The following is a 72089-nucleotide window of genomic DNA, read 5'->3' as shown; positions in this document are numbered from 1 at the left end:
CGTACTTGGATCGGTTGGATCACAAAGACGTTCAACTACATCAACAGCGTTACTAAACGCTTCCGCTTTTGGTCTACGAGGGTACGTGGACACACTCTCCCCGCTCATTGCTATGCTTCTCCTAGATAGATTTTGCGTGATCGTAGGATTTTTTTTGAAATACTACGTTCTCCAATAGTGGCATCAGAGCCAGGTCTATGCGTAGATGTTATATGCACGAGTAGAAGACAAAGAGTTGTGGGAGATAATAGTCATACTGCTTACCAGCATGTCATACTTTGATTCAGTGGTATTGTTGGATGAAGCGGCCCAAACTGACATTACATGACCACGTTCATGAGACTGGTTCTACCGCCGTGCTTCGCACACAGGTGGCTAGTGGGTGTCTGTTTCTCCAACTTTAGTTGAATCGAGTGTGACTATGCCCGGTCCTTGTTGAAGGTTAAAACAACACACTTGACAAAAAGTCGTTGTGGTTTTGATGCGTAGGTAAGAACGGTTCTTGCTAGAAGCCCGTAGCAGCCACGTAAAACTTGCAACAACAAAGTAGAGGACGTCTAACTTGTTTTTGCAGGGCTTGCTGTGATGTGATATGGTCAAGACGTGATGATATATAGTTTGTTGTATGAGATGATCATGTTTTGTAACAGTTATCGACAACTGGCAGGAGCCATATGGTTGTTGCTTTATTGTATGAAATGCAATCGCCGTGTAATTGCTTTACTTTATCACTAAGCAGTAGCGATAGTCGTAGAAGCAATAGTTGGCGAGACGACAATGATGCTTCGATGGAGATCAAGGTGTCAAGCCGGTGACGATGGTGATCATGACGGTGCTTTGGAGATGGAGATCAAAGGCACAAGATGATGATGGCCATATCATATCACTTATTTTGATTGCATGTGATGTTTATCTTTTATGCATCTTATTTTGCTTAGTACGGCGGTAGCATTATAAGATGATCTCTCAGTAAAATTTCAAGGTATAAGTGTTCTCCCTGAGTATGCACCGTTGCGACAGTTCTTCATGCTGAGACACCACGTGATGATCGGGTGTGATAAGCTCTACGTTCACATACAACGGGTGCAAGCCAGTTTTGCACACGCAGAATACTCGGGTTAAACTTGAAGAGCCTAGCATATGCAGATATGGCCTCGGAACACTGAGACCAAAAGGTCGAGCGTGAATCATATAGTAGATACGATCAACATAGTGATGTTCACCATTGAAAACTACTCCATCTCACGTGATGATCGGACATGGTTTAGTTGATATGGATCACGTGATCATTTAGATGACTAGAGTGATGTCTATCTAAGTGGGAGTTATTAAGTAATATGATTAAATTGAACTTTAATTTATCATGAACTTTAGTCCTGATAGTATTTGCATAACTATGTTGTAGATCAATAGCTCACGATGTAGCTCCCCGTTTAATTTTGATATTTTCCTAGAGAAAAATAAGTTTAAAGATGATAGTAGCAATGATGCGGACTTGGTCCGTGATCAGAGGATTATCCTCATTGCTGCACAGAAGAATTATGTCCTTGATGCACCGCTAGGTGACAGACCTATTGCAGGAGCAGATACAGACGTTATGAATGTTTGACAAAGCTCGGTATGATGACTACTTGATAGTTTAGTGCACCATGCTTTACGGCTTAGAACCGGGATTTCAAAAACATTTTGAACACCACAGAGCATATGAGATGTTCCAAGAGCTAGAATTGGTATTTCAGACTCATGCCCGAGTCGAGAGGTATGAGACCTTTGACAAAGTACTTAGCCTACAAGATGGAGGAGAATAGCTCAACTAGTGAGCATGTGCTTAGAATGTCTGAGTACTACAATCGCTTGAATCAAGTGGGAGTTAATCTTCCAGGTAAGATAGTGATTGACAGAGTTCTCTAGTCACTATCACCAAGTTACTAGAACTCCGTGATGAACTATAATATGCAAGGGATAACGGAAATGATTCCCAAGCTCTTCGCGATGCTGAAATCGGCGAAGGTAGAAATCAGGAAAAAGCATCAAGTGTTGATGGTTGACAAGACCGCTAGTTTCAAGTAAAAGGCCAAGGGAAAGAAAGGGAACTTCAAGAAAGAATGGCAAGCAAGTTTCCACTCCCATGAAGAAGCCCAAAGCTAGACCCAAGCCTGAAACGGTGCTTCTACTGCAAAGGAAATGGTCACTGGAAGTGGAACATCCCTAGATACTTGGCGGATAAGAAGGATGGCAAAGTGAACAAAGGTATATTGGATATACATATTATTGATGTGTACTTTACTAGTGTTTATAGCAACCCCTCGGTATTTGATACTGGTTCAGTTGCTAAGAGTAGTAACTCGAAACGGGAGTTGCAAAATAAACAGAGACTAGTTAAGGGCGAGGTGATGATGTGTGTTGGAAGTGATTCCAAGGTTGATAAGATCACCATCACACACTCCCTTTACCTTAGGGATTAGTGTTGAACCTAAAATAAATGTTATTTGGTGTTTGCGTTGAGCATGAATATGATTGGATCATGTTTATTGCAATACGGTTATTCATTTAAGTCAAAGAATAATTGTTGTTCTATTTACATGAATAAAACCTTCTATGGTCATACACTCAATATAAATGGTCTATTGAATCTCGATCGTAGTGATACACAAATTCATAAATATTGAAGCCAAAAGATGCAAAGTTAATAATGATAGTGCAACATATTTGTGGCACTGCCGTTTAGGTCATATTGGTGTAAAGCGCATGAAGAAACTCCATGTTGATGGGCTTTTGGAATCACTTGATGCTTGCGAACCATGCCTCATGGGCAAGATGACTAAGACTCCGTTCTCCGGAACAATGGAGCAAGCAACCGACTTATTGGAAATAATACATACTGATGTATGCGGTCCGATGAGTGTTGAGGCTCGCGGCGGGTATTGTTATTCTCTGACCTTCACAAATGATTTGAGCAGATATGTGTATATCTACTTGATGAAACATAAGTCTAAAACATTTGAAAAGTTCAAAGAATTTCAGAGTGAAGTGGAAAATCATCGTAACAAGAAAATAAAGTTTCTACGATCTGATCGTGGAGGTGAATATTTGAGTTATGAGTTTGGTATTCATTTGAAACAATGTGGAATATTTCCGCAACTCACGCCACCTGGAACACCAAAGCGAAATGGTTTGTCCGAACGTCATAACCGTACTTTATTAGATATGGTGCGATCTATGATGTCTCTTACCGATTTACGACTATCGTTTTGGGGTTATGCATTAGAGACAACTGCATTCACGTTAAATAGGGCACCACCTAAATCCGTTGAGACGACGCCATATGAACTGTGGTTTGGAAAGAAACCTAAGCTGTCGTTTCTTAAAGTTTGGGGTTGTGATGCTTATGTGAAAAAGTTTCAGCCTGATAAGCTCAAACCCAAATCGGAGAAGTGCGTCTTCATAGGATACCCAAAAGTAACTGTTGGGTACACCTTCTATCACAGATCCGAAGGCAAGATCTTTGTTGCTAAGAATGGATCCTTTCTAGAGAAGGGGTTTCTCTCGAAAGAAGTGAGTGGGAGGAAAGTAGAACTTGATGAGGTAATTGTACCTGCTCCCGAATTGGAAAGTAGTTTATCACAGAAATCAGTTGCAGTGATTCCTACACCAATTAGTGAGGAAACTAATGATGATGATCATGAAACTTCATATCAAGTTACTACCAAACCTCGTAGGTCAATCAGAGTAAGGTCCGCACCAGAGTGATACGGTAATCCTGTTCTGGAGGTCATGTTACTTGACCATGATGAACCTACGAACTATGAGGAAGCGACGATGAGCCCAGATTCATGAAATGGCTTGAGGCCTTGAAATCTGAGATGGGACCCATGTATGAGAACAAAGTGTGGACTTTGGTTGACTTGCCCGATGATCGGCAAGCCATAGAGAATTAATGGATCTTCAAGAGGAAGACGGACACTGATAGTAGTGTTACTATCTACAAAGCTCGAATTGTCAAAAAATGTTCTCGACAAGTTCAAGGTGTTGAATACAATGGGATTTTCTCACTCGTATCGATGCTTAAGTCTGTCCGAATCATGTTAGCAATTTCCGCATTTTATGAAATCTGGCAAATGGATGTCAAAACTACATTCCTTAATGGATTTCTTAAAGAAGAATTGTATATGATGCAACCAGAAGGTTTTGTCGATCCTAAAGGTGCTAACAAAGTGTGCAAAGCTCCAGCGATACATCTATGGACTGGTGCAAGCATCTCGGAGTTGGAATGTATGCTTTGATGAGTTGATCAAAGCATATGGTTTTATACAGACTTGCGGTGAAGCCTGTATTTAGAAGAAAGTGAGTGGGAGCACTACAACTTTTCTGATAAGTATATGTAAATGACATATTGTTGACCGGAAATGATGTAGAATTTTCTGGAAAGCATAAAGGAATGTTTGAAAGGAGTTTTTCAAAGAAAAACCTCGGTGAAGCTGCTTACATATTGAGCATCTAAGATCTATAGAGATAGATCAAGACGCTTGATAAGTTTTTCAATGAGTACATACGTTGACAAGTTTTTGAAGTAGTTCAAAAATAGAACAGTCAAAGAAGGAGTTCTTGCCTGGGTTGCAAGGTGTGAAGTTGAGTAAGACTCAAAGCCCGACCACGACAGAAGATAGAGAGAGAATGAAAGTCATTCCCTATGCCTCAGCCATAGGTTCTTTATAAAGTATGCCATGCTATGTACCAGACCTATTGTATACCCTGCCCTGAGTTTGGCAAGGGAGTACAATAGTGATCTAGGAGTAGATCACTGGACATTGGTCAAAATTATCCTTAGAGGACTAAGGAAATATTTCTCGGTTATGGAGGTGATAAAGAGTTCGCCGTAAAGAGTTCCGTCGATGCAAGCTTTGACATCGATCTGGATGACTCCGAGTCTCGATCTGGATACATATTGAGAGCGGGAGCATTTAGCTAGAGTAGCTCCGTGCAGAGCATTGTAGACATAGAAATTTGCAAAATACATACGGATCTGAATGTGGCAGACCCGTTGACTAAACCTCTCTCACAAGCAAAACATGATCACACCTTAGTACTCTTTGGGTGTTAATCACATGGCGATTAATGACTCTAGTAAACCCTTTGGGTGTTGGTCACATGGCGATGTGAACTATGGGTGTTAATCACATGGTGATGTGAACTATTGGTGTTAAATCACATGGCGATGTGAACTAGATTATTGACTCTAGTGCAAGTGGGAGACGGAAGGAAATATGCCCTAGAGGCAATAATAAAGTTGTTATTTATATTTCCTTATATCATGATAAATATCTATTATTCATGCTAGAATTGTATTAACCAGAAACTTAGTACATGTGTGAATACATAGACAAAATAGAGTGTCCCTAGTATGCCTCTACTTGACTAGCTCATTAATCAAAGATGGTTAAGTTTCCTAGCCATAGACATGTGTTGTCATTTGATGAACGGGATCACATCATTAGAGAATGATGTGATGGACAAGACCCATCTGTTATCTTAGCACTATGATCGTTTAGTTTATTGGTATTGCTTTCTTCATGACTTATACATGTTCCTCTGACTATAAGATTATGCAACTCCCGAATACCGGAGGAACACTTAGTGTGCTATCAAACGTCACAACGTAACATGGTGATTATAAAGATGCTCTATAGGTGTCTCTGAAGGTGTTTGTTGGGTTGGCATAGATCAAGATTAGGATTTGTCACTCCGTGTATCGGAGAGGTATCTCTGGGCCCTCTCGGTAATGATCATCACTATAAGCCTTGCAAGCAATGTGACTAATGAGTTAGTTGCGGGATGATGCATTACGGTACGAGTAAAGAGACTTGCCGGTAACGAGATTGAACTAGGTATGATGATACCGATGGTCGAATCTCGGGCAAGTAACATACTGATGACAAAGGGAACAACGTATGTTGTTATGCGGTTTGACCGACAAAGATCTTCGTAGAATATGTAGGAGCCAATATGAGCATCCAGGTTCCACTATTGGTTATTGACCGGAAATGTGTCTCGGTCATGTCTACATAGTTCTCGAACCCGTAGGGTCCGCACGCTTAACGTTCGATGACGATTTGTATTATGAGTTATGTGATTTGATGTACCGAAGTTTGTTCGGAGTCCCGGATGAGATCACGGACATGACGAGGAGTATCGAAATGGTCGAGAGGTCAAGATTCATATATTGCACTACAAAAAAAAGACACATCCGTGACATTTTGGGCCGAACGAAATTTTTTTCTGTCATACTTATGACACTTCTATGACGGTAATTATGACAAAACCCGGTATCATCATAGATGTGGTGGGCTCCTACTTCTATGACAAAAAATCATGACAGAAAATGGGCTTTTCGTCCTGGGCGGGCCGGAGACGCAGCTGCATGACATTCTTTGGGCCGTCCATGACGGAAAAAACCGTGGTAGAAGTGAGGGCGAGGAAAATTTCGGGGAGTTCCCGGTTACGGTGGGTGGTCGGGGGCCGAGCGATGCGCGTTTCTCTCGTACACGTACGCGTGTGTGTGCGAGGCGTTGGGCTCTAACTGAACCCGGGCGATTGCACTGCAGGCTACGCGTTACTGAACCCGAGTGATTAATCGATGGCTGTTAACTGAACCCGATCGAGCGATTCCTTCGCTACTGCTGCTAACTGAAGCCGATCGATGCTGCCTCTGGATGAATAGTGAGTGTTGTTGGGGGGGGGGGGGTTGGATGAACAGTTCCCGGTGGGGGTGGATGAACAGGACCCCGTGGTGTTGCCTCTGGATGAACAGGACCCCGATCGATCGAGCCGGTTGGGGCTGGATGAACAGGACCCCATGGAGGGCTGGATGAACAGGACCACCCCGTGGAGGGCTGGATGAACAGTAGACAGTGGAGGGCTGGATGAACAGTAGCCCGTGGAGGGGTGATTGAATAGGAGCCCTTGGAGAGGGCTGGTTGAACAGTAGCCGGTGGAGTAGCGCGCGGTGGAGGCTGGATGAACAGGAGCCCGTGGATGAACAGTCGCAGGTGGAGGCTGGAGGAGGTCGACGGTGGATGAACAGTAGCCCGTGGAGGCTGGAGGGGGTCGACGGTGGAGATGAACAGTATCCCGTGGAGTCCCGTTTTGTGGTACGCCACACCCCTCGATGAACAGGACCCCCGTTTCGACCGTAGCGCTCCAACACAAGTCCGTTTCCTCCGTTTTGTGGTACGCCACACCCCTCCCGATCAATAGGACCCCCGTTTCGACCGTAGGAGGTATGTTTCCTCCGTTTTGCGGTACGCCAGACCCCTCCCGATGAACTGGATCCCGTTTCGAACGTGGCCTGTCGAACACAAGGCTGTTTCCTCCGTTCTGTGGTACGCCAGGCCTCGTTTCCATCGGCTGTTCCGTCCAAGCCCTCCCGATGAACACGACGACGCATTCCGTTCCGACCCAGCCGGTTGGCTCCCCATGAACACGACGACGACGCAGTTTCTCCGTTCCGACCCAGCCATGTACACGAGCCCTGGCCGTACGTATGCGCGAGTAGGCGTTCGAGACCCCGCCCGTATGTACGTACGTGGCCGTATTTTCTTTCTTGCACACTGGCCGCTGTACGTACGTGTACATGCTACATGCGCACCTCTACTACAACACGTGCACGCTCTACATCGACCAGTATGTACATACACGTTCGCGACCAGAATGACAACGCTACGTACGCTTCGACCGGGTGGGTCCCGACTGTCAGGCACTTCCTTGCGTGCGAAGATATAGCTGGTGGGTCCCAGCAGTCAGGGGGCGAATCGTTCTTTTGCCCGGGCGCACTTCCTTGCGTGCGAAGATGTAGCTGGTGGGTCCCAGCAGTCAGGGGGAAAACGTTTTTTTCGCGAAATACGTTGGCTCGTCCGGTGGGTCCCTGCTGTCAGGTGCAGGAATAATTATTTTGCACGTAATAAGGAGGCACTTCCTTGCGGCCGCCGTGGACCCAGCTGCCAGCCTCTCCACGTATAGTACTCTTTCGATGGAAGTCGTTCCTTGACCACGTTGACCACGCCGCGCCGAGAGCACCAGGGCGGTGGACGACGGCGAGGCCTAGGAAGGGGACGACGCGGAGCCGGGGAAGACGCGGCAGTGGAAGCCCGCGCGGAGAGGAGTACGGGGGTTCACTGGTTCAGCTGCGGTGTGAGCCTGCCGTTGCCGCAGGGCCTGGCCAGTGGTGGGAATAGTAGGGGGCGGTGAGGCCTCCACGGCAGCACAGCCGGCCATGGGAGGCCGGAGCATGCGGCACGACCAGCGCTGCTTTGGGCGGCTGGAGCAAGAAGACCAGAGGTTGAAGAAGCACTACGGCCGTTGGATGGACACCGTACGGTCACTGGAGCTAGAATCGTGCATATTGACTAAGTTGACAAAGCCCTCCGTCCCCGTCAACTTAGTAGGCCCACAAGTCAGCCTCCCACTATACTGGGTCCCAGCTAGCAGGGGGAGTATTCATTTTTTGTGCGTAATAAGGAGGCACTTCCTTGCGTGCGAAGATATAGCTGGTGGGTCCGAGCTGTCAGCGGCGGTAACGTTTTTTTCGCGAAATACAGAGGCCCTTTCGGTGGGTCCCAGATGTCAGGTGGAGGAATCATTATTTTGCACGTAATAAGGAGGCATTTCCTTGCGTGCGGCCGTGGACCCAGCTGTCAGCCTCTTCACGTACAGTCCAGTTCAGATGCATGTCGGTCGTTGATCACGTTGACCAGGCCGCGCCGAGAGCACCAGGGCGGTGGATGACGGCGAGGCCTAGGAAGGGAACGACACGGAGCCAGGGAAGACTCGGCAGTTGTTTCCCACGCGGAGGGGAGTACGACTGTACGAGGGTTTACTGGTTCGTCTGCCGTCGCCGGAGAATAACAACATGTGTGGGTGAGTAGAGGGATGGCTAGACCAGCGATGGGAGTACGGTGGGGCGGTGAGGCCTGCGTGGCAGCACAACCGGCCGCAGGGAGGAGGGAGCAGGCAGTCCCGCCGACGCTTGTTTGAGCGGCTGGAGCAGGAAGAGCAGAGATTGAAGAAGCACGACGGCCGTTGGATGGACATCCAACAGTCACTGCTTGTGCGTCAACCTTTTTTTAGGAAAGCCTCAAATTTGTGGAAAACAACATACAACCCATCTGCCATTATTTCTAATAATTTACAACCCATTTGCTAATTCTTAAGGTTTCTTTTGGAGCCCATATTCTTTTTTTCGCGGTACAGCCCATATTGTGGCCATGGTTAAAAAATTATACGAAATTTTGCATATTTCGGTGCGGTCCGAACTGTTTTTAATCCCGAAATTTCGAGTCACATTCAAACTGATTTTAAAAATAAATGTATATCAATATAAAATCCAACAAATTGTCCAGGCATAAAAACCAATGCAATTTAAAATCTCGAAATGAAAAAAAGAAATTTGAAACTAATTGCCGGTTTGATGTGTTTTAAAAATGTACATCCCATTTCTCACTATTGATAGGCCATTTTCTCGGCCAGCCGAATGAAGCTCTCCTCATCTTGAAAGATTTGCAGCCCAACAGGCCTGACAAAGCGACTTACTTGGCAAATCACAAAAAAAACTGGGCTGTGGCCGTGGACCCAGCTGCGACCGTGGACCCAGCTGTCAGCCTCTCCACGTACAGTACTCTTCCGATGGAAGTCGGTCGTTGACCACATTGACCACGCCGCGCCGAGAGCACCAAGGCGGTGGACGATGCCAAGGCCTAGGAAGGGGACGACGTGGAGCCGGGGAAGACGCGGTAGTGGATGCCCACGCGGAGAGGAGTACGAGGGTTCACTGGTTCGACTGCGGTGTGAGGCTGCTGTCGCCGCAGAATAGCAGGGGGTGTGGGTGAGTAGAGGGATGGCCTGGCCAGCGGTGGGAGTAGTAGGGGGAGGTGAGGCCTCCGCGGCATTGCAGCTGGCCACGGGAGGCAGGAGCACGAGGCACGACCGGCGCTGGTTTGGGTGACTGGAGCAAGAAGACCAGAGGTTGAAGAAGCACTACGGCCGTTGGATGGACATCGTACGGTCACTGGAGCTAGAATCGTTCATATTGACTAAGTTGACAAAGCCCTCTGTCCCCGTCAACTTAGTTGGCCCACAAGTCAGCCACCCACTATGGTGGGTCCCAGCTAGCAGGGGTATTCATTTTTTTTGTGCGTAAAAAGGAGGCACTTCCTTGCGTGCGAAGATATAGCTGGTGGGTCCGACCTGTCAGCGGGGGAAACGTTTTTTTCGCGAAATACAGAAGGCCTTCCCGTGGGTCCTAGCTGTCAGGTGGAGGAATCATTATTTTGCGCGTAATAAGGAGGCATTTCCTTCCGTGCGGCCGTGGACCCAGCTGTCAGCCTCTCCATGTACAGTCCACTTCCGATGGATGTCGTTCATTGACCACGTTGACCAGGCCGTGCCGAGAGCACTAGGGCGGTGGACGACGGCGAGGCCTAGGAAGGGAACGACACGGAGCCAGGGAAGACTCGGCAGTTGTTTCCCACGTGGAGGAGTACGAGGGTTTACTGGTTCGTCTGCCGTCCCCGAAGAATAACAGCAGGTGTGGGTGAGTAGAGGGATGGCTAGGCCAACGATGGAAGTACGGTGGGGCGGTGAGGCCTGCGCGGCAGCATAGCCGGCTACGGGAGAGGAGGGAGCAGGCAGTCCCGCCGACGCTTGTTTGAGCGGCTGGAGCAGGAAGAGCAGAGATTGAAGAAGCACGACAGCCGTTGGATGGACATCCAACAGTCATTGCTCTCGTGTGCATTATTTCTAATAATGTACAACCCATTTGCTAATTCTTAAGAATTTTTTTGGAGCCCATCTTCTTTTTGTTAGCATTACACCCCATATTGTGGCCACGGTTAAAAAGTATACGAAATTTTGCATATTTCGGTGCGGTCAACTGTTTTTAATCCCGAAATATCGATTCACATTCAAACTATTTTGAAAAATAATTTATATAAATATAAAATCTAAATAATTGTCCACGCATAAAAATCAATGGAATTTAAAATCTTGTAATGAAAAAAATTAAAACTAATTCCCGGTTTGATGTGTTTTAAAAATGTACAACCCATTTCTGGGCAATCCGAATGAAACTCTACTCGTCTTGAAAGATTTGCAGCCCAGCAGGGTTGATAAAGCAAGTAGGCCTCGTTTGGGTATTTCTTTAAAAAAATAGAACTGGGCTAGGCATTTTCAGCAAGAAAAAAACACAACTGGGCTCATGATGTGGTAAACATAAATAGAACCCTGGCTAGATGGGCCACAACCCCCGCACAACCCCGTTGTTACCCTAATCCGTCGCTAAAACTAGTATAAATAACAACTGCTTGTTCCTCAAAAAAAACTGCGCGACCTGCTAGGTCCCTGGTGTCAGCCGCTCGTAGTGTAATTCTCTTGTTTATTGACTACGTTGACAATGCCGTGAGCCCCAGATGTCCAACCATTAGGAGGAACCATATTTTTGGGCTTGTAATATAGAGGCACTTGCTTGCGTACTGCCATGATGCTGGTGGGTCCCTACTGTCATCCTCTCCACGTACAGTCATCTCCTCGTTCCCCTAAAACCAAGCGGCCCACACATATTTAAGGCATCGACTCGAACTCAATCCCTCTCCCGTTTACTACGACATGGCCCCGCATGCCGTAGTAGTACTCCTACAAACCCTACCGCTGCACGCATCATCGGTTTTCTTCAAGAGGACGAGGGAGAAGCCGATTTGTAGTTGAGGCGCTTTCAAAAAAATGATCTGTAGTGGAGACCCATACCCTAGGGTGCCCTAGGTAGCTGCCGCACGCATCATTGGTTTTCTCTTTTCTTTATGCTCTTGCGCCCTAGAGTGAAATGATGGTTGCTTCGTCCGTCCAGCTTAATGCGGGAAAGGTGGGGCTTTGTGATTTGACCCCTCATCGCTCATTTTCTACTACTGCGGCGCTACGACCGGGGTGCTTCCAATTCCAACCGCTGCTCCAAACTATAATTTGGTGCATCGCACATGGATCAAGACGGTGGATGAGCCACATGTCGGCCAAAGGGGTCCTGTTAAGTGTGTCGCCATTTCGTGTGCGGACTGACCCTGCTTGAGTCGCTACGCCAACACGACAGGTGCAGCCTACCACTTGGTTTTGCTCCTTGGTGAATCCCGACTATATTGATCTAAAAAGATACGTACTGAACTACCCTCTCTGTCTCGTTTTTTAGGCGTCTCGGTTTATAGGGCGTGCACGTAGTTCTAGGTCATCCATTTGACTAACTAAATATGAGTTACTATGTCACAAAAAGTATATCATTGGATTATTAAGCGGATGTAGTTTCTAAACATATACTGTTCATCACATATATAGCTAGTTAAATTCTCAACCTAGAACGACGTGCATGCCATGTAAACCGATACGAAGGAAGTATAGTAGTAAAAATGAGGTGATTTTACCGAGCGATTGGCGGGGGAGCATGGCCTGTCATGTGGTCCCACATGTCATGATGTACCAAGGCAATGCGCGTGTCCCTCTTGAGGCAGAAGCAACACTACATGGTTTGAGATGACGGCGAACCGAAGTGTGAAATAATGGTTGCTTCGTCCGTCTGGGAAGGTGCGACATTGTGATTTGATGTCTCATTGCTCATTACTACTACTACTGGGGCGGTACGACTGGGGTGCGTCCCCCCTGCTGTTTTGCACTGTTATTTGGTGCTTGACACGTCGACCCGGTTGCTATATGTCCCACATGTCGGCGACAGGAAGTACATAATTCATGAGAGCGAGCGTCGACGGAGGAGTACAAGACACGGCTTGGGTTTTTGCTGCTTCGCGCGATCCATCGATACAAACCCGGACTAAAAAAAGGCGAGGGCGGGTCTTTTCCCGCGCGGCAGGCAGGGGAGTTTGGCATAGTCTGTTCGAGGCAAGGAGGCAGGAAGGGAAACAAGCAAATAAAGGTTGAGCGACTTAGTTTTGGGAAAATCTGATTTTACGGAGTACGTACCCACTAGGGTTTATAGGGCTCATCTAAAAAACATTCGTTTTTCCGTTTTATAAGTCTCAACTCTACTACTAGTAGTAGTACCATCACATGTTGGATTTCGAGGTGCGTTAGATCACCAGATGCAAGCAGTGTCAAGAGAAAACTCACCAATGCATGTAGAAGTTCATGAAAATTTAGTGGTCATTCATGCATTCGTTCTAATTAATGCCTCGGTAAACATAACTTCTTGAGAAAAACGAGCGTACTAATTACTTGTGCAAACTAGGAGTACGAAATTAATTCGACCACTCACCGCCTACCTTGGTTGGAGAGATTTTGAAATTGAGCCATAAACTGGAAAGGAGGGAGTAGTAACTTTTGTCTCGATTACTATTTGTGGCCTTGTATAGATGCAAAATGTATTTTTTTATAATGGCCTTGTATAAGTAAATGGAGGGAGTACTAAAGGACATATATATTCCAAACAATATGATAATCTCTCTAACCAAGGTACTAGTAGGGACGAGGAGTAAACGGAGGGAGTAGTAAAATTTTCTCCTCGTCATGCGAGCCACCGCGCGCATGGGCGAGGGAGCGGGCGTAAGGCGTACAGTACTACTACTAGTAAGCAAGCTTCACCTCATCCTGCGAGCCACCGCGCCCGTGGGCTGGGGAGACGGCGTACTAAGCAAGCTTCTCCTCGTTCTGCGAGTTGACAGGACACATCAAAAGTACTCCAGTGTATAGAGCCTTTCCTCTAAGGTAGGACCCACATGGTTTGCCTCTTTTTTAACATAACGCGTCAAGTCACAATTTGTTTGTTCACCCGTGGTAGACGATCCTCCCTCCACCAAGTGGACAACCAGTACACGGTCAAATTACCACGTGGGCTGCCTTTTCGTACAGAAATGAGCTCCACCGTGTACCCGCGCGGGTGTGGTTGGGAAAGAGACGGGAGTACGTGCGCCGTGCGTGCACCTCGAGCATGATTGGTTTGATGCCAAAAGTTGGCATGCCAATATTTGGCAAATGCCAAATGTTGGCTAGTGATTGGTTGGCTACCAACTTTTCTTCTCAACCTCACAAAAATTTGCCAGCATTGGCAAATTTTGATTTTCCAATTGTTGGCATCAAACCAATTATGTCCCTCTTCTCTTCGTGCACGTCCCCCACCTACGTGGGTGTGTGTGAGAGATACAAACCTAGACAAATGGCTTGTGCGGAATAACTACTCTTCGTAAGCCATTGTAAGAGTGGACAAAATGGTGAAGGAGGAGATAGGGGAGCGGCGGAGGTGTGCGATTCTTGGCCGGCGTTTGGCCTCGTTTAAATAGGAGATTAAATAGACGGCGGGCGGGAGGAGCTCGGCCGACATTGCATTTAATGCCGGCCCGGTCATGAACGGACGTGTGTCCAGAGTGGGTTTCTCGGCTTCCACATGGGCGGGTTTCATGGAGGCGTTTGAATGCGCCAAGGAGGCGTGGTCAGCCGAGCGTGCAGCGAGTGGCGTCCTCGACTCTGACGTAGGACACCGCTCCGTTCTTCCACTGACGTGTGGGCTCTTTGGGTACATGGCCTGCATGTCAGTGACCCAACGCAGGCAGCGCACAGCAGAGGAACCACTGTCCTCCTAACCATCCAACGACATGTTGGTTAGCACGACAAAATGTATGTGGTGACCGTGATGAGCTTATTCTGAAGTCCAGTGACCATATCGTGCTTTCGCTTCAAATACAATGACCATAAGTGTCGTCAACAAAATACGGAGCACACATCAAATGCAAAGTCCGTCAGTGTCATCAAGAAAATACGGAGACGTATCATGAGCTAGATACCGTATGATCACCACGAGAATGTATACGGTGACCGTAATGAGTATATTCTGAAGTCCAGTGACCGTATAGTGCTTTAGCTTGAAATACAGTGATCATCACGCGTGAATGTGTCGTGGGCATGCATACTTTTAGAGGGCCAAGAGATAGTTTGTGTGCGTACGTGAAAGTGGTGTAGAAAGAGGGGATGTCCGGTGGAGACAAGGAGAGATATGCCCTTCGATTCTCTTTCCTGTGACTAATATTTTAGGAGAATATATAAACATTCACAATGTAGAACAAATATTTTTGGATGCACCATGCAATTAGCTTTCATGTATAACATTGTACTATTGTATATGCTTATTTTCTTAGTGGCCGATTGCGTGTGTGGTGTGGTGGGCACATCATTTCTAGTTGTGGTGGGTCAACATGAGGACTTATGGGTCGGTTCCATCCTGTGCCACATAGGTTGGATCTAGACGCGTTATACGAAGACCCATGTGGAGGACTCGGCGTACAACACGAAGCTAGCTACCAGAGTCGCGGAGGACTCTATCCCCACTGGTGATAAGCCGACTATATATGATTTGTAACCCTAGGCCCCCAGTATGTTATAGAAGCTTGGGGGCTAGTTCATCGATAGTATACACACACACAATGCCTGGTATTCACGTGTACTTTGTACACACCCCTATCACTAATATACAGTACCAGGAGTAGGCTTTTTCCTCAACTGCAAGGGCCTGAACTAGGGTAAAACTTTGCCTCGTATTACCATCCAGCCTAACAGTCATGGATATCCTACCGAATGATATGATGGAATCATATCTTCCAACTACTAAGAGAGAGGTGTGTCTGGGGGGGGGGGAATGTGTGCGAGAGAGGCCTAAAGATAATGTGCGTGCGGGAGACACGTAGGCACATATATGTGCGTATAGAGGGCTAGTAGAGACCGTGCGTGTGTATATATGCATGTGAGAGAAATAGTGTTTTCCACTGAGATTAGTGAAAAGAGTGGTACATAGTAGTCAGAAAGAGAGAGAGATACAGAGAGAGCATGTGCGTGAGGCTCCCCGACACCCGAGAGAGATTGTGAGCATGTGTGACAGAGAAATGCCGATGCATATAAAGTGTGAGCACTTATGCGGTAGATAGAGAGATGTATAGCGCGTTTGTGAGAACGAGCCGATGCATAGTGCATCTACGTGTAAAAGGCGGTTCTACGCATTAAATTAAAATATAAATGGCATTATTATTTTTGGATGAGATCATGAATTTTGCAAATTGCATATGGACGAAAATCGGTCTATCAGACACCCATACTCTATTGAATTCTAGCATGTGCATGTGTTTATTTCATATTATCGATCCATAGAGTGAGAGCGGTTTGAAATACATGCAATGGATGCTTTTGCAATTCATATATAAACATTAATTAGTGCACTCCATGTTGTTAGTGTGAAGCACTTTATACATTTGCCACTTGCATGGATACATTCCAAATTGCTAGCTACGAAATAGAATACATGTCGAATTCAACATAAAGGGGGTTTCGAAGATTCGAATTCATAGGAAGTGCATTCATCTATTTGAACCCGAGATAATGGCATTTGTAAATCAGATGTAAAAGGGGGCATCAATCTTTGTTGTGCGTTTGAACATGCTATATATATTCATACGCATGCCTAACTTTTTTTTGCAACCAAGGAGATTATATCTGGAACCATGCATGAACTGAGGTAAGTTGCATATTTTTTAATATATACTCGTGTACAATGTATATTCAAATGTACCCCCTCCATTCCAAAATAATCGTAGCTTTAGGATTTTCAAGAGTAAAGATTTGTGAAGTTTGACAAATCCTGAAAGTTCAATTCAAGAGAACCGAAAACGTTAATGCTTCTGCTCCCAAATATTGAACGAAGTGCCAAATAGGCCTCTGGTCACCCGAAACCGCGCGAGACTAATGTTTGGTGGTAGGAAATTACTGTCCTCACTCTGGCCCGTGTAGCCTATCGACCCGATGTCCAAAGGTCTAAACCGGGGTAGGTTTGTAACTTCACCAGGACGCCAGTCTCAACCGCCTCCGAGAAGCATTCATACGCCGTGGGCGCCTAAACACCCATGCGCTCGGCCGAAATCTATCCCGCCCACATTTGGGACACCCAAGATTACTGTCCTACCCCCAACCCGCAATATGTCCGAAATTTTAGATGGGGGCAAAGTTTGTAACTTCCCCCAAATTTCAAAGAAGCGCGTCCCAAACCAAAACATTGTTCCCCCTTAGTTCCCCGCCTCCCTCCGTTTCCCCATTCATACTCCGTAGGCGCCAAAACGCCATCTCCACCAGCCGCGAAACCCCAGCCTCCCCCGTCCTCCACCCCATAGCGCCCAATCCACCGCCCCCTCCTCCATCACGCCAGAGCCGTACCCCGACGTCATCGTCCAACGCAACCGCAAAGCCCTCACGGACTTAGCAGCTGAAGCCGAGGTAGAGCTGCCTCCACGACGCCGACGCCGACGTGCGTCATACCAGAACCACTCTGACCACGCCGTCCTGTGCCTCACTGCTGCCGCTCCACTGTCGCAACCGTCCACCGCACCGGAGCTGTTCCCGCTACACCGTCATTCGCCGCCTCAGATCTGGTTCCCCGCCGCCGACAGACGGCCACCGCACCACACTCAACAACTTAGCCATGGGTTCGTCCAAGGCTGCACCGTCCTCCACAACTTCTCGTTTCCAGCGAACCACAAGAAGATCATTGGAAAAACAGAAGGAGGACACAGCACTGCCAGCAGAAAGAGGTACTCCTCTTCCCTTATTCGTGCAAACCTTACGTCTCTTCTCACACCATATTCATCCCATGAAAGAAACTAGTTGAGCGCTTCTTACTGCATCTTCTTCGTGATACTAAATGCACAAGGTTTCCTCCCTTTACTATTTCACCTTTGCTAGAGGTCAGTAGCCCGCCTGGATTTCAATTCAGGGTCAGTCGAACCGCAATTAAAAGAAGCAGCACCCGCTTAGGCGCGCGGAGCACCTAGTCCGCCTGTTCGCCGGGGAAGCGGCGCATCGGTGTCTATCATAGGGGTGTGGGGCGCAAGAGCTGCTTGCGCCCGATCTGGAGGTCGGCGGGGCTTGAATGGATGGCCGGGGGGCGGTGGCAAGCACGGCGGTGCGGTGAGGTCGAGGGAGGGCGCAGGCAGGGGACTGGGCCGGTGGTCGCTGGCGTTTCGAGGAAGATCATCAACACTGACTGGCTGGAGGTAGATGAAGGCGATCTGCCCGTTCTTTGTACATCGGACGGTGCAGAAAAAATGGACTGACCTATTTGTTTTCAGTGGAATGTTATTTTCATAGAATCATGTAGTAATTTAGTGTGCCATGCATGTTGTAGAGCTATCATATCTCTCCCGTCATTTATTTCTCACCAACCTGCTATCTGCTACCTTTACACTGTACTAATTGTGCACACACTTCACCCATACTCACACTATTGTTTTTTTATGCATGGGTATTTCAGACTCTGACGCAGTGTTGATGAATGCAGAAAAGAAAAGACAGAAGTCGCTCCAGTGTAATTCAAAGATAAGCACTAAGCGTTTCAGCGCTCTAAAGGGTGCAGTGTCAGCAGTTGGAGACAGTAAACGTAGCTCTGCAGTTGATGATCTCAATTGCCACACACAACCATCCCAGGAGCTTGCTTTAACTTCGCGCTGTCAAATGTGGTTGCATGTTGCATATGGTGTCTAGCTTGTATTGCTTCCAATTTGGTTAAATTGCATCTGCTTACTTTACACATTATACCTTTGATAATGACATGCCTTCCTGTTTTTGATACATACTACATATGTCTATTAACCATGTTCGTACATCAAACTAATGCTCTTTTGTATCCCTCGTCAATCACTTATGATGAGACAGTCACCCGAGTGGGTTACTGTGAGACGCCATACTCGTTTAAAGAGTGCAGTGTCATCCTCCCACATGATTCTCAAGAAACAGCAAGGCTAAATGAAGATAGTCAACGTAGCTCTCTAGTTGATGACCGCAATTCCCCCACACCACCATCACAGGTGCTTGCTCTAACTTCGCAGTGTGATATGTGGTTGCATGTTGCATACAGTGTCTAGCTTGTAATGCTTCTAATTAGGGTAAATTGCATCTGCTTAGTTTACACATTATACCTGTGAATATGACATGCCTTCCTATTTTTGGTACACACTACATCTATGTGTTAACCTTGTTCTTACATGAAACTACCTCTCTTCTGTATCCTGCATCAATCACTTACGATGAGTCACCTTTATTCGTTGCATATTGCATATTATTTCTAGCCTGTTGCCATGTGTTGCTTCTAATTTGGTCAAATACATTTGTTAGGGCACCCTTTTAATTTGGCAGAGTGATATTGGTTTCATCTTTCATATGGTTTCTAGCTTGCATTGATTCTAACAAGTTCAAGCACCTTGTGCTTAGTTTACACTTTATACATCATACATGTCAATATGTCACGCCGTCCTGTTTTTCATACATATTCCATCCTCCTATCATGTGGCTGCCTTACATGAAAGTAGTGTTCGTCAGTATCATGCATCGATGAGTTCTGAAGAGCAAATTTTATTCCTTTTTCTTGTGGGTTTGACTTGACAAGGCAAAATCAAGAAAGAGGAAGGAAAAGAGTAAGGAAGGCGTCCTCTGCAGCAACGTAAACGGAGCATCTGTACCGATTCTCCTTGTACTGATAGTGCATTACAAGGTCCAAGTCTCCGCTCCCCTACTCCACCATCCAAGGTGCTTGCTCTAACTTGACAGTGTGATATCTGGTTGCATGTTGCATATGGTGTCTAGCTTGTATTGCTCCTAATTAGTGTAAACTGCATCTGCTTAGCTTACACATGATACGTGTGAATATGACACGCTTTCCTGTTTTTGGTACATACTATATCTGTCTATCACACCATGTTCTTACATGAAACTACTCTTCTTGTGTATCCTGCATCAGTCACTTATGGCGGGACACCTTTAAGTTGGCAGTGTGATATTGGTTTGCGTCTTGAATATGATTTCTAGCATGTATTGCTTCTAGTTTGATGAACGCCACCTATGACGAGACAGTTTTAACTTGGCAGAGTGATATTGATTGCACCTTTCATATGGTGTCTAGTTTGCAGTGCTTCTAATTTGTTGAAGTGCCTTCTGCTTAGTTACCACATCATAGGTGTGAATATGTCAAGCCGTCCATTTTTTCGTACATATTCCATCCTCGTATCATGACTTTGCCTTTCATCAGAGTAGTGTTCGTCAGTATCATGCATGAATGAGTTCTGAAGAGCGAATTATATTCCTTTTTCTTGTCGGTTTGACCTCACAATGCAAAATCAATAAAGCTGAAGGAAATTGGTAAGGCATTGGATGATGGTGGTCCTTCCGAGCAACTGAAACAGAGGTTCTCTACATATTCTACTCCGCCATCCTCCCAACAAGATTCACAAGACAACGCAAGGCTAGACAGTCAACGTAGCTGTGTAGATGATGAGCACATCTCCCCTACTCCACCTCCACATGTGCTTGCTCTAACTTGGCACTATTATATGTGGTTGCATGTTGCGTATGATGTCTAGCTTGTATTGCTTCTAACTTTGTTGAATTGCATCTGCTTACTTTACACATAATGCCTGTGAATATGACATGTGTTCCTGTTTCTAGAACATACGTGTACATGATGAGCACATCTCCCCTACTCCACCATCACAGGTGCTTGCTCTAACTTGGAACTGTTATATGTGGTTGCGTTTTCCGTATGATGTCTAGTTTGTATTGCTTCTGATTATGTTGAATTGCATCTGCGTAGCTTACAACTTATACCTGCAACGATCACTTACCCATAAGACACATTTAACTTGGGACTGTGATGTAGGTTGCATCTTGCATTGTCTTCTAGCTTGTACTGCTTCTAATTTTTTGAAATGGCACTTACGACGAGACACTTTTTACCTGATAGAGTGATATTGGTTGCATGTTCATATGGTGCCTAGCTTTCATTTCTTCTAATTTTGTTGAAATGCCTTCCGCTTACTGTTTTTTCATACATATTCCATCCTCCTATTATATGTGTGAATATGAAACGCTGTCTTTTTTTTGTATATATTCCATCCTCCTATCCTGCGCTCTCCTTACATCAAAGTAGTGTTCGTCTGTATCATGCATCAACCAGTTATGCAGAGCTAATTTTATTCATCTTCTTGTGGTTTTGACTTCATAAGGCAATATCAGAAAATAGGAAGGAAGAGAGTAAGTTAGGGGATGTTGGTGGTCCTCCGCACCGGCGCAAACAGAGACTCTCTAGATTTGCCACTGCTACTGCTAATGAAGTTGAAGTCCCAAGTCTACATGATGAGTTCATCTCCCGTACTCCACCATCGCAGGTGCTTGCTCTAAGTTGACAGTGTGATAATTGGTTTCATGTTGCATATGTTGTCTAGCCTGTATTTCTTCTATTTTGATTAAATTGCACCTGCTGAGTTTATACGTTATACATGTGCATATGACATGGCGTTCTGTGTCTAGAATACACTGCATCTATCTATCATACCATGTTCTTACATCAAAGTACTACTGTTGTGTATCCCGCATCAGTTCATGATTGGACGCTTTTAACATGGCAGTTTGATAGTGGTTGCATTTTGCATTGATTTCTACGTTGTACTGCTTCTAATTTTTTGAATTGCCACTTATGACAAGACACTTTTAACTTGGCAGAGTAATATTGGTTGCATCTTTCATATGGTGTCTAGCTTGCATTACTTCTATTTTCTTGAAAATCCTTCTGCTTAGTTTACACACCGTAGCTGTGAATATGTCATGCCGTCCTGTTTTTCTTACATATTCCATCCTCATACGGTTGTCTTACATCAAAGTATTGCTTGTCTGTATCATGCATAAATGAGTTCTGAAGAGCGATTTTATTCTTTTGTGTTGTGGGTACGGCTTGACATGGCAAAGTCAAAAATGAGGAAGGAAAATAATATAGTAGGGAGTGGTGTTACTCATCGGGTGAAACGGAAAAGGATCTGCCGTCCAGATTCTGATGGTACTTATAGTGCAGTAGAAGGTCCACGTCCACCGGCTAAATCTACAAACACAGTATCACCTGCTCCATCAGCTGCAGCATCCGCTTCAACTGTACCAACATCTCAACGAGTTACTCATTCGTTTGCTCCGGAACTGGCCAGTTCCCAAGCTGCCTTCACACCTAACACTACTTCCGAAGCACTGCTGACACAACAGGACTTGGCAAGATCAGATGAACCTCATGAGCATCAACACCAAGACGGTACCTGACCGAGTCAAGTTGCAGTTGCATGCTCCTTTATATGTACTCTCACAGTTTGATGTACACTAACACTTTCCATATTCGTTGTTGAACTAGCACCACGGTGCAAGCTCAAACAGACATCAGGGATAATGCTTGACAGATTAACAAAATCTAAAGGAGGAAGAATGGAGATCCATTTTGAGGCAGGTTTAAAAAGGCCACGTGATGCTACAGAGTCAGCCAAGTTAGTATCAGAGGCAGCCGTTGCCGTTAGGTGTCATGCACGTATCCTCCCAACGTGGATCCAGTACAGGAATGAGAAAGACAATACCCAGTTTAACACCTTCCTTGACCATTTATCCGTAAGTAATGTTATTCATCGCAATTAGTAATATTGTCTTGCTCTGTCCCATACTTTCTAGCTTCCTCCTAATAAGACTCACATTCTTTTTTCAACAGATGAGGTTCAAGTTGGATCCGAAAGATGATGCAACTAAACAAGCATGCACTCATGTTTTTCAGTCTGCTCTGCGACAGTATCGGTACCACCTTAGAAAATCTCACTTTGAAGGCAAAGCTAACAATGAAATCGCCCAAACATCTCTAGTGGAATATATTACAGATGAAGACTGGACAGCCCTCGTTAAACACTGGTCTGATCCAAAGTATCAGGTAGGCTATATGTATTTGATCAGACCACATATTGAACTTGTATTTATGTATGTGCCTTACAAGTGTATCTTCTTCTAGGCTAACTGTTTGAAGAACAAGACCAACCGTTCTAAAGTGAAATTCCAACAGACAACAGGATCTCATAGCTATATTGCACACTGCGAGGCTCTTGTAAATAGCTGCTACTTCCTTCTTTTTTCTGTGCCATATTATCGTATCTATATTGACTTGTTCCAAATATAGAGGAAAGCCTGTGCGGACCAAAAAGAACCTGAACCGAATGCAGTGCAAATCTTCAAGGATTGCCACACCAGCAAGATGAAGGGCATGAGCACACCAGTTCAAGCCGCTGTTGTAAGTCCTTACTCCTCCTGCCTTTGAACTGATTGGTACTGTGATGTGTTCATTTAACTACTTGGTTTGCAGCCAATGTCAGTTACTCTGTTCACTTTTATACACAGTTGTCTTAACGTATCATTTCACCTTACATGGTTTAAAAGAGATGAAGGATATTCTTTTGGTCTTGATCTGTAATCTAGTTGTTATGTTCACGTGCGCACACAATGATAAAATAGCCTGTTTGTTTTATATCTGTTTGCCCATGATATGAATGATGTCATACTATGTTCATCCTACTTTAAACCATGTCTCTTTATCCTTAGATGTCAACGAATGTGAGGAAATAGACAATACAGTAGGCATGCTACATGGACATATGTTCCGAAAGTGATTTTATTATGTAGTTGGCACTACAATACATGCTAATGTATTACAGTAGTTCACCAAAATAAGTTATGTATAAACGTGTAACCTACTTTGTTTGTTTTTGTCTCATTAGTAACTTATCTGGTACACTAATCTACAAGTTCAAACTTTCAGGAAGCTATGGAACAAATGATTGAACAGCCACAACCACCTGAAGGTGACGAGGCTACCACAGGCACAATGTCACCTCTTGCTGCAGTGCGTCAGTATCTCTCTAGTAACAGTGCAAAAAGCACCTTCCTGCGTAATTCTGGGTTGGTTGTCAAGGTAACCTCGTCCAAATCGCCTACTGAACAAAATCTTCCTACTAGACAGAGTGATATATCTGTGCTCCAGACACAAGTCCAATCCCTAATGGACGTCGTTTTGGAAACAAGAATAGTGGCTGAAAAATGTCGTCAAGATATGAATGGTTTTGAAACTAGACTATCAGACATTCGCTTCGTTGTTCAAGAGCAATGGCGGAAAAAAGGTGAAGATCGTGCTGCTCCATCAGATTCTACAGCCTGAAACATTAGCACTCAGGTCAAATGATCTGTGCTTCTATACATTTGATGGTGCTTTATCTGCAAGGACTGTAAACTTTATGCCAACAGGCCTTTTGTTGTATGGTTGGAATTTATTTTGTTGTGATACAACATTTATGATGCTGCCAAAGGCTGCAATAATTACGACGCTATTTTGTATAGTGTAGGTTTATCTTAGTAATGTATTCGGCCGAAAGCTTCGTAGGAGCCCAACATGCCAACATTCGTCGGGCCCATTCCAATTGGGCTAAAAACGATTATGGACCGAAATTTGCATGTAGCCCACTAAAAATATCTGGGCCTAAATCAGCATAAGCTTTCATATTTTTCTGGTAGGCCTGTGCCCATAGTGGGCCTTTAACAGGCCTAAACATAATTTGGGCCCTCAGTAACAATAGGCCATTTACAGGTGTAAATATCTCGAGCCCATAAAAACATGGGCCCTTAATAGACCGAAAGTGAGATTGGGCCCTGATTGTGCCAAATAACCCACTGGTCTTAGCAGGCCGAAATGGTGGCCCATTTACGATGCGGATCTTTCACAGGCCGAAATTCAGACGGGCCGTAAATGCGCCGACCTAATACACGGGTCTTTAACAGGCCGGAAGTTCGGTCGGGCTAGATTATCATCATTTTTATATGGGCCGTTAATGGGCCCGATGTGACGTTGGGCCACATATGGCCCATGGATTTCGTCCGACGTTAACAGGCCGAAAATCACAACAGGCCGAAAGTGGCCCAAATCTATAGTGGGCCTCTAACAGGCCGAATGTCAGACATGGCCGAATATGACCCAAATCCTTCACGGTCGTTTATGGGCCGAAAGTTTCAATGGCCTGTAAATGGGCCCAAATGAAGCAGGACCTTTAACAGGCCGGAAATACACCGGGCCGTAATTCGGCCCATATACTTAGCGGACTGTTAACGGGCCAGAAGTGACCATGGGCCACGATGATGACAAGTTTAGGACAGGCCGTTGACGGGCCGATTTGACACTAGCCGTACGGGCCTTAACTGAGAATGTTGGGCCTTTAGCTGGGTCGGCCCATTATGGACTGCAAAATCTTGTGGGCCTTTAGCTGGGCTGGCCCATTGTGGTCCGCTAAATCTTGTGGGCCTTTAGCTAGGCCGGCCCATTATGGTCTGCAAAATCTTGTGGGCCTTTAGCTGGGCCGGCCCATTATGGTCCGCTAAATCTTGTGGGCCTTTAGTTGGCCCGGCCCATTTAAACTTTATGGGCCACTTTTGGGCCCGTCCACGTGTCAACATATCATAGGCCCATCTCGACCGTTGGATGAGTGACACCTGTGCCAACGCGGAGCTGACGCGTGGTTCCGTCGGCCAATGAGAATTTTACAAGTGGAAAATCGGCATTGGTCGTGGCTGTTAGCGGGTTATCGGATCCAAAACCGGACCCGAAAGCTTAACGGTGTCCCGTTACGGTGGATGCCACGTGTCGGTCACCCTTGACGAAAGCACTTCTATGACGCGTGATTTATCGTCATGGAAGTGGACACTTCCGTGATGATAATTTTGGTAATGTCATGGAACACTTCTATGACAGCACATGTATGACTATCTTCATTCTGTCATAAATTTGTCATGGATGTACATGCATGACAGAAAACGCGACCTACTGTGACAAACACGTATCATCACGGAAGTGTATTTTTTGTAGTGTTGGAAGGTTGCATTCGGACATCGGAGTGGTTCCGAGTGATTCGGGCATTTTTCCGGAGTACCGGGAGGTTACCGGAACCCCCCGGGGAAAGATATGGGCCTTATGGGCCATAGGAGGGAGGCTAACCAGCACACAAGGGGCTGGTGCGCCCCCCACAAGGGAGGAGGCCAAATTGGACTTGGGAAGGGGGCGCCACCCCCCTTTCCTTCTCCTACTCCCTCTCCTTCCCCTTTTCCCCCTCTGGTAGAAGGAAAAAAGGGTGGGGCCGAATCCTACTAGGACTGGAGTCCTAGTAGGACTCCCCTCTCCCTGGCGCGCCCCTTATTGGCCGGCCTTCTCCTCCCCTCCTTTATATACGGGGGCAAGGGGGCACCCCAAAGGCACAACAGACAATCTCTTAGCCGTGTGCGGTGCCCCCCTCCACAGTTCAACACCTCGGTCATATCGTCGTAGTGCTTAGGCGAAGCCCTGCACCGATAACTTCATCATCACCGTCACCACACCGTCGTGCTAAAGAAACTCTCCCTCGGCCTCAACTGGATCAAGAGTTCGAGGGACGTCACCGAGCTGAACGTGTGGAGATCGCGGAGGTGCCGTGCGTTCGGTACTTGGATCGGTTGAATCGCGAAGACGTTCGACTACATCAACCGCGTTACTAAACGCTTCCGCTTTAGGTCTACGAGGGTACATGGACACACTCTCCCCGCTCGTTGCTATGCTTCTCCTAGATAGATCTTGCGTGATCGTAGGATTTTTTTTGAAATACTACGTTCCCCAACATAAGGTACATGCTTATCTCGTGGACATGATGCTCATCTGTGAGGAGGCGCGTCTCGCTCAGACGCAACCACTTGATGTCTCACATATCATGTGGTGTGAGCTGCAGTTTGCGGTGTTCAACCGCAAGGTTCCCATCTATGGATCTTACCTGTTTCACTTGATCTCGAAGACTTGGGAGAAGCTCTATTCCAATGAAGAGTTTGTTGCCCCCAACTGGATTCATCATGAGCCCATCAAGCTACGCATCAAGAGTCAGTGGGCTAACACCACTACACGTGCTGAGGCAAAGGCTGCTGCGATGAACGTGGATGAGGATGAGATCGAGGAGGAGGAAGCGGATGAGGACAACTCTGATGGATACACTCCTCCCTCTACCGAGCCCACTTGGGCTAAGAAGCCAAAGAACAAGATGAAGGCTCTGTTCTGCATACAGGCCAAGGGGCAGTACAAGTCACATGTTGCTCAGAAGGAGAGTCGCCGGCGCAACAAGAGGATCTTAAGGATGTTCGGCGAGGAGATCTTGAGCGGGTTCGAGAAGCACATCACCCCACATGCTAAATGGATGGCAAAGCAGAGCTACCAGTGGACTGAATCTGAGGAGGAGACCATCCCCGCTGCCGAGACCGACGAGGAGCGTGACGAGTGATCGCTTCAGCTTGAGCTACCACCTGTGTCGTAGGTGTCCTCTCTGCCTTTTTGGTGTCTCGATGCCAAAGGGGGAGAGAGTGTAGGATTTGCGAGTCTTGTGTCGTGCTGTTTCACTTTGTTGCTTTTTTTCGTTCTATTGAACCTCGTTTACTTTGGTTTGGTTTGTGCTCGTGAGACCAGGTTCTCTATCATATGGTGTAAGGCATATGCACTCTAGTGTATTTTATTGTCTTTCTTGCTTAGTAGCCCGTGAGCCTATGCTATCTTGTGCCCTTTACTTTATGCTCATATTTATTACCGCTCCTTGCTTAGTGTTAGTTATATTGTTGAAAGATATGCCTCGTCTATAAAATATAGGGGGTGTGTTGATCCTAGTATGTGTGCCGTGCAGTCCAAAGCATTTCTCTAGAGAGCACACATCTAGGGGGAGCCCGTCTATATTTTATAGATGTTGGGTTTGCCTATGTTTCTTTTTATTTCCCCATGTGCAAATGCCGTATTGTCATCAATCCACCAAAAAGGGGAAGATTGTAAGGGCATATTTACCCCTAAGTGGTTTTGGTGATTGATGACAATGCATTTGCGGACTAATCATGTGCATTGAGCATTTCAGATATCTCATGTTTAGGCACAAGATGTTTCGTTGCCCCTCGGAGTCTATTGAAGATGGAGTTTTCCCTACGTTTCTTTTCGATGGATTTGGGTCGTAGGAAAGCCGTACTATTAAGAGGGGGTCCGCTTTGGAAAGGTTTGGGTGGAATCATCACGTACATGTCTGTTCCTTTTGCACCACCTTTCCTTTGGCTCTTTGGAGCAACCACCGTTTGTCCGTGTCTCTACAAAATGAAGGACTCCTAGTGTTGTTTGTGCTGTTGCATGCGGTAGTACTGCTCATAGGAGCAGTAGTACCGCAGAAGCCCACGGTAGTACCAGCCAGGGATGCGGTAGTACCGTAGACCCTTGCGGTAGTACCGCTTCACGAGCGCGGTAGTACCGTGGCCTCAGGCCGGGCACAGCAGCACGAGTGGAAGTAGGGGCGGATGTAATTTTTTACATCCGCGCCCTATGCGGTAGTACTGCTCCGGGTTTGCGGTAGTACCGCGTCCGATTTTTCACAGATCGAGTCTTAGCGGAAGTAGCCACGGATGTATTTTTATTCATCCGTGCCTTCCCAGCCTAGACTAACCCTGCATTGCGGTAGTACCGCAAGGGGGAGCGGTAGTACCGCTCCGGCGGTTCTACCGCTCTTTGCTTCATCGTATCAGGACTGGTCTAGCTTCTGCCGCGCATACGGTAGTACCGTGATACGTGTCCAACGTATCTATAATTTTTGATTGCTCCATGCTATATTATCTTCTGTTTTGGACATTATTGGGCTTTATTATTCACTTTTATATTATTTTTGGGACTAACCTATTAACCGGAGGCCCAACCCAGAATTGCTGTTTTTTGCCTATTTCAGAGTTTCGCAGAAAAAGAATATCAAACGGAGTCCAAACGGAATGAAACCTTCGGGAACGTGATTTTCGGAACGAACATGATCCAGAGGACTTGGACCCTACGTCAAGAAAGCCACCAGGAAGCCACGAGGTAGGGGGGCGCGCCTACCCCCCCAGGAGCGCCCTCCACCCTCATGGGCCCCACGTTGCTCCACCGACGTACTCCTTCCTCCTATATATACCTACGTACCCCCAAACGATCAGATACGGAGCCAAAAACCTAATTCCACCGCCGCAACCTTCTGTAGCCACGAGATCCCATCTTGGGGCCTGTTCCGGAGCTCTGCCGGAGGGGGCATCGATCACGGAGGGCTTCTACATCAACACCATAGCCTCTCCGATGAAGTGTGAGTAGTTTACCTCAGACCTTCGGGTCCATAGTTATTAGCTAGATGGCTTCCTCTCTCTTTTTGGATCTCAATACAATGTTCTCCCCCTCTCTTGTGGAGATCTATTCGATGTAATCTTCTTTTGCGGTGTGTTTGTTGAGACCGATGAATTGTGGGTTTATGATCAAGTTTATCTATGAACAATATTTGAATCTTCTGAATTCTTTTATGTATGATTGGTTATCTTTGCAAGTCTCTTCGAATTATCAGTTTGGTTTGGCCTACTAGATTGATCTTTCTTGCAATGGGAGAAGTGCTTAGCTTTGGGTTCAATCTTGCGGTGTCCTTTCCCAGTGACAGTAGGGGCAGCAAGGCATGTATTGTATTGTTGCCATCGAGGATAACAAGATGGTTTTTTTAATCATATTGCATGAATTTATCCCTCTACATTGATCATGTCATCTTGCTTAAAGCGTTACTCTGTTCTTATGAACTTAATACTCTAGATGCATGCTGGATGGCGGTCGATGTGTGGAGTAATAGTAGTAGATGCAGGCAGGAGTCGGTCTACTTGTCTCGGACGTGATGCCTATATACATGATCATACCTAGATATTCTCATAACTATGCTCAATTCTGTCAATTGCTCAACAGTAATTTGTTCACCCACCGTAAAATACTTATGCTCTTGAGAGAAGCCACTAGTGAAACCTATGGCCCCTGGGTCTATTTTCCATCATATTAATCTTCCAACACTTAGTTATTTTCGTTGCTTTTATTTTACTTTGCATCTTTATCATAAAATTACCAAAAATATTATCTTATCATATCTATCAGATCTCACTCTCGTAAGTGACAGTGTAGGGATTGACAAACCCTTATCGCGTTGGTTGCAAGGATTTATTTGTTTGTGTAGGTGCGAGGGACTAGCGCGTAGCCTCCTACTGGATTGATACCTCGGTTCTCAAAAACTGAGGGAAATACTTACGCTACTTTGTTGCATCACCCTTTCCTCTTCAAGGGAAAACCAACGCAGTGCTCAAGAGGTAGCATACCGCAATGCCCCGCGGTAGTACCGCAGGCCCTTGCGGTAGTACCGCATGTCTGGTGCAGTAGTACCGCACGTCGCGGGCCGAGTAAGTGGATAACGGTTGGATTTGTCCTATCACTATATAAGGGGAGTCTTCTTCTCCGAGTTGATCACCTCTTCCATCCCTAAGCTCCATTGTTGCTCTAAGCTCCATTTTCACCCGATCTCTCTCCCTAGCCAATCAAACTTGTTGATTTTCTAGGGATTGGTTGAGAAGGCCCCGATCTACACTTCCACCAAGAGAAATTTGATTCCCCCCACTAATCCCTTGCGGATGTTGTTACTCTTGGGTGTTTGAGCACCCTAGACGGTTGAGGTCACCGCGGAGCCATATTCCATTGTGGTGAAGCTTCGTGGTGTCGTTAGGAGCCCCCAATTAAGTTGTGGAGATTGCCCCAACCTTGTTTGTAAAGGTCCGGTCGCTGCCTCCAAAGGCACCAATAGTGGAATCACGGCATCTCGCATTGTGTGAGGGCGTGAGGAGAATACGGTGGCCCTAGTGGCTTCTTGGGGAGTATTGTGCCTCCACACCGCTCCAACGGAGACGTACTTCCTCTCAAAGGGAAGGAACTTCGGTAACACATCCTCGTCTTCACCGACTCCACTCTTGGTTATCTCATACCTTTACTTGTGCAAGCTTATATTGTGTTGCATCCCTTGCTTGCTTGTGTGCTTGTTGTTTGCATCATATAGGTTGCTCACCTAGTTGCATATCTAGACAACCTACTTTGATGCAAAGTTTAAACTGGTAAAGAAAAGCTAAAAATTGTTAGTTGCCTATTCACCCCCCTCTAGTCAACTATATCGATCCTTGCACCAGGCCAACTCACCTCGGCCCCACCCTAGCAATCTGGTCTGATCTATCACCAGCTGTTTGACCGTAATTATTTTCCATTACTAATATTAAAGCACGTGCTTACCGTGATGATAAAATACTCTGACGGATACGTCCCACCATCTCCATCTAGTAGAATTAATGTCCTTTGTCTTTTCTGCCCCCATAATAAATGCACCACAATTATTGCTCAATAATGACATTATTACATTCAACTCCTTTTGGTCCAATGGTGGGGGTGGGGTGGGGGAGAGACCTGACATTTACAGCTCAGAAGCCACTGCTGCTACTACACTGGCCCGTGACGAGACGGTCATGGCGCGGGCAGAAGGGGAAGGAAGAGCCAGGGAGGGACGCGGTAACAACGACATTCCCCCCTTCTTTCTCCCACTGGAGCTGCCCAAAATCCCACCGCGACCGCTGCTCGCCACCCACGATCGCACTAAACCCTAGGCCTCCGTTGCCGTCACCACCACCGTGACCAGCCCGCATTCCCTGCCTGTCTTGCGCCCACCCGCAGAGATAACGCTTTGCCCGCCCGCCCGCCTTCTCCTCTGTTTCGTGCGCCATCACTCTGGGCCACCCTCGCCTCTGCAGGCCCAGACGCCGGTGTGCCTTCCGCGTGTTCCTGGGAGGGGAATGGCCGGGGGCTTGGGGTTCCGCACCTGGGAAGCGGTCCTCGGCCTCTGATTTTTTGGGGTTTTTCGCCTCTTGACCGGTGCGTGCGCGCATGACCTGTTTTATGGATTTCGGCCGACGGATCTATTCCCTTGTGTCTGACTGTATTTTTTCTGTGACTGACTGATGCCAGGTTCCTAAGCGATCTAATGGGGAACAACCGACACACGGTAAGGAGAAAAAGAGTAAGAAAATAAAAATAAGAAACGTTTTGCAGCAGAAGATGGCTTGGAGTTAATGTAACTCTAAAATAGAGTAGTGAGGATGACTCTCTCTCCACATTGCTGCGGTAACTTTGTTAAAAAATGCGTAAATAGTTGACAAAAATAATTAAATCTAATGAAACGAAAGTATAAGCTTGAAAGTCAATAAAAGAAAGTCTCTAAAAATAGAACAAAAACTTTTGAGTTATAGTTAAAAAATATCCGTTCGAACAAAAATGTGAAGGATGACTAACATGAATATATGATGTGGCAGTGTTATGTGCATAGACTAATGCAAAAATAATTGTAATTTATAAGTTAAATGCATGACTCTTATGTGGCAGATTTTGCATGGTTCAATGGAAGAGAAGACTTAAATGCATTGCTTAGTGGGACATTGAGGTGGACACTTTGCACGCTGAGAGGATTGGGACCAAAATGTAAGTTAGTGTCATCCATGCAACATCACAATATCCATTTCTATGCCTACTTTAATATTACTACTTGCCCTCTTTAAGTTAATTTATTTATACTTGGCATTTGCCAGGTATTTCTGCTGCTATGCTAGCTACTTACATACAACAATACATTCATCATGTTCTCATTGCTACTGATAAATTCTCCAAGCAAGTATTCATTTGAATTGACGACTAAACAACTAAAACTTACAAATATTCTTTGACCTCCTAGTTTTGAATTTTGAGTTTATACTTAACATTGTAGATTGTTGCGTCCCCCTATGCTCTTGGGTTATCAAAGAGTTCTGGTATAATTCATCGTATCATACCCCACTAAGGTGTATGCCTCTAAGACGTCGACCCCAACTATGCCACTATGTCAATGATGGTCGACGATCTGCCAGCATCCCTCGCCGAGCTGGCGGCGGATCGCAAGACTTCCTCACCGTGTTGTGGGAGCACCTCTAGCACACACATGAGCGTATGAAGGCACATGTGGACAAGCGTCGCAAGGACCGCGAGTTTTCCGTCGACGAGGGCGTCCTCCTCAAGCTCCAACCCTATGCACAATCTTCGTTGGTGAATCATCCCTACATCAAGTTCACTCTCAAGTACTTTGGACCGTTCAAAAACACCCGAACGCATCGACAAGGCCGCGTACATGCTCGATGTTCCTCCGACAAGCTTGATCCATACGGTCTCCCATGTCTCACAGCTCAAGCCCTTCATCGCCAATTACTCGTTGGTGTTCACCGAGCTACCCGATCCGGTGGATTTGGCAGCAAGTCTCCATCTCCCTAAAGTTATTCTAGCACACCACATGGTCAAGAAAGGAAATGCTGCTCATCATAGTGGAGATGGATAGTGCAGAAGCCGTGTCGACGCTGAAGATGCATTCGGAGGATCAGCCTCAGTACTGAGTGCACATAGAGGAGATTCGTAGGGTAGCAACTGCTAACCCTAGGGAGATTTTTTTTACTCTCATTAGTCACTCGCGGAATGCGCTTGCAGCGTATGGTCGTTGCACTCTCCGTACCGCGGTCTGGCTGTGTTCGGGGCAGGACTCTATTGTAAACTTGTCTAAGGCTGATATGCTTCCTTGAGCAATGAAATCTTCCTTTACCCCGCAAGAAGGAAAGAAAAGAAATGCCGCGATTGCTCAAAGGAAGGTACGTCGGACTACAATACCTGAAGATCATTCTGCTGGGGAGGAATACAATGTCCTACATAAACGATTTTAAGTCGCGCCAATTCTATATACCTAAATAAATTAAATTATTGATCTCCACTAATTCCAATTCTCTCCATCTCAACCGGAGGGGAGTGTCGCGTCTCCACTCTCCACTGCCCACCAGGTCCATGATGGCGGCGGACGGCTGAGATCTATTGACGGACGACTTGACGGTGTGAGATTTGTGAAACCTGTGTGACAATTGAGTACTTGAACTGAACTTCTGAAACCTGTACGAGGCATCTCTGAAGAAAAGGCAACATTCTGTACTCGCCTGCCTCTCTCGTTCGCTGCCGGAGTTGTTCGAAGGGTCCTCACACCCAAAGGCCCGAGCCGAAGCCTCCGGCGAGCTGCCGGGCCGCCGGCGGCGAGATGCAAGAAACAAACTCCCACTGGCGCCATTCTTGCTCCGTAACCTCACGCGTGCCCCGCTACCTGCGCACCGCCGCGGCCCTGGCCGCCGCGGTCCAGAGCATCATCAACGCGCCCCCGCCGCGTCGCGAGTCGCAGAGCCTCCACGCGCAGCTCCTCAAGTCCGGGCTCCGCCCCACCGCCGACCTCTCCGTCAAGATCCTCATCCTGCACCTGCGGTGCGGCTCCCACCGCAACGCCCGCGCGGTGTTCGACGGAATGCCCCGCCCGACCGGCGCCGCGCACAACTACCTCGTCGCCGGGTACTTCCGCCTGGGGCTCCCCTGGGAGGCGCTGGGGATCGTGCGGCGGCTCGCGGCCTCCACGGGGCGCCTCGACGTGTTCGCGCTGTCCATGGCGCTCAAGCTGTCGGCCGCGCTGGCGCTGCCCCGCGCGGCGAGGGAGGTCCACGCGCGCGTCGTGAGGTCGCTCGCGGAGTTTGATGACATCCTCTTCGCGGCGTTGGTGGACGCCTACGTGAAGAACGCGTCGCTGGGCTATGCTCGGCGGGTGTACGGCATGGTGCCGAAGCCGAGCGTGGTGTGCTCGACGGCGCTGATCGTCGGCTGCATGAACCAAGGGCTGTACAGGGATGCCGAGGCCATATTCGACGGGATGGAGGAGAAGGACGTCGTGGTGTACAACGCGATGGTGGAGGGGTACAGCAAGACGGAGGAGACCGCGGAGAGCTCGCTGGAGGTGTTCAAGGCGATGCAGCGAGCGAGGTTCCGGCCGACGGTGTCGACATGCGTGAGCGTGCTTGGCGCGTGCTCCCTCTTGTCGTCGCCGGAGCTCGGGGAGCAGGTGCACTGCCAGGTCATCAAGAGCAAGGTCATCTCTGACATCAAGGCAGGGAGTGCGCTGCTCGACATGTACTCCAAGTGCGGACGAGTTGAGGAGGGGCGGAGGGTGTTCGACGGGATGGCAGAGAGGAACGTCATCACATGGACTTCGATGATCGACGGGTACGGGAAGAACGGCCTTTCAGACGAGGCTCTCTTGCTGTTGGAGGAGATGCGGGGGCAGCAGCGGGGCGTCAGGCCAAATCATGCCACATTCCTGAGCGCCCTGTCGGCGTGCGCGCGCGCCGGACTGCTGTCCCGAGGCCAGGAGGTGTTCCAGAGCATGGAGCGCGACTGCTCGCTCAAACCACGGATGGAACACTACGCTTGCATGGTGGACCTGTTGGGCAGGTTCGGCAGCGTGCGTCAGGCATACGATTTTGTCAGGGGGATACCGACAAGGCCAAACTCTGACGTGTGGGCGGCCCTCCTTGGGGCGGCTACCCTGCACGGCGACGTGGACATTGCCAATGTTGCATCAAGGGAGGTATTTGAGTTGAGCCGCGCCGGGAGACCGGGCGCCTACATGGCCTTCTCCAACACCCTTGCGGCCGCCGGAAAATGGGACTCTGTGCACCAAGTTAGAGAGATGATGAAACAGCGTGGTGTGCTCAAAGACGCAGCATGCAGCTGGGTTGGGTCTGACAACTGTCCACCTGTCAACTGATGCAAATTAACGGTGATTTTTTCATGATATTTTGGGGGATTTCCTTCCTTTGTTGATTTGTTCTTGGGCTTTGGTGCTCCAACAGCAAAAGGAAAGCGTACAATGTCTGATCGATTCTGGACATGCATGGTCGCTTAGTTAGCGTAGTCCACTTATTTACAATGCAGAGTAGCTCACAAATCTTAATACAACCTGTATCAACTTAATTAGTCACTGAAATACAACAAAGAGGTTTATTTATGTAAGCTAGGCCAACTTAATCAAACATACTCCTACTACGTAGCTCTACTTCAATAGCAGATTGTAGGACCTCCATATATCAATTTCCATGAGTATATATAATTGACGGCAACAAAGATTTGGCTTAGACTGTTCTGCTCATTGCTTGGCTGCAAAGGGTGACTTGTTGTATTTAGAGCATGCTATTGCTTGCATATAACCAGATTTTGCAGATCATTGTTCCTTCTGTTTCCAGTTTTACTGATTGGAGTATGTTTCTGGTTGAGGGGAGAACTGCACTGTAGTACTGATGGAGCTGAGAAAGGGAGTGGTTCATTCTGGAACTCAACTAGCAACAGGCAAATATTGTATTCCCTGTGTAAATCCTTTTCCGAGCTAAAATATATTTTCTTGTTGATTGAAGAATATCATATTCCCTGATTAAATCCCTGGGGAGTGATAATTTTTCCTATGTTCATAGTGTGAGATTGATCCAGATTGAATGTTATGCATATCTTCAACATAGGAGTGTTAGACATAAAGCATGTCCAACAGAACCTTTAGTGCATCTTTGCTCTTGTTCCACGAAGCACTATTTATAGGTATCGTAATGGAAATAACTAAGCAAAAAGAGCACAACTGGAGGTAACACTAATTAACACTGGTCATTGATATTTATGTTGGAAAACTGTCTATGGTTAGTTATCTACCGTCCGAATTGCATGATACGGCGGTACATAGATCTCCTTTGATACACAAATAATGTATGAGTTGCGACTACAAATGCTGCTGGCATTGACATTTGTCAAATGCAAATATTACAAAGCATTTAGTTCTAGAACACATTTTCTTGGTTGCTTATACCCCCTAGTTAGTCACCAGCTACAGCAAGCTGTTTTGATAATTGACTTGACTTTGTGCTAGCTATCCAGAAGGACTTAAATTTGGGTTCTAACTTCTACTCCCTCTGTAAACTTTTTATAAGATCTAAACGATCTTAAAAAGTTTACAGAGGGAGTAAATGTTAGACAACGGTTCAGGTTCCTACTACGATCTTATAAAAGTTTACATAGGGAGTAAATGTTAACAACGGTTCAGGTTCCTACTATATAGTCCTAATGCCAGATCCTGTAGTTCCAAAAACTTGCTTGAAACTGAGGCTTTTCTAGTATAATTATAATTTTCGTTCTCTTCAGTTGCTATGAAAATATTGAATCATTGTCGATAGTAGTTCCTTATCAGTTTAGGCAATACATAGGAAAATTGGCTGCAATGGTTTGAGGTAACCAAAACCTTGTGTGACCATATATCAATCTATGCTTTGCTCTTGCTTCACTGAGAGCAACCTTATCCTTAGTTAAACCATGTTTTCAGTGAGATAAGTTGAGGAATGTTATCCTTTTGGTTTAACTTTTATTTTTCTGTGAAAAAATGTAGGAAATTACTGTTTCAACATGGGATGATTCTGAATCACTATTTAATCTTGGAATACAGGTACCGGCGTCCTCAAAAAAGAAGGGACGAAAAGGAATACAGGTACCGGCCATCCTGTTTAAATGTTACGTGAAGTTGGTAACATTGAGCCATGCCACCTTGTTACATACCCGTACCTTGAATACAGGTACCCGTACCGGCCATACTGTTTTGTGTCGAATCATTTACCATTTAATCCTATTATCCTTTGCTGTTCGGTTCTTGTGAATTCTGCGTTGAGTGGCAATTCTGCTTAATAACCGACTAGTGTTATAATTATCAAAAATTAACGCAACATTTTGCCATTTTCTGGTATCTACTCCTTATTCTGCCTTTCTGCAGTAGCATAAACTGGTGGGCCTATACTCTTTACCTTGCTCAGGGGAGCTTTGTCATCTAATTTGTGGTGTAGTGGTCCATATAAGCTCTGACGATTTACTGTATGTTTGCAGCATCTTTCTGGTTTTATGCTTATATCACTAAACAAGTTTGTTACTGACAATTTTGCGTGAGAAATCAGAGTTTGGGTAGCGGTGTCCTGATTCTGATTGCAGGCGATAGGGAACAACGTTTGCATGTAACCTGCTAATCAACCACGATAAAATTTGCAACAACCCGTGTAGATGGCGATCTAACTTGTTTTTGCAGAGTGTGCATGTGATGTGGTATAGCTTTCAAGATTTGCAATGTGTTTGTATGAGATGCTATATGTTATGTAAAATTTATTCACGGCCTGCGTGTCGTGGTACGGCATGATGACTGGAGTCATATGATTGTCACTTAATTATGGCCTGTGTGCCAGAACTGTTTATTCGCTCGAGGCAAAGCAATAGATAGATGCAAGGTGATGATCTACGATGCGGAGGTGGACCCCGACGCACATGTCGGAAGCCGTGGTGATGTTCCCGGCGCCAAGGACAAAGTTGGTGGAGACGGCGACTTCTACCACGACGACGTGAAGACAGCGAAGACTTCACGAAGCAAAGGGCTATACTATATCACATAATTATATGAACTGCCTGTGATGTTTATCCCTTTGATGCACCCTTGTTTGATGCGCGGCAGTCGTGTTTTATTAGGGCGATCTCTCGCAACAATATCAAGTTGATAGTGTTCTTCCAAATGTAGCATCATCTGAACTATGTTTCACACCGGAGCAGGTCAAGTCACGGGGGTGCACACGGTGTGACGCATAAGAGGCGGGTGCATGCATAGAACAAATGATCATAGAAAACAAGTGTAGAATTGCTAACATTAATTGGTGGAGAAGGCATGGAGGATGTTGAAGCTTCATCATTAAAAGGGACATTCCTGAGTTCTTGCTTTGGTGGTCTCTATCTTCTTTGGTGTTCCTCTGCATAATAAGCAAAAAACCAAAAAAAAAAACCACAATGAAGCTAGATAGAATGGGCCAACAAAATCAAAAACCAAAATTTGCTTACCTTTTGGTAGTGGAAGCATGCGGCAGATGCCATTCCCCTGTTGCCCGCTTCAGGATGCCGGCATTGGAGAGCATGGCCCAGAGGTGCGTGATGAACTCCCCACCTTTGGCCAGGTGCGCGATGTGTGCCTCCGCGTTGTCGGACGGCGCGATGTACAGGATCATCTCTGCCCAGAACTCTGCCATGACCTTCCAGCGTAGGTTGTCATCGCTGAGCATCTCCAGTTGCCGTCCTAGGTCGATACCCTTGTGAAAGGTCGTCCGCTGTTCATGTTGGTCAGGTAGCTGTAACCCTCGGATCTTGGTGCGCTTTTCTTCCTCCTTCATTGGTTTTTCTCCTAGTTCTTGCTGTGCTTCCTGCAAGACTCTTTGAAACACTTGTTTTGTGGTCAGGCTATGCTCCGGGAGGAACTCCGGAAGAAAGGCCACCAGGTAGGCACAATATCTTGACAATGCTTTGGCTACTTCATGATGCCATTTTACCAATGGGTCATCACTTATTGGTGTCATGTCACAGTAGCAGGTTGCTATGTGCCATATGAGGATGGCGTCCGTATGAGTTTCTTGCTTGCAGGTCCATAACCAGTCATAACCAGGACTGTCCCTGTTTCTCGTAGCCCTGTTTATCTTGCCCATGTTTATCTTGAGAGACCTGGTGCCGTTTGTTGGTGGGCCATCTATATCCCGGAGAGTATTGGCAACCAACTCTCTCATGTTGTCCAGCTCTAGCATGTCGACCTGGTCTTCTTCTACTGGGAGATGCTTGATGAACCTATATGACGGTTGGGATAGCACAATTCTGTGGAACCAGGCTACAAGAGCCTTCTTGGGAGAGCGACGACGGTCGTAGTCTTGGAGAATTGAGTATTGGCCTATTTTGTTCCTCCAGTAAGCACCACCAGTTTGAGCTTGAAACGGGTCAAAAACATCCTGCACATTAGGATTAGGCCTAAAGCGGATGATGATGAGGCGGGGGTGGTTGGGGAGATCATTGAGTTTTCGAAAAGCAGTGTGTATTGGACGCCAATAGATGGCCACAAGATTTTTAACCAGCAACGACATTGGGTTCTCAAATAGTGAACACAATGACATAAACGTTGCAATCACGAGTGGAATGCCACTAGAGAAGATTGAAATGATCACATAGAATTCACCCAAAAACTGTTGTGCAACGTCAATGTACTTCAATCCTGATTCTATGATTGGGAGGGAGGCGGTGAAGAAGTAATCGTGAAGGAAAGCCAACTGCACCTCACCAATGGTGAATACCCTCTTGTAGCCATCTGCTCTTGTCAGGTCCGCCAGCGCAAGACAGCGCACCTTGTCATCTCCTTCTTCTGCGCAGTGGAACCCATAGTAGCGCCTTGCCAAAAGCCGGCACAAGCTGTAGGAGAGCCAAATGTCCTTGTCCTCATTCGGCAGGTCATCTCGCTGCACCAAATCTTTGACAGTGGCCCATTCCCCATTTCCCCTCTGCACAAAGGGATATCTGCAACAATCTAGCAGCTTCAGACTGCTGTTACTGTTAGCATCATCATCTTCATCAAAAAATGGTGAGGTCGTTGAGGTTGACGACGATTTGCTGGACTCCCGCTTCATGTAGTCAGCGACTGCTTTGGTCTGGCAATCCAAGGTGGATTCTGATGTATGAGCAAATAGAGTGAACAAGGTCAAGAAAAAATCTAGACCCATCTGCACAAGTCGGTACAGTACTCGCCGCCGACAGCACCGAGCCCAATCTAGAATAATTCCCCAATCTACCCAACCAAGGAAGAGTAGCCACATGAGATAATTGTAACCATCTTGTGGGCGGTCGTGGAGAGAATAGGCTCTCATGTTGGTGACAAGCGGTGCAACGACCTCTTGAAATGATGGAAGGCTCAAGCGAAACATGTAGAAGACGCCGACCACGAGCGAAGGGGTATCTTCATGGATGTGGTGGGAGTGGGAGGTGGAGGACACAGCTTTGGTAGCGTAAAACACGAGAGGAACGGGAAGATAGTAGGCCGCCATCGCACCATACTGGACGAGCCAGTGCCCCGAGCGACGGCGCTTTCCCACCAGGACACGCTGGAGCAGGTAGAGGCCGCCCAATGCCAGTGCCAGGGCCATGAGTTTGGTTTCCAGGCTCAACGTCGCCGATACCACAGCGACTAGTGTGGAGGAGATGGCGGCCTTGGAGACAGCAGCGGCCCCATTCTCTCTCAAGGCTCGCCGCATCATGACGGATCGCCGGACAGGAAGGAAAGAATGGGAGAGGACTCGCTTTGCTTGGGTCGCTGCAGTCTGCAGATGCAGTAGAAAAGAAGAGGGAAAATGGCTTCTTACATTTCTAACCACAAGAAGAGACTCATGTTTGCCTTCCGTCGCCGCTAAGCGTTGCGTGGTTCGTACCACGTTCCACCAGACGCGCTTTGCCTGCACTCAGGAGAAACTAAAATCTGCTCGTCGTAAGGCCACGTGCTCTCCTCATGTCCACTCAGTATCAGTATCTGTATTTTCTTCATCCGGCATTGTCCGTCACACCTATAGGTCGGACTCTCGCGGCCGTACGTCAATGCCCGTTCCGTCAGTGCCGTGCGTGTGTGGTCAGGGGTGGAGGGAGCTAGGATTTAGATATTTTTCTGATGAAAATGCTAGGATTTAGATATCAAACCGATAACAATCATATGTGATGAAATACGTATACGATAACAAATAAAGGGCATCTCTAAGGGCCTTCCTAAATCGCACTCTCTAAATCATCATTTGGAGAGTCATTTGCATAAAAATCACTTTCTATATATTTTCACTCTCTAACAGTTTTTCTATATCTCATCCGCACTCTATTTATAGAGTCATTCTCGTCTTCTATTTTAGGCAAATGGCCTACTTAATGTATAAGATGGGCCAAACTTTAAATTTTTAGAAGATGATGAACAAACTGAAACTGGTAGGTTCTATTGAGAAATGAAGCTTATCAAAGAATTTATTGAGAAATGAAGCTTATCAAAGAAATTAAATACTTTGTCACAAAAAAAATTAAAATACTATCTTAATTCGGCGTCTTAAGTAAGTAATTTTACAACAACTTGACATGAAACGAAAAAAGCAGATGAAATAAAGATAACAAAGTTTTGAACCAAGAAATTGATTGGCTCATACATGGTTGTCCGTACCAATGGATGTAATCTTACTGTTAATAACTAGTCCAACCCGTACTCTCGCACGGGCTAGAATCTTACGAGACATAGCACTAGTAGAGAACAAACTTTTGGTACAGGGCTTTAGTCCCAATCATTTTTGGGCCCGGGACTAAAGAATGGATTAGTCCCAGTTGGATCCACCAACCGGAATTAACATCCCCTGCCCAACGGCTAGAGCAGCAACTTTTGCAGGAGGGGGACCTTTAGTCCCGGTTGGTTGATCAAACCGGGACTAAAGGTCATCCTCTAGTCCCGGTTCAAGCTGCCAGCCGAGACTAAGCCTTTAGTCCCGGCCAGAATTTTGGATTTTGTTTTTCAATTTTTACCGCCGCTGAACGAAATTTGTTTTTTCGAAAAAATTCAGAGAATTTCGGATGAAAATCACAAACGAAAATTTGAATTTTGGGACGAAAACTGAACGAAAATTAGACGAAAATTGAACGAAATTTTCCCAGAAATTTGAAATACAACAGAACAACAAATGAATATCATAATCTTTAGGAAAATATGCATCCAAAAATCATACAGCAAAATCTATTCATCAAATCATTACACGTCAGACTGAAAATTAACACTCCAGCGACAGCCATTCAGAAAGTAGCATAGTCCAACAATTCAGAGAGCAGCAACCATTCGGAAAGTAACATGATAGTCTAGATTAACATGCGACTTAATAGTCCAGATTAAGAGTCCAAATGAATGTCCATAACGGTTCAGAATTACAGTTCATGATGAACTTAACAAGGCATTCAAAGTTCAAATACGCCAACCCCAAAATGCAAACAGAAAGTGCAATTCGGACTTCCTGTTCTTCAACCCTTCAGTCTTGCATCAAAAGTATTGAATCGAACAGAGACCTTCACTTCAGACTTCCTGTTCATCCACCCGTTAGTCTTCCTGCACGGGAGATATTCTTGTCTCTTAGTGTCTCCCGAAGTGCGGTCTGAATCTGTTCAGCATCATCTTCTTCGATATTTATCACCCCTTCTCCGTGGTACAACCCTTCCATGATATCTTGTTCCAAGCGGAGCTTACGATTTGTCTTTTCCCTCTTCTTCCGCCTTGCGTCATCCCGGGAGTCCCTCATTGCAGCACGCACATTTCTTGGAACATTGGGGCACACCCTCACTTCACCTGGTATACCACCAAGGTGCTCCCTAAAGCGGGTTGCACCTCCTCCTCTAGTGATTAGGGGGCAGTACCGACAATCAAATCCACCACCAAACTTGGGGCCATGGTTCCAAATATAATAGATGTCATTGCTTACAAGTCCTACATATCAAAATTGGAAGCACCATGTTAGCAATGCATCATAATATATAGCTACAACAGAATAAACAACATTTCAACTCTAAATGCATCATAATACGAAATAAAAACTGATTAAGGAATAAAAAGAATGAACCAGGACAGTGAAAAGAATTAGCTGATGGCTCGCTCGACCCGGTGCTTGTGGTCGGTGCAGAAGAGGACGGCGGTGCCTCGGGACATGTTCGCGCGGCGAGGAGTAGCCGATGGCCACGCGAGCGACGGCGGCGCTCGTATAGAGGTGCTCGGGCGAGCTCAGAAACGAGCGAGGGAGAAGGGTTGGGGGCGAGTAGCGCTAGGGTTAGTCGCGGGGGTGGATGGGGAGGTCGAGGGCGACCATATGCGCGTCCTGGAGCTCCTGTAGCGGCTGCTGTCGGCCATCGTGTTGGGGGGCCATGGCGTGCGCGCGCTGGCGGCCGACACAGAGGGGTGGAGGAGGGAGATGACTGCTGGCCTAGGCTGGGCCAGCTGAGTGCACAGTCAGTTTTTCCCCTTTTCTCTGCTTTCCATTTTAGCTACTGTTTTGCATTTAAATGGAGCACCAAATGACTTTTGTAAAAAGTGTCACTTGCCACATTAAATACTTTGCAATATTCTGAGCTGGCACAAAAGGTTTGAGGCAGTTCGGAAACCATTTGAATTTTGCTGGCATTTAAAAGAGCTGAAAAAGGGCTGCTGGACCACTGTTTTAAAATCCAGGGGCATTTTGGGAATCCAAAAAAGGTTGGTTTCATCATGACAATTATTTATGGAATATTTGCCATAATGTGAACTATGTTTCTTGCATGACTGAGGATGTAAATATTTTACATGCAATTTGAATTGAATTGGACTTGATTTTTGAACAAGTGGCAATTTGGCTTAGTTAAGCATGATGACCGCCATTAGAGGGAGATTACTGTGGCTTAACACTGGGGGTGTTACAGATATTATTATGTTGATGTTGTTAATTTATCGTTTCTCAATATTTATACCGTAAAGAGATTACATGATAAACATGTTAGGTAGCATTCAACATAAAAAATTCTGTTTTTATCATTTACCTACTCGAGGACGAGCAGGAATTAAGCTTGGAGTTGCTCATAGGACTCCGGTTAGCGCAAACATAGCACCGTTCCCGAACATCCCCTCACTATACAGCCTCAGCGGCCCAGGTTTGTTAGAGGTTGAGACACCAACGACCGAGCCGGATACACCCCACATATCGGAACGGGGAAAAGTGACCCAACACACGCCGTGCACCCTCGTCGGACCGCCTGAGCCCCAACCATTACAGGACGACACCCGCTTGATTAGTCCCTTTAGTGATCGAGTAAAGGAGCATAAAGGATTCTCGCCTTTTTCCCAGTAGTTGACCGTGAGTTATCGAACCCACGAGAGGACGGTACCCTTTAAGTCACGGGTTTCTAACAAGTTTTTGCAAGAGAATTAAATTCCAGCTTTTGACCTGATCGAAATCAAGTTGACACTAAAAATATCTATATCTATATCTATATCTATACCTAATATTAAAAGACGGAACCTTTCATAGTTCTCCATACGCCATCTCTTTATATCCGTTGATTTTGATTGAAGATTGACGGCTGAGATTAAAAAAATAGATCTACACACGGGTAACTGAAAAAACCAAACGGTTCACCGGCGTCGATGGTACGATATAACTCCTACGAGGTCGAGCACAACAGACTCCTGGCCGATGCGGCAAGGAGATGGCGAGGCTGAGTGCGCCGAAGCAGGCTGGGTCGCCGATGCGGCAAGGAATTCTTCTCCTCTCTCTCGCTGCTCGCCCTCCCTCTCTCTGTACACCGGAAGGAACGAGGGCGGTGGGCATCGACCGTGACATAAATCGAGCGCAGCAGACAGTGCTCGCGGCGGCCGGCCAGAGAAGACATGCAGCGGCCGGCCAGAGGAGGCGTGCGACGGACTAAGCACTCGCACTGTGGTGGCAGCCAGTGCATACATCAGCAACAACTAGGGTGCGCCATGACGAGGCCAGCTAGGACGTAGATAGTAGCCAGGGTTCGCGGGTCGAGGGTGCGTTCCCCGACCCGGGGTCGATCGACCCTAATCAAGGATCGGGTACGAGGTGGGGTCAAGGTGGGTCATTGGGCGGATCGCGACCCCAATCGAGGGATGATAGCCCAGATCGATATGGAAGATCGCAAGGAGAAGGCAGGGGATCTGTGGGGAATTGGGAGTTCATGGTGGATCGAGGCTTACCTGCCAATCGCGCTCTGAAGTACTCAACTCTGCTGGACTGTTGGTCTCCGCCCTTCCGTGACCCGCCACTCGAGTGCAGGTCGGCGAGCTGCCTGCGGCCATATGCGCCCTTTCCCTTCCTGCTCCCGCAGTCACACCATTAATGGATACGCACCCTACTCGCCGCCGCAGCTTGAGAATCCAATGCTGGTTAGGGAATGAAAACTGCACAAGGAAGAAGGGGCAGCTGAACTGATGATGAGAGATTAGGGGGATAGTCTCTGCAAACAACGCAGACGAGAAGATCACGCCGTAGACAGCTGCTTGTGGCCCCGTTTTTTCTGATGAAGTGGGAAGGGAAATAAATCACTGCGCTAATCTTTTCAGGGGGAACGACGGGATCTTTGTTTCCTTCCATGGAAAAATCACCATGACCCGGGGTCATCGACCCAAAAATGTTTGGATCGCGATCCACGTTCCCAATTGACGTTCCGAAGATGCATATCCCTCATCGCACCTCGTCCCGGAGGGTAGCGATTCTCGACCCGGACGATCCGGATTCTTGGCAACCTACGTGGTCGGAGCGGGCTAGGTCGCGCGGCGGCTGCGTGGCCGGGCTGCGTCGTTTTAGGCGAGACAGCCGTCTGGCGTGTTGTGCGTGCGTAATGTTGGCCGCATGTTGTGCGTGTGTGTGTGATGTTGTCCGCCTGATGTGCTTGAGTTCTGGCTGCGAGAGGATGCCCAGTCGACCGGCGCGCGTGGTGTTCGGCTGCCTTCAGGTTTGTGCGTGCATGTTGGCTGCCGGCGTGCTATGAGTGCGTGTGGCTGGCCGGCTTGTTGTTTGCCTTCTGTTTGAAACCTCGTGGAGTCAAGTTTTCAGAGCAGACCATGAATTTAACATCAGCGTTCAGTTACCTTTTAAAGCTGCGCATCATGTGTTTGAGGTAATGTGTGATAAAAACTCTCTCAAAAAAAGTGTGATAAAAACAACTATGGTAGGGCAATGTCTTTTGATCAGATTATGTAAAATCACGATTGACACAGGAATAAAACAATATATATCTGATAGCATATATATCATTCAAGGCGAGCGTAAAGTTCACGACTTAGATAATAAAATGCATTAAGTTATATATTCACGAAGAAGAAAGAATACTTGCCTGTAGTTTTATTTCCTTCTAAAAAGATGCTACTTTATTAATCTTACTGCTACAATGGTTCTTATATATTATTACAAAGTTTATTAAGAGTTTCCTCTCCATTTTATCTTTCATTATTAGGGGAATACGTACACATGTTGGGTTGCATATTCAAAATTGACGAATCTAATGCAAGAACACCCCTATTAAACCTGATTGATTATTGTATTGCTATTTGTCGATATCCCTTATGATATATTTTATATGAGCTCTTTTAGGGTGATTGGCGAGTTACAACTCGTAATTTCATGTAACTCCACCTCCAATTTTTCCTGACCGTCAGATCTGGGAAATTAGTTAAAGAATTATTTTTTGGTCAAAAGGGTAGAATAGTAAAAAAGTTCCTCCCATCCGTTCTGCAGGAGGATTAGCCCCCCGTCCCCCACACACACAGTTGTGTTTCTCGTCGCATAGCCGCCGCTGCCCTTTTCGCCGTTCCAATCGAGAGATCCCGCGGCGGCCCCGATCGAGGGCAAGCACCAGCGGCCCGCCTCCCTGGTTTCGATCTGCTCCTGCCACCAGGGTTCCGGGGATCCGCTGCGGCGCGCCGGCCAGCCGAAGTCTCCCTTGCCCCCCACCCCCACCCCCCTGCAGCACCTCCCTCCGTCAAGCAGCCGGCGACGCCCATCAACGCCGGCGAGCAAAGGTACCTCCCCCCCCCCCCCCCCCCCCCCCCCCGACCCGCGTGTCAAGTCAGACAGTCTCCGGCTGTATGAGGAATTAAACTGCTGCAAATCTGTATTTGCGCAGCCGGCCACCTTACGTAGTGCAACTGGGAATCCTTGATCCATAGGAGATTCTGAAATTTTAACTTGAGTCCAAAGTTGCAGCATGATTTAGTTTGCATGGTTCTGCACCTGCAGATTCTAGGTGATTTTTAAACTGTTTGTGTGATTCATTTTCACATTTAGTATCCCGTCGACAAAATTATTTGCTGCATTCCAGACTATGTCCAACTGAATTCAGTACAACGCTCTGAAATGTCTAGACTATGTTCAGTTATATTCAGATTTTGTTAAGCTATGTTCACTAAATTTATTCAATTCAAAATATGGTATACACTTTCTTTGTTCAGACCTTATCGGGCTGTCCAGTTTTGGGACAAAATATATTATCAATGAAATGCTGAACATATGTTGGAGTTGCCCAGGATGAAGAAAGAAAAACACACACACACATATGGTCAGCTCTATGCAGAGCACTCCTGCCACAGCCACTTCCAATGCGTACCATTACTGTCAACGCATAGTCAGATTGCTCAATTGCTGGACATTCAATTGCCATGCAATGTGGCAGCAAACTGAATTTTCCATGAAAAATTAGCATAGTCAGATTACATACCACTTCTAGTTCTCACCAACTTGTCTACAAATTAGTACTCAATTGCCTACATATACGTCATGAAAGCATACACAACTGTTGTGATGAAACACATCAGTACAACAAACTGCATAACATTCCTCTTCTTCTGCACTTGTAAGTCAACAGTCTTCTCCAGCAGCAGCTCATCCTTGTGCACAACAATTCATACAGGGGCGGCTTGAACTTGCCGAGGATGCCATCTGCTTGAACTGGCTCCACAAGTCGCCGTCGCCATCACTTGGTCTCATGGGTCAAGAGCGCAGCCTATCGTGCCCAGGAATGCAGTAATCAGCAGACAGCCACCGCCCCGCCTGGGTCGCCACCGGGCCAGACCGCCGCTGCCTAAATCGCCGCCACCGCCTGCTCTGTTTTGTGAGTGAGAAAGGGGATTGAGAAAATGAGAGAGAGAGAGAGAGAGCCGGCAGGGTGCCCGCTAATAGTCAAAACCAGGCTACATGGCCCATTTTAGTCAAAACCAGGGTCCACGTCATACTAAAACCACCTTAAGCGTTACCAGGGTTGAAAAGTATCCGGTTTAATTAGTTGAGAGACTGAGTTTTGGTGGTTTTGGAGTTGAGGGACGATTTCTGAATTTTCTCTAGAGTTGACGGATGAAAAATATACTTACCCCTTTTTTTGGTACATGGAGTGACTCGAATATTCTGATTCCGCTTTCTGTATTTTGTTAACCGACTTCAGAGGGAAGGATGTTACTGGTGAGGAATTAGTCAAGCCTTATACTCCGACTCACTGGATTCTGATATTGGATACTTTGAGCTTGTTTTAAAGGTAATTTATCGTAAACATGTTCCAACCCCACTGAATGTGTCTTATCAGTGATTCTGATTGTAAAAAGACTATGTGACCACTTGCAAGAATAATTAGCTTCATTATACACCATATTATAATTCACTTCTGAAGATATGCTGCAGCCAAATAGTTCTGTCAGAACATGACCAACCATCGACAATTATGAGTTTTTATATCATGTCAACTGCTGTGTTATGATTGGTTGCCATGAAAAGCAATGCACAGATTTAAATACCACTCATCTAGTACTGTATAAACGGTGCATAGAATTGTCCATTGGATGGCACGGTATGTACAATTTGTAGCTAGCATAAATCTGAATCTTGTAAAAGCAGTGCAGTAGCAACAACATTGAATTGAACTTCGTTGTTGCAATATCCATTATATTTAAGCACCAAGAGCATCACTTAGTATAAGTTTTTATCTTTAGAACAAGAGAACAGAACATAGATTCCCATATGTAGTTGAGATCCGGGGTTATAACTGCGACATCACACTTTCTGCCGACGCTGTGCAATTTCTTAAACTTTTGTAAATATTTCTTCATATTCTTCAGGTGACCCGGAGTGGCAGGCAGCTACATGTTGGTCTGCTGAGAAGATCAAACGCGCTAAGAAGATCAAGCAGGCAGAGAAAAAAGTCCGTGGTTCTAGATTCTCAGCCAAGGCAGAGAAGACTGATGGTAGGCAGGGTGTGCTTGTCTGTACAAAAAACATCATAGATTTAATGAGTATGTGGGAGGTTGAAGATGATGTTCAATGAGTTCTTGGCTTTCATGAGTATGTAGTCATTTCTCCGGTTGTTGTAATTGAACACATGCATGTGTGTGTCTGCTTGTGTGCCGCTATTAGCCCCCTCCTTTAGGTTCTTTGCTTTAGTCTGTTGTGGCCAGCTATTAGCCCCCTCCTATAATTCAGAGTTCTTTTACAACAAATCAGAGAAGGGTAGGTAATATTCTTTGCTTGTTTCATGAAATGTGCCTGTGCAAATTTGCATCAATCCATAATGTGGTGAGATTCCTAGTAAAACGGTGGATTAATTGACATTACGGAGATGCCGAAGAGTTAAAAAAGTATAAGAATTTAGTAAAATTGATCGATTAATTAATCATTCTTGCTGTTTTTGACTGATGCTCAGCTCATGTTGCTAATCATTCTTACTGTTTCTGAATGATGCAAATCATTCTAACATGCATCAGAAATCACCAACCAGTGGCATGGACTGTTGCGTGAGATAACATTGGTTTGGACTGGTGCAGCATATGCAATACAAAAATAGTAAAAGCCAGAATTTAGTATGCGGGCATCAAAGGAACCTTTCATCTAAAAATTGAGCAACAACTCAAAGTTGAAAGCCTATTATTGTAAACATAGTCTCACAATTGTCACTTGAATGAAGTGATTGTTGGTTCGGAAATAATATGAACACTACTTGGGACAATAATTCAGCTCTAAAGCTTGAAATTGTAGAAAAACCAAAAGCCTACAAAAGAGGCTCGTCACTGCTGCCGAAAAGCAATGCCTTCTTCGGATTGTTATCTGCAAGTTTCTTCCTTTTGGGCGATGACCCATATTCGCCCATGTTCCTCTCGCCCATATCCATGTACCCACACGAATATATGTCTTCCTCAGACATGTCCTGTCCAAAAGCATACGAAAGGTATTTAGATCAACATGCAAATGATGTGGCCATTTTTTGTATAATAAGAAGGAACTTGGCAATATAACCAACCTGTTCATACATGTCATCGTCACTATCATATGAGAATTGTGCATCATCTGAGAATGCACAATTCTTGACAATGTACAAATGACATTTCTTTAGCCCTTCTAAAGCATGCAACATTTTATGACGAGGAGTACTTGAAGTGCTATTGGTGGGACCGCCCAGCTGGCCACCATGTGAACATAGTTTTTGGTTCGGGATACACATACTGGTGATAGCCAAGTGTTGTCATGAGAATCGGCCTTACTCGTTGGGGACGGCTCATGATGTTAGCATTTCCGGATGACCCTTTGTGCTAAAAGGGATCCAGGGATCAAACAGTGGTACTGGTAGTATCAGACGACTCGTGGTGTTAGTGATGTATCCGGAGGACCCGTAGTACTAGACGTGAAGAGCCATGGTCATAGTACTACTTGTAGTGGATGGCCCACAACTACCGGCCTTACTCGTTCGGACTCAGCATTAACGGTAGTCCAAGTCCGAATCACCGTTAACTACCGGTAGTCGGGGTCCAGACGAGGAGTACTTGAAGTGCTAAATTTAACATTGATTTCCAAGAAAATTCATATTTTCTAAATTTAACACTCCAACATTGAATGTGGCATACTCATTAATCAGTAATCACAAGCTTCGGAAAAAATCATACAAGAATCCTATAACGGTAAGTTCTACACAACTAGCATTTCATGTCATGTAGTTCCTACCTTTCATGATTGAATGTAACGCACCACTATTTCCTCTACAGAAGGACGAGTACGAAGCCAACATTACATAGGAACGAAAAGGTGCAGACAACAACGTCACGATTGTCATCAACCCTGATGTTACAAACAAACCAGAGACATCCGGTGCCCCAAAGTGTAAACGTGGACGCCCGAGGAAGAATGCCCCTCCTAGTAGTGAAACAACAATTTGACACTGAGACTATCGCTAAACAAGTGGAGTTGAAAAGATGCAAACGCAAACCATCAAACACCGTGTCCAGCCCATTCGTACAGCCATGAATGGGCTACACGGAGAGGCACTTCAAGGGCAGTTCCAAATGATTGATCTTCATAGCATGTTCTTTGAATTAAAGACTACACTTATGTTCTGATGTTTTTGCATATTATTTGTACACTTATGTCCATCCAAATGCTTGACTTTTCATTGGTTCTTAAAAAAACAGCTAATGAGCTGCATGTTCCACTTCTATCATTTGCACCATCTGATCCAAACCTATCTGCATCGGAGTATCCTTACATTTAAAACACTACCATAAGTGACTACTTACAAATGCATGATGATTATGGCTGAGGCAGGGTAATTAAGGAAGAAAAATCATAGCATATAGAACACATGAGCAATGATGTAAATATCATGGTTACACTACTATCTCTCACATCACGAGTTGAGTGGGAGATTATTACCTCGCCAGCAAAAATAACAGAATCAATAATGCAGCTAGCTTGATGGATTACTTCGCTCCACTCCACAAGAAAAAATTCAGGCTGCAGCACCAGCAGTCAATGCACACACAGAACCGTATTATCAAATGCCAGCCTCTCCTACAGAAAATAAGAAAGAATAGCATCAGGAACACAATGTACCATTGTTTTACTGACATAGACATGTCAGACAAGAGTTGATACATTGCAGCTTGTGTTTTGCATCGAAACTAACGCGATACATGGAGCTAACAAATTTACAACTAATAAATCTAGGTCTAAGTCTGTTGGGTAACAATACTGAAACAGACGTCCCAGCTAGCTTTACTATAACAGAGTTCTGCTTACTAACTAGACAACTAGGACAACAATGAGAACCAGGCAAGCAACATAAGATCATCGAAGAACAAACAGATGCTAAACTTGCTCATTGGCAAAATAGGTTGTGCACGCGAACATGACAGAGATGACTAAAATAGGGGGCCACACTTCTTTCCATATTTGTGCAGAATGATTATGGCTGAGGCATGATAATGCACTTGTAGCAACGCGTGCAAAGCGGGCAAGAAATTCATATAAAGTAGGCATTCTTCCAAATTGAGCCAATTCTGGTCGAAGATATACTATACATAATTACTGTCCATTTTATACGGCGACATACATTGCCTAAATAATCAGAACTATGTTTGAGGCGCGGGTCATGTACGTCTTGAGCTCCCGATTCACCTTCTCCTCGTCCCACATGAACACCTCGATGTTCTGCACCCACTCGAAGTAGCTCACCATCACTCCGCCGGAGTTGGCCATGATGTCTGCTAGGACCAGCACACCCTTCTCTGCACCATGAACATGTACATTTCTCTACTATAAGTCAACGTGTGAAATGCGTCAACAAATGCAGCTTAGTTTTGTGGCAAAATGTTGGTGTTCTTGCCTCGTCGGCCTCGGGGTCTGTTGGGTGGTTAGCAGCCTCGATGATGTACTTCGCTTTGATGGCATCAACATTGTCCCTAGGAGAAGAAGAAAAACTGAAGATAAACGGTACAATTACAATAGGCAGGTATTGCAGATTTTCTTAACAAACCAAAGTGTCAGACTCGATTCGCAACTTCCATTAGAGATGTCTAGTCCATTCTGAGAAAGCTTTCCATGTTAATTAATGTGTGGACTGCTGATACATACAACGTACTAAATATGCAAGTTCAGAAGATGGTGCGTTCTGAATACTGAAGATAAATGTGGCCAGACAGAATAGTCAGGTTTTGCGAAAAATAGTCAGGTTTTGCAGATTTGCTTAATAAACCAAGGTTTCAGACATGACTGTCAACTTCCGTTTGGGATAATAGTATATATATTGAGTCCATTCTGAGGAAGCTTTGCATGCTACTGAATGTGTGCTGAATAGCTGAGACATTATCTAATCTCTGAACAGTTGTATTCGAATGTTTGGCAAATGCGGTAACAAGCAGCGAAACGACAGATTCTGTGAGCGGGGTATACCTTGAGAGGCTCGGCGCTGCCCTCCGCCACCGGCACGTTGGGACGGCCTGCCTTCTCACACTGCCAAGCCAATCAAACAGCGGTTTAGCTTTTCAGCAGGGTTGGCAGTTAAAATTCAGCAAAATATAAATTGCAATGTGGGTTGCTATGCTGCCTGGTAGTACTTGCCAAAATCCGAAAATCGAACAGACTTTTTATTAACAATTTTTTTCAGATACAGAAAAAATAACAGCCATGATGATACTTTAACTGAGCTTCAGAGCAGTAATCTGATAGAAGATAGGATGAAGTGAGCTGGGACGAGGAAGAAGAAGATTACTTGTTTATGACTCCTCCCAGAGCTGCCGGGATGAGCACGTCACACTCTTCCGTGAGCAGCGAGATCAGGTCGACGGCGTCGCCTCCGTCGAAGCCCTTGATCCCGCGGTTCTCTGCCGAGTGCTTCATCAGATTGGCTATGTCAATGCCATTGGAGTTCTTGACAGCCACTGTGACATCTTTGATGTCAATGATTGTATTTTATGAAAATTATGATCGAGATGGAAATGAAAACGAGGAACTATTGTGATGATGTTAGACATTATGTTTTGACTAAAAATGATGCTGTGAATGGGTCCATGTGTGATGCAATTGGTGCATATACAAGAGAACTAAAGCAATAGAAAACTCACTATCAATGGAACAAAGTCGTCATTGCTGTCACAAATTCCTGTATTTTTCTGAGGAACATCAGCAGCGAACTCCTCATCCTACAATTGCCAAATTTTTATTATCGCGTCACGAGAAGTTCAAAATTAGTAAAGATAAAAAAATATATAGATAATATAGTCTAATAACATGGAGGATGCTATGCGGTCACTGTGTACTTGTACTACTTGCTGCAGTACTAATGAGCCCTATAAGAAAAAACATAAGCAGTTCATTTTCAGTTTGTCTGACGGTTCCACAAGGTAAGCGTGACCGAAGATTCAGAAAGAAAAGAGAGAAGGCAAATGAAATGGTTGAAAAAAAAGGAGTACTGAATTTGCCTCATAACAATCTCCGTACTTGAGCTTTCCCAATGCTCGATTCATCGACCGACCAACCAACCAACCAACCAACTAACTAACTAACTAACTAACTAACTGATAAAAGCGGCTTCCTATATTTATTCTTGTTGATGTATGAGAACATGCGTTTGATACTCTGAATCCTGGAAGAATAGACGTGCCTGAATGCAGACATATGAGATCAGATGGTTCCATGAAGGTTCTTGCCATCAGCTCAAAAGCACCACCATCATCATCACCCGCCACCGCAGCAGCAGCAGCAGCAGCGATGTGCCTACTGATGCTACTGACATCATCAAGCAAAGAGAGCCTTCGATGCGCCAATGACATCTTCTGCCCCATCTTGGCCCTGGCAGAATGGGGGGAATCACCCGCCGGCGTCCCTCCCTTTCCCTAGAAATTATTCAGGGAACAAAGGCAGAGTAATTGTTATGCGTGTATACTAGTAGGTACTAGTAGAGGACCAAAAAGAAACACACATATAGTCTAGTAACGTAGAAAACAGATGCTTTCAGCACGTATTTGTACTGTCGCTGCAGTGCCAATGAGATCAACAGAGGGGGATGAAGGGGGAGCAAGAGACCGTACATATCATGTCCTCGGGCAGGATGAGCTGCACTCCGGCGGGGCCGGTGTCAACTGGGCGACCTCGACCAGCAGCGGCGACTGCAGTGTAGTTAAGGTCGACGACTAGATGCAGGCGTTGGGGACGACCTACTCCGGGCGCGGCTGCTCCCCCTCCTCGGTGGCACGGGCGGACTAGACCTCTTCTTTGTGAGGCCGACGTCAGCGAGGGGACGTGGTTACGCGGGCCCGTGGAGATATCTCCCCCGCGCGTGGAGCTCGTCCGGCGACGCCGCTGAAGATGCCGCCGCCACGACCACCCGCCTCCTCCGCTGAAGATGCCGCCGCCGCTGAAGATGGACGCCGATCTGGTCGAGGACTCAGCTGCGAGGAGAGGAGCGGGGAGGATAAGACGCAGGAGAAGCAGCTGAGCCGGCGGCGCAGCGACCCGGGAGAGGAGGAGGCGAGCGGAGAGGGGATCGACAGAACGGGGAACAAGCGTGCGGGGCTATGTTTTCTTTTCCTTTTCTCCCAGCGCTGCACACTAAATTGGACGGATCTACCTTTTTAGAAATTGATTAGCCCCACCATAATCTTGTAATGGTCCGACAAGTATTTGTAATTTCTTGTAATTCTAGTATCGTAACTCCTCGTAACTCCTATTTCTCCACCGTTTGATCGTAGTGAATGGACGGCCCTTAAATTCGCCAATCACTGTAACAGTTGTAATTTTATATATAGAACTAAACAAAGAATATATGAACTGTAAAATCAAGCATTTTTTTTTCTTTTATGATGTTGCAACACCTTGGGCCATAAGCTAGAGACATAGAAGGAATTATTTTTCCTCACTGCAACCCAGATGCATGTTTTAGCGACGAAATCTGCATTTATCTACTGTGTCTAATATTACATCTTATATGCAAAAACTGGAACATATCGTCTAGATTAGAGTTGTCGGGGGACAATGAACAAAGGATTATGGATGTGCCTCCTCAATGAAAGTATCGTAGTTCGCTTTCCCCCCTTTTGTTGGTTTTACAAGTGACGTTGTAGATTTGTTTAGTTAATATTATGCTAACACTTGATGCTATTTCCAGGAGTTGAAACAAGTTATTCCCATGATGCTTCATCTGAGGAAGCCAATGATTTGATGATGAGTGGTTTTTGTCCATCACAAACATTTGAGTATTTATGTGTTTTAAGATAGTTGCTCCATCAACGGTAGTGCTGAACTTAGATTTGGGAGGTCAAGGAAGAAAAAGAGTGAATTAGCATTCTTTCCAGAAGATAAAGAGATTGACATAGCCGTACAAAAGCCAAGTACCTTTAATAAAGAAATGCCTCTTGATATTCTTGTCGATTCTAAAGTTCTATGTTGGAAACAATTGATGTTGAGTCAATGCATGGCGGTGAGTGCGGGAAACCAACATAAAAGGTTGACTAAGACCTCACATGGCGAATATTTTGATGGGGTCGGCTAGCACACGACACGCCCACTCCCGGATATTAGCCGTGAGGTGAGGACCAACACTAATGGGCAAGGCAGTGCCGGGCAGGAGTCGGGATGGTGCGAGCATGCCATCCAAACCTGTGGTGCACAAGCTGGAGCTGGACCATATTTAAAATTTTGCCCTAGGTTTGCACGGTAGCAATTGTCTTTCTTCCGTTGCAACGCACGGGTCTTTTGCTAGTCCTTTCCCATGCAGCATCATATGTTGTTTCTATTATATAGTGGTTGTGGAAGTCGCCAGAAAACCTTCCTGAAGCATAGTCGGAACCACCCGATTCCATGTCCATTCTTTCAGCATAATCTCAGCGAGCACCCACCCGATGCTGAGAGCATGAGCCTTCGCCCGTCGCAACATCAAAAATATGCTCGCCGCTCATTTCGGGGTAGACCAAACAAGGTGTAGGGTGGGGCATGCCCCACCCTAAGATCTAGGGCCACCCAATATACCTACCAAAAAAAGGAAATAGACCAAAAGGCCTAGTCCAACTCACCTCGGCCCCACCCTAGCAATCTGGTCTGATCTATCACCAGTTGTTTGACCGTACTTAGTTTCCAATACTAATATTCAGGCACGTGCTTACCGTGATGATAAAAATACTCTGATGGATACGTCCCACCAACACTGGTCTAGTAGAATTAATGTCCTTCATCTTTTCCACCCCCATAATAAATGCGCCACAATTATTGCTCAATAATGACATTATTACATTCAAGTCCTTTTGGTCCAATGGTGGGGGTGGTGTGGGGTGGGGGAGAGACCTGACGTTTATAGCCCAGAAGCCACTGTCGCTACTACATTGGCCTGTGACAAGACACCCGCGGCACGGGCAGATGTGGAAGGAAGAGCCAGGGAGGGACGCGGTAACAACAACGTTTCCCCTTCTTTCTCCCATTGGAGCTGCTCAAAACCCCATCGCGGCGGCCGCCCGCCACCCGCGATCGCGCTAAACCCTAGGCCTCCGCCGCCGTCACCGCCACCATGACCGGCCCGCATTCCCCCGCTTGTTTTGCGCCCACCCGCAGAGATACCGTTTTGCCCACCCGCCCACCACCTCCTCTGTTTCGTGCGCCGTCGCTCGTGGCATGCCTCCCCTCCACGGGCCCGGCCGCCTGCAACCCGTCTGCGCGTTCTTGGGAGGGGAATGGCCGGGGGCTTGCGGTTGCGCACCTGGGCAACGATCCTCGGCCTCTGATTTTTGGGGGCTTTTAGCCTCCGGACCGGTGCATGCACGCACGGCGCTCCTTCACGATTTCGATTTTCTTCCTTCGGCATCACGCAGTTGGTGTGGCCTTTCCAGGTTGGGATTTTGGTTCCTGTTTTATGGATTTCGGCTGACGGATTTTTTCAGCAGTGTCTGAGTGAATATTTGTTCTGTGACTGACTGATGCCAGGTTCTGAGCGATGGAATGGGGAACATCCGGCCGAGAGGGGCGCCTTCGACAAGTAGTGGGAACATGGCAAGGGGCAACACGGAGGCCGTGACGAAGCCCCCCCCCCTTGCGGCACCACGGAGGGCCATGCACGTTGGGTCTAGGAAGCCCAGGTCGTAGCACATATCTTGAAAAGAGGTCTCTATCCTCCTACTATCTCCAATTAATGCCAAGAGGAGGAGTGACGCGCGGAGGAGCGGTGGCAACTCGGGCCATAGAGAAGGAAGGCAGACAAGGTACGACTGCGCGAAGGATGCGAGAGGGATGCGAGGGAGAAAGAGTAGTAAGAGGAAGATGGAACCCTAGCTTGTCCCCCGATTGGGGATTAGGTCAGGAATCTAGGCAAGCCATGTGGCATCGGGTATGTGAATTTCCAGTAATGCCCTCGGCGGGGCGTTGGAATCATAGGCGATGGCACAAGATTTTTACCGCTCGAGGGCCGCACTGAAAACATCCCAGCCACGATCATTGACATGCGCGAATCGTGGACTCCACCATAGTGCCGCACTAGACACCATCCCCCGATGGCTGCCAGAGCGCAGGGTAAAGTTGAAGTTTTATCATTCTATAGTAGATCTTGTGTTTTTTTGCATGTTTGTCATGATGTCTATTTGCTTTTCTATCTACCGTAACATGTTGTTTTTAGAATATAGTGGTTGCCATAATCGCGAGAAAACCTTCTTGTTTCATTTCATTCCAATCCATCGTAGTATAGAAATTATTAATTCTCAATGACATGTAGTAAGTTATTGACATGTATATGCTGGTGGAGCCCTTGTTAGTTGCCAAATGGTACGTACACTAGAGATTAACATTTTATGTAGTTTAAAAATGTTAAATACATATCATATGGAGATTTGATGGACACTTTTTGTGACAATTGATTTACAAGAAAATACATATTTTCTAAATTTAACACTCCAACATTGAGTGTGGCATACTCATTAATCAGTAATTGCACGATCGATCGAGGCGACTTACTATTCGCAAATTCTTGTACATGCATTCCTGGCTACAGGGCCTTTTTATGATCGATTTGAGACACACAATGTGCTTATGTATAGGGATGCACACAAGATATAGGATCTTGGGCCCCTCCCAGGCTTGGGGCTTACGCGACCCCCCTCCGCCTAGGCCCAGAGCCAACCCTAGTTGAAAGACTCGGCTATAAATCATTTTCATACCAACGCTTCTCCATAGCCCCAAACCCTAGCCGCCACCCCAATCCTTGCGATCCCAGACTTCTTCTTCTTCATCCCAAACGAACACTTGAAGTCTTTGATGCCTCCACCTCCGGTAAAGATTCGCCACAGGATCTTCATCGCCCGGAGCTTCGCCCTCGGCCACCGGCCTCACCAACCTCAAAGTTTTTCCCATCGGTGCCATCATAGTCCCCCTTGAGTTGGAACAAGATGCGCTGGAGAAAGTATCCTGTCATCGATGCTCCTAGTGGATCGGGACGCCGCTATCGTGCATGGTAAAATTGCCGCTTTTTTCATTCTAATTTGGATCTAGTGTTTTTTTCATGTTTGTTATGATGTTTATTCCCTTTCCTATGCGGAATCATATGTTGTTTCTAGTACATAGTGGTTGCGGGAGTCACCGGGAAACCTTCCTGAAGCATAGTCGGAACCACCCGATTCCATGGCCATTCTTTCAGCATAAGCTCAACGAGTACCCACCCGTTGCTGAGAGCATAAGCCTTTGCCCGTCGCAACATCAAAAAATGATCTCACCATTCATTTTAGGGTAGATCCAACAAGGTGTAGGGTAGGACATGCCCCACCGTAAGATGTAGGGCCAACCAATATACCTACCAAAAAAGGAAATAGACGAAAAGGCCACGCCTAACTCACCTCGGCCCCACCCTAGCAATCTGGTCTGATCTATCACTAGTTGTTTGACCGTAATTATTTTCCAATACTAATATTTAGGCACGTGCTTACTGTGATGACAAAAATACTCTGACCTATACGTCCCACCAACTCGGTCTAGTAGAATTAATGTCCTTCGTCTGTTTCGCCCCCATAATAAATGCGCCAAAATTATTGCTCAATAATGACATTATTACATTCAATTCCTTTTGGTCCAATGGTGGGGATGGGGTGCGGTGGGGGAGAGACCTGACATTTACAGCTCAGAAGCCACTGCCGCTACTACAGTGGCCCATGACGAGATGCCCACGACGCGGGAGAAGGGGAAGGAAGAGCCAGGAAGGAACGCAGTAATAATGGCGTTGCCCCTTCTTTCTCCCACCGGAGCTGCTCAAAACCCCATCGCGGCCGCCGCACGCCACCCGCAATCATGCTAAACCCTAGGGCTTCGCCGCCGTCACCGCCAGCACGACCAGCCCGCATTCCCCGCCTATCTTGCGCCCACCTGCAGAGATAACGCTTCGCCCGCCCGCCTCCTCCATTGTTCCGCGCGCCGTCGCTTGGGGCCTCCCTCCTATCCATGGGCCCGCCCGCTGGCACCTTCTGCTTGTTCTGGGGAGGGGAATGGCCAGGGGCTAAGGGTTCCGCACCTGGGCATCGGTCCCCGGCCTCTGACTTTTGTGGGTTTTTCGCCTCCGGACAGGTGCGTGCTCGCACGTAACTCGTTCATGATTTTGACTTTCTTCCTTCGCAGTTGGTGTGGCCTTTCCAGTTTGGGATTTTGGTTCATATTTTGTGGATTTTGGCTGATCAATTTTTCCCATGTGTCTGACTGAATTTTTGTTCTGTGACTGACCGATGCCAGGTTCCTGAGCGACGGAATGGAGAACAACCGGCCGAGAGGGGTGCCTTCAAAAAGTAGTGGGAACGTGGCGAGAGGCAACGCGGAGGCCGTGACGGAAGTTCCCCACTTGTGGCAGCACGAAGGTCCAGGCGCGTCGGGGCTGGGGAGCCTAGGTCAGAGCACATCTCTTGAAAAAAAGGTATGTATCCTCCTACTATCTCCAATTAATGCCAATAGGAGGAGTGAGGCGCGGAGGAGCAGTGGCGGCTCGGGCCATAGAGAAGGAAGGCAGAGGAGCTACGACTGCGAGGGATGCGAGAGGGATGAGAGGTAGAAAGAGTACTAAGAGAAAGATGGAATCCTAGCTTGTCCCCCGATTGGGGATGAGGCCAGGAATCTGAGGAAGCCATGTGGCATCTGGTATGCGAATTTCCAGTAATGACCTCGGAGAGGCGCTGGAATCACAGGAGATGGCACGAGATTTTTACCGCTGGAGGGCCGCATTGGACATCATCCCAGCCATGGTCACTGACAGGCGCGAATGGCGGACTCCTCCATAGTGCCGCACTAGACACCATCCCCCGATGGCTGCCGGAGCGCAAGGTGAAGTTAAAGTTTTATCATTCTAAAGTAGATCTTGTGTTTTTTTGCATGTTTGTTAGGATGTCTATTTCCTTTTCTACCTACCGTTATATGTTGTTTAGTATATAGTGGTTGCCGTAATCACGAGAAAACCTTCTTGTTTCATTTCATTCCAATCCATCGTAGTATAGAAATTATTAGTTCTCAATGACATGCAGTAAGTTATTGACACGTATATGCTAGTGGAACCCTTGTTAGTTGCCAAGTGGTATGTACAGTAGCAATTAACATTTTATGTAGTTTAAAATGTTAAATACATATCATATGGGAGATTTGATGGACACTTTTTGTAACAATTGATTTCCAAGAAAATTCATATTTTCTAAATTTAACACTCTGACATTAAATGTGGCATAATCATTAATCAGTAATTGCAAAAATCAACAAAGTTGTTTAGATGGGTAGCGGCATCTTCACTAGGAAGGCCAGAAAACAGATCTTTCATAACAAGATTCAACAAAGCATCATTAATTTCACAAGATTTAGCATCGGTAATAGGAGCAATCGGAGTGCTAATAAAATCATTGTTGTTGGTATTGGAAAAGTCACACAATTTTGTATTGTCTTGAGCCATCGTGACAAACAATCAATCCAACACACAAGCAAACAAGAGGCAAGCGAAAAGAGGCGAATGAAAAAGGGCGATAAAACGACAAAGGTGAAGTGGGGGAGAGGAAAACGAGAGGCAAATAGCAAATAATGTAATGCGAGGGATAAGAGTTTGTGATGGGTACTTGGTATGTCTTGACTTGAGCGTAGATCTCCCCGGCAACGGCGCCAGAAATCCTTCTTGCTACCTCTTGAGCATGCGTTGGTTTTCCCTTGAAGAGGAAAGGGTGATGCAGCAAAGTAGCGTAAGTATTTCCCTCAGTTTTTGAGAACCAAGGTATCAATCCAGTAGGAGACTACACGCAAGTCCCATGTACCTGCACAAACAATCAAGAACCTTCCAACCAATGCGATAAAGGGGTTGTCAATCCCTTCACGGCCACTTGCAAAAGTGAGATCTGATAAAGATAATAAGATAAATATTTTTGGTATTTTTGTTGTATAGATTGGAAAATAAAGATTGCAAAATAAACAGCGATAAAAATAGCAAGTTGATAGGAAAATAATATGATGGAAAATAAACCCGGGGGCCATAGGTTTTACTAGTGGCTTCTCTCAAGATAGCAAATTCTACGGTGGGTGGACAAATTACTGTCGAGCAATTGATAGAAAAGCGCATAGTTATGAGAATATCTAGGCATGATCATGTATATAGGCATCACGTCCACGACAAGTAGACCGAAACGATTCTGCATCTACTACTATTACTCCACACATCGATCGCTATCCAGCATGCATCTAGAGTATTAAGTTCATAAGAATAGAGTAACGCATTAGGCAAGATGACATGATGTAGAGGGATAAACTCAAGCAATATGATATAAACCCCATCTTTTTATCCTCGATGGCAACAATACAATACGTGCCTTGCTGCCCCTGCTGTCACTGGGAAAGGACACCACAAGATTGAACCCAAAGCTAAGCACTTCTCCCATTGCAAGAAAGACCAATCTAGTAGGCCAAACCAAACTGATAATTCGAAGAGACTTGCAAAGATATTAAATCATGCATATAAGAATTCAGAGAAGAATCAAATATTGTTCATAGATAATCTTGATCATAAACCCACAATCCATCGGATCTTGACAAACACACTGCAATCAGAATTACATCGAATAGATCTCCAAGAAGATCGAGGAGAACTTTGTATTGAGATCCAAAGAGAGAGAAGAAGCCATCTAGCTAATAACTATGGACCCGAAGGTCTGTGGTAAACTACTCACACATCATCGGAGAGGCTATGGTGTTGATGTAGAAGCCCTCCATGATCGATTCCCCCTCCGGCGGAGCATCGGAAAAGGCCCCAAGATGGGATCTCACGGGTACAGAAGGTTACGGCGGTGGAAATAAGGTTTCATGGTGCTCCTGGATGTTTTTGGGGTATATGAGTATATATAGGCGAAAGAAGTAGGTCGGTGCAGCCACGAGGGGCCCACGAGGGTGGGGGCGCGCCTACCCCCTAGGCGCGCCCTCCTACCTCGTGGCCACCTTGTTTCTTCCTTGACGTCCACTCCAAGTCTCCTGGATTGCGTTTGTTCCAAAAACGATCCCCACGAAGGTTTCATTCCGTTTGATATTCCTTTTCTGCGAAACACTGAAATAGGCAAAAAAACAGCAATTTGCACTGGGCCTTCGGTTAATAGGTTAGTCCCAAAAATAATATAAAAGTGCATATTAAAGCCCATTAAACATCCAAAACAGATAATATAATAGCATGGAACAATCAAAAATTGTAGATACGTTGGAGACGTATCAGACATCGCAATCACGGTTACTGACAAGCGCGAACCGTGGATTCCACCATAGTGCCGCACTAGACACGATCCCCCAATGGCTGCCGGAGCGCAGGGTAAAGTTGAAGTTTTATCATTCTAAAGTAGATCTTGTGTTTTTCTGCATGTTTGTTAGTATATCTATTTCCTTTTCTATCTACTATCACATGTTGTTTTTAGAATATAGTGGTTGTCGTAATCGCGAGAAAACCTTCTTGTTTCATTTCATTCCAATCCATCGTAGTATAGAAAATTTTAATTCTCAATGACATGCAGTAAGTTATTGACATGTATATGCCGGTGGAGCCCTTGTTAGTTGCCAAGTGGTATGTACACTAGAGATTAACATTTTATGTAGTTTAAAAATGTTAAATACATATCATATAGGAGATTTGATGGACACATTTTGTAACAATTGATTTCCAAGAAAATTCATATTTTCTAAATTTAACACTCCAACATTGAATGTGGCATACTCATTAATCAGTAATTACATGATCGATCGAGGCGACTTACTATTGGCAAATTCTTGTACATGCATTCCTGGCTACAGGGCCTTTTTATGATTGATTTGGGACAGACTATGTGCTTATGTACAGGGATGCACACAAGAAATAGGATCTTGGGCCCCTCCCAGGCTTGGGGCTTATGCGGCCCCCCTCGGCCTAGGCCGAGAGCCTACCCTAGTTGACAGACTCGGCTATAAATCATTTTCATGCCAACGCTTCTCCATAGCCCCAAACTCTAGCCGCCACCCCAATCCTCGCGATCCCAGACTTCTTCTTCTTCATCCCAAATGAACACTTGAAGTATCCGATGCCTCCACCTTCGGTAAGGATTCGCCACAGGATCTTCATCGTCCGGAGCTTCGCCCTCGGTCACCGGCCTCACCACCCTCAAAGTTTTTTCCATCGGTGCCATCATAGTCCCCCCTGAGTTGAAGCAAGATGCACTGGAGAAAGCATCCTGTCGTCGATGCTCCTAGTGGATCGGGACACCGCTATAGTGCATCGTAAAATTGCCGGTTTTTCATTCTAATTTGGATCTAGTGTTTTTTTTTCATGATTGTTATGATGTTTATTTCCTTTCCTATGCGGCATCATATATTGTTTCTAGTATATATTGGTTGCGGGAGTCGACGGAAAACCTTCCTGAGGCATAGTCGGAACCACCCGATTCCAAGGCCATTCTTTCAGCATAAGCTCAGCAAGCACCCACCCGTTGCTGAGAGCATAAGCCTTCGCCCGTCGCAACATCAAAAAATGATCTCACCGCTCATTTTAGGGTAGATCCAATAAGGTGTAGGGTAGGACATGCCCCACCCCAAGATGTAGGGCCAGCCAATATACCTACCAAAAGAGGGAAATAGACCAAAAGGCCAAGCCTAACTCACCTCGGCCTCACCCTAGAAATCTGGTCTGATCTACCACTAGCTATTTGACTGTAATTATTTTTCAATACTAATATTTAGGCACGTGCTTACCGTGATGATAAAAATACTCTGACCGATACGTCCCACCAACTCTGGTCTAGTAGAATTAATGTCGTTCGTCTGTTCCGCCCCCAAATTAAATGCGCCCCAATTATTGCTCAATAATGACATTATTACATTCAACTACTTTTGGTCCAATGGTGGGGGTGGGGTGCGGTGTGGGAGAGACCGGACATTTACAGCTCGGAATCCACTACTGCTACTACAGTGGCCCATGATGAGATGGCCGCAGCGTGGGCAGTAGGGGAAGGAAGAGCCAGGAAGGAACACAGTAATAACAGCGTTTCCCCTTCTTTCTCCCACCAGAGCTGCTCAAAACCCCATCGCGGCCGCTGCACGGCACCCGCAATCATGCTAAACCCTAGGCCTCCGTCGCTGTCACCGCCACTGTGACCGGCCCGCATTCCCCGCCTATCTTGCACCCACCCGCAGAGATAACGCTTTGCCTCCTCCTCTGTTTCACGCGCCGTGGCTTGGGGGCACCCTGCCTTTCATGGGCCTGTCCGCCGGCGCCTTCCGCTCGTTCTGGGGAGGGGAATGGCCAGAGGCTATAGGTTCCGCACCTGGGCAGCGGTCCTCGGCCTCCGATTTTTGTGGGTTTTTCGCCTCCGGACAGGTGCGTGCTCGCACATAACTCGTTCGTGATTTTGACTTTCTTCCTTCGGCGTCGCGCAGATGGTGTGGCCTTTCCAGTTTGGGATTTCGGTTCCTATTTTGTAGATTTTGGCTGATGAATTTTTCCCCTTTGTCTGACTGAATTTTTGTTCTGTGACTGACCGATGCCAGGTTCCTGAGGGACGGAATGGGGAACAACCGGATGAGAGGGGAGCCTTCGACAAGCAGAGGGAACGTGGCGAGAGGCAATGCGGAGGCCGTGACGGAAGTTCCCCACTTGTGGCAGCACGGAGGTCCAGGCGCGTCGGGGGCGGGGAGCCTTGGTCGCAGCACATCTCTTAAAAAAAGGTATGTATTCTCCTACTATCTTCAATTAATGCAAAGAGGAGGAGTGAGGTGCGGAGGAGCAGTGGCGGCTCGGGCCAGAGACAAGGAAGGCAGAGGAGCTACGACTGCAAGGGATGCGAGAGGGATAAGAGGTAGAAAGAGTACTAAGCGAAAGATGGAATCCCAGCTTGTCCGTCGATTGGGGATGAGGCCAGGAATCTGGGGAAGCTATGTGGCATCTGGTATGCGAATTTCCAGTAATGACCTCGGAGGGGCGCTGGAATCACAGGTGATGGCACAAGATTTTACCGCTGGAGGGCCGCATTGGACATCATCCAAGCCACGGTCACTGACAGGCGCGAATCGCGGACTCCTACACAGTGCCGCACCAGACACCATCCCCCGATGGCTTCCGGAGCGCAAGGCGAAGTTAAATTTTATCATTCTAAAGTCGATCTTGTGTTTTTTTGCATGTTTGTTAGGATGTCTATTTCCTTTTCTACCTACCGTTATATGTTGTTAGTATATAGTGGTTGCTGTAATCACGAGAAAACCTTCTTGTTTCATTTCATTCCAATCCATCGTAGTATAGAAATTATTAATTCTCAATGACATGCAGTAAGTTATTGACATGTATATGCTGGTGGAACCCTTGTTAGTTGCCAAGTGGTATGTACAGTAGCAATTAACATTTTATGTAGTTTAAAATGTTAAATACATATCATATGGGAGATTTGTGAAGGAAATATGCACTAGAGGCAATAATACAATTGTTACTTATATTTCCTTATATCATGATAAATGTTTATTATTCTTGCTAGAATTGTTTTAACCGGAAACTTAGTACATGTGTGAATACATAGACAAACAGAGTGTCACTAGTATGCCTCTACTTGACTAGCACGTTAATCAAAGATGGTTAAGTTTCCTAGCCATGGACAAAGAGTTGCCATTTTATAAACGGGATCACATCATTAGAGAATGATGTGATCGACTTGACCCATCCGTTAGCTTAGCACTATGATCGTTTAGTTTATTCCTATTGCTTTCTCCATAAATTATAAATGTTCCTATGACTATGAGATTATGCAACTCCCGAATACCGCAGGAACACTTAGTGTTCTATCAAACGTCACAACATAACTGGGTGACTATAAAGATGCTCTACAGGTGTCTCCGATGGTGTTTGTTGAGTTGGCATAGATCAAGATTATGATTTGTCACACCGATTGTCGGAGAGGTATATATGGGCCCTCTCGGTAATGCACATCACTATAAGCCTTGCAAGCAATGTGACTAATGAGTTAGTTACGGGATGATGCATTACGGAACAAGTAAAGGGACTTGCCGGTAATGAGATTGAACTAGGTATTGAGATACCGACGATCGAATGTCGGGCAAGTAACATACCGATGACAAAGGGAACAACGTATGTTGTTATGCGGTTTGACCGCTAAAGATCTTTGTAGAATATGTAGGAACCAATATGAGCATCCAGGTTCCGCTATTGGTTATTGATCAGAGATGAGTCTCGGTCATGTCTACATAGGTCTCGAACCCGTAGGGTCCGCACGCTTAACGTTCGGTGATGATCGGTATTATGAGTTTATGTGTTTTGATGTAACGAAGGTAGTTCGGAGTTCCGGATATGATCACGGACATGACGAGGAGTCTCGGAATGGTCGAGACATAAAGATCGATATATTGGAAGGCTATGTTTGGACATCGGAATGGTTCCGGGTGAGTTCGGGCATTTACCGGAATACCGGGGGGTTACCGGAACCCCCCGGGGAGTGTATGGGCCTTATTGGGCCTTAGTGGGAGAGAGGAGGAGGCGGCCAGGTGGAGGGGCGCCCCCCCAAGCCCAATCCGAATTGGGTGGGGGGCCGGCCCCCCTTTCCTTCCCTCTCTCTCCCCTTCCTTCCTCTCCTACTCCAACTAGGGAAGGGGGAATCCTACTCCCACCGGGAGTAGGACTTCTCCCTTGGGCGCGCCATGAGAGGGTCGGCCCTCCCCCTCCTCCACTCCTTTATATACGGGGGAGGGGGGCACCCCATAGACACACAAGATGATTGTTTTAGCCGTGTGCGGTGCCCCCCTCCACAGATTTCCACCTCGGTCATATCGTTGTAGTGCTTAGGCGAAGCCCTGCGCCGGTAGCTTCATCATCACCGTCATCACGCCGTCGTGCTGACGAAACTCTCCCTCGACCTCAGTTGGATCTTGAGTTCGCGGGACGTCACCGAGCTGAACGTGTGCAGATCGCGGAGGTGCCGTACCTTTGGTGCTTGGATCGGTCGGATCATGAAGACGTATGACTACATCAACCGCGATATCATAATGCTTCCCCTTGCGGTCTATGAGGGTACGTAGACAACACTCTCCCCTCTCGTTGCTATGCATCACCTAGATGGATCTTGCGTGTGCATAGGATTTTTTTTGAAATTACTGGGTTCCCCAACAGTGGCATCCGAGCCAGGTCTATGCGTAGATGTTATATGCATGAGTAGAACACAAAGAGTTGTGGGCGATAATAGTCATCCTGCTTACCAGCATGTCATACTTTGATTCGGTGGTATTGTTGGGTGAAGCGGCTCAGACCGACATTACGCGTACGCTTACGCGAGACTGGTTCTACCGACGTGCTTCACACACAGGTGGCTAGTGGGTGTCTGTTTCTCCAACTTTACTTGAATCGAGTGTGACTACGCCCGGTCCTTGTTGAAGGTTAAAACAACAAACTTGAAGAAAAATCTTTGTGGTTTTGATGCGTAGGTAAGAACAGTTCTTGCTAAGCCCGTAGCAGCCACGTAAAACTTGCAACAACAAAGTAGAGGACGTCTAACTTGTTTTTGTAGGGCATGTTGTGATGTGATATGGTCAAGACGTGATTATATAAATTGTTGTATGAGATGATCATGTTTTGTAACACAATTATCGGCAACTGGTAGGATCCATATGGTTTTCGCTTTATTGTATGAAATGCAATCGCCATGTAATTGATTTACTTTATCACTAAGCGGTAGCGATAGTCGTAGTAGCAATAGTTGGCGAGACGACAACGATGCTTTGATGGAGATCAAGGTGTCAAGCCGGTGACGATGGGGATCATGATGGTGCTTTGGAGATGGAGATCAAAGGCACAAGATGATGATGGCCATATCATATCACTTATATTGATTGCATGTGATGTTTATCCTTTATGCATCTTATTTTGCTTAGTACGGCGGTAGCATTATAAGATGATCTCTCACTAAATTTCAAGGTATAAGTGTTCTCCCTGAGTATGCACCGTTGCTACTGTTCGTCGTGCCGAGACACCATGTGATGATCGGGTGTGATAAGCTCGTTCACATACAATGGGTGCAAGCCAGTTTTGCACACGCAGAATACTCGGGTTAAACTTGATGAGCCTAGCATATGCAGATATGGCCTTGGAACACTGAGACCGAAAGGTCGAAAGTGAATCATATAGTAGATATGATCAAATAGTGATGTTCACCATTGAAAACTACTCCATCTCACGTGATGATCGGACATGGTTTAGTTGATATGGATCACGTGATCATTTAGATGATTAGAGGGATGTCTATCTAAGTGGGAGTTCTTAAGTAATATGATTAATTGAACTTTAATTTATCATGAACTTAGTACCTGATAGTATTTTGCATGTCTATGTTGTTGTAGAAAAATGGCCCGTGCTGTTGTTCCATTGAATTTTAATGCGTTCCTAGAGAAAGCTAAGTTGAAAGATGATGGTAGCTATTACACGGACTGGGCCCGTAACTTGAGGATTATCCTCATTGCTGCAAAGAAGAATTACGTCCTGGAAGCACTGCTAGGTGACAAACCCGCTGCAGGAGCAACGCCAGATGTTATAAACGTCTGGCAGAGCAAAGTTGATGACTACTCGATAGTTCAGTGTGCCATGCTTTACGGCTTAGAACCGGGACTGCAACGACGTTTTGAACGTCATGGAGCATATGAGATGTTCCAGGAGTTGAAGTTAATATTTCAAGCAAATGCCCGGATTGAGAGATATGAAGTCTCCAATAAGTTCTACAGCTGCAAGATGGAGGAGAATAGTTCTGTCAGTGAACATATACTCAGAATGTCTGGGTACCACAACCACTTGACTCAACTGGGAGTTAATCTTCCTGATGATAGTGTCATTGACAGAGTTCTTCAATCACTGCCACTAAGCTACAAGAGCTTTTTGATAAAAAATAATATGCAAGGGATGGATAAGATGCATGATTCCCGAGCTCTTCGCAATGCTAAAGGCCGCGGAGGTAGAAATCAAGAAGGAGCATCAAGTGTTGATGGTCAACAAGACCACCAGTTTCAAGAAAAAGGGTAAAGGGAAGAAGGGGAACTTCAAGAATAATGGCAAGCAAGTTGCTGCTCAAGTGAAGAAGCCCAAGTCTAGACCTAAGCCTGAGACTGAGTGCTTCTACTGCAAAGGGGCTGGTCACTGGAAGCGGAACTGCCCCAAGTATTTGGCGGAGAAGAAGGATGGCAAAGTGAAAGGTATATTTGATATACATGTTATTGATGCGTACCTTACTAATGCTCGCAGTAGCGCCTGGGTATTTGATACTGGTTCTGTTGCTAATATTTGCAACTCGAAACAGGGGCTACGGATTAAGTGAAGATTGGCTAAGGACGAGGTGACGATGCGCGTGGGAAATGGTTCCAAAGTCGATGTGATCGCCGTCGGCACGCTACCTCTACATATACCTTCGGGATTAGTTTTAGACCTGAATAATTGTTATTTGGTGCCAGCGCTAAGCAGGAACATTATATCTGGATCTTGTTTGATGCGAGACGGTTATTCATTTAAATCATAGAATAATGGTTGTTCTATTTATATGAATAATATCTTTTATGGTCATGCACCCTTGATGAGTGGTCTATTTTTACTAAATCTTGATAGTAGTGATACACATGTTCATAGTATTGAAGCCAAAAGATATAAGTTTAATAATGATAGTGCAACTTATTTGTGGCACTGCCGTTTAGGTCATATTGGTGTAAAGCGCATGAAGAAACTCCATGCTGATGGGCTTTTGGAATCACTTGATTATGAATCACTTAATACTTGCGAACCATGCCTCATGGGCAAGATGACCAAGACTCCATTCTCCGGAACAATGGAGCGAGCAACAAACTTGTTGGAAATAATACATACTGATGTATACGGTCCGATGAGTGTTGATGCTCGCGGCGGGTATCATTATTTTCTTACCTTCAGAGATGATTTGAGAAGATATGGGTATATCTACTTGATGAAACATAAGTCTAAAACATTTGAAAAGTTCAAAGAATTTCAGAGTGAAGTGGAAAATCATCGTAACAAGAAAATAAAGTTTCTGTGATCTGATCGTGGAGGAGAATATTTGAGTTACGAGTTTGGTCTTCATTTGAAACAATGCGGAATAGTTTCGCAACTCACGCCACCCGGAACACCACAGCGTAATGGTGTGTCCGAACATCATAATCGTACTTTACTTTATATGGTGCAATCTATGATGTCTCTCACTGATTTACCGCAATCGTTTTGGGGTTATGCTGTAGAGACGGCTGCATTCACGTTAAATAGGGCACCATCTAAATCCGTTGAGATGACTCCTTATGAACTGTGGTTTGGCAAGAAACCCAAGTTGTCGTTTCTTAAATTTTGGGGCTGCGATGCTTATGTGAAAAAGCTTCAACCTGATAAGCTCGAACCCAAATCGGAGAAATGTGTCTTCATAGGATACCCAAAGGAGACTGTTGGGCACACCTTCTATCACATATCTGAAGGCAAGATATTCGTTGCTAAGAATGGATCCTTTCTAGATAAGGAGTTTCTCTTGAAAGAAGTGAGTGGGAGGAAAGTAGAACTTGACGAGGTAATTGTACCTTCTCCCTTATTGGAAAGTAGTTCATCACAGAAATCAGTTCCAGTGATTCCTACACCAATGAGGAAGCTAATGATGATGATCATGAAACTTCTGATCAAGTTACTACCGAACCTCGTAGGTCAACCAGAGTAAGATCCACACCAGAGTGGTACGGTAATCCTGTTCTGG

General features: G+C 46.1%; 2 protein-coding genes and 1 long non-coding RNA gene across 3 annotated transcripts; 2 read left to right on the top strand and 1 right to left on the bottom strand.

Annotated features, from left to right (window-relative positions):
- The first annotated feature begins 33745 nt into the window (after positions 1-33745).
- Positions 33746-35478, top strand: LOC123143092 (pentatricopeptide repeat-containing protein At1g28690, mitochondrial-like). The gene has a single exon (XM_044561896.1). It carries the CDS (start codon positions 33888-33890, stop codon positions 35433-35435), a length of 1548 nt encoding a protein of 515 aa, XP_044417831.1. The 5' UTR covers positions 33746-33887; the 3' UTR covers positions 35436-35478.
- Positions 35479-38335: 2857 nt separating this feature from the next.
- On the bottom strand, positions 38336-41038 carry LOC123143091 (uncharacterized). The gene is made up of 2 exons (XM_044561895.1): positions 38570-41038; positions 38336-38481 (listed from the first exon to the last, which is right to left on the bottom strand). The coding sequence occupies exons 1-2, from the start codon at positions 40789-40791 to the stop codon at positions 38424-38426; spliced, it is 2280 nt and encodes a 759-aa protein (XP_044417830.1). The 5' UTR covers positions 40792-41038; the 3' UTR covers positions 38336-38423.
- A 5973-nt stretch (positions 41039-47011) lies between these two features.
- Positions 47012-49632, top strand: LOC123141473 (uncharacterized). The gene is made up of 3 exons (XR_006470324.1): positions 47012-47105; positions 48521-48610; positions 49188-49632. It is a non-coding gene; the product is annotated as an uncharacterized lncRNA (long non-coding RNA).
- Positions 49633-72089: the final 22457 nt, after the last annotated feature.

This window comes from Triticum aestivum, chromosome 6D (genome assembly GCF_018294505.1).
Source record: "Triticum aestivum cultivar Chinese Spring chromosome 6D, IWGSC CS RefSeq v2.1, whole genome shotgun sequence".
Taxonomy (NCBI): domain Eukaryota; kingdom Viridiplantae; phylum Streptophyta; class Magnoliopsida; order Poales; family Poaceae; genus Triticum; species Triticum aestivum.
The sequence above is the reverse complement of the archived record's forward strand: the minus strand, read 5'-3'. Positions and strand labels throughout refer to the sequence as shown.

What these genes read in the sequence shown, in the direction of transcription:
- LOC123143092 (XM_044561896.1), top strand. Translation starts at nt 33,888, where the DNA reads ATGCAAGAAACAAACTCCCACTGGCGCCATTCTTGCTCCGTAACCTCA.
- LOC123143091 (XM_044561895.1), bottom strand. Translation starts at nt 40,791, where the DNA reads ATGATGCGGCGAGCCTTGAGAGAGAATGGGGCCGCTGCTGTCTCCAAG. An exon ending in CATGCTTCCACTACCAAAAG is followed by an intron (nt 38,482 to 38,569) that starts GTAAGCAAATTT and finishes CTTATTATGCAG; the next exon opens with AGGAACACCAAAGAAGATAG.